General features: G+C 37.7%; 1 long non-coding RNA gene across 2 annotated transcripts; it reads right to left on the bottom strand.

The window, feature by feature from the left end:
• Nucleotides 1–27,122: 27,122 nt before the first annotated feature.
• LOC135969896 (uncharacterized) lies at nt 27,123–52,975 on the bottom strand. 2 transcript variants are annotated; one of them, XR_010585248.1, is made up of 3 exons: nt 52,824–52,975; nt 34,589–34,670; nt 27,123–27,233 (listed from the first exon to the last, which is right to left on the bottom strand). It is a non-coding gene; the product is annotated as an uncharacterized lncRNA (long non-coding RNA). The 2 variants fall into 2 exon arrangements; XR_012433154.1 differs by lacking the exon at nt 52,824–52,975 and adding an exon at nt 37,764–37,881.
• Between the last annotated feature and the right edge of the window lie 19,114 nt (nt 52,976–72,089).

Raw genomic sequence — 72,089 nt, 5'->3', positions numbered from 1 at the left:
GCTTAAAGCTGACCTCCTCCTCCACCCCTCACCTTGATATTTCTCACCTCCTTATCTTTTTATTGTTGTGAACTCTGCCTGGAGTTTTGCCTATGCCTCTCCCCGACCCTGCAACCACCAGTCAACACAGTGAACTTGAACTTCCACATAGCACTGAAACTCCCTTCAAACATCACACCATCTTGGAAATCTTTCTTGATCCTCCCCACTCCACCTCCCCAAGACACATAAATAGACATGCACTTCGAGCTGAATGAGAGGACTTCCCTCTGGACTCCTAAGAGTTTTCTCTCTTACTTGTTACATGGCATTACATTTATCTGTGTCTTGTGTTCATCTCCCCCTAACCTCCCTCTCACTAACCTGTAAGCTCTTGAAGAACAGAAACTGCCTCATTTACTTTTGTGTCCTCTACAATAAAATCAGGGTTTGGGGACTGATTGACCAAATAAGAAAAATGAGTGAGTGAGTGAGTGACTAGCATGAACCCCATGATATTAGTCTGTGCAGATAGTAGTGCAAAAAATGACATGGTCCTTCCCTTAGTACATTAATAACCCACTTGTCAATCAACTAATACAGATCCTTTACATTCTTGTTGTTCCTTCCACCAATAGCTAAAAGTCTTGGACTGTTCAGCCACAGTTATATAATTTGTATTTATTGCTATGACATTTGTTTAATTTCAGAATCTACTTTGTTAACTCTAAACTGAGTTAGTTTTAATACACAATTTCCAGCTAAATGTTGTTCCAATACACAATTTCCAGCCAAATGTTGTTCTAATAACAAAGTTCATCAGAGACATCCTTCAAAGGTACAAAGAGTTAACTATGTAATTTTCTTAATAAGACTGAAAAGGCAGTGCATCATTTTTTCTAACTATGGCATGCTCTGTGACACCATGTAATTTTGAGGTATCTATACTTTGCTTGGAAAAGAAAAAACAATACCTAGTTTCTTTTTAAAACTATTTTTGCTGCCAGGAAAAAAAAAAAATCATTTGCTCTGTCACAATTATGGTAATAAATCTTACAGTGAAGACATTTAATGATGGCTACAAAGCTTCCTTTATTTTACCTTACAGAGACAAGCTTTAAACTTCCTAAGCAAGTAAAGAATGGGTGCATTTTAGTTTTACAAATGCCTGCTTAAGAAATATGTCATTAAAAAGAAATACTTCTCTAGCCCTGAGTTTGCGTGGCTTAGGATAAGACTTTTCTACATAAGTTCGGTTACATTCAGAATTAAATAATTTAGACTTTCAGTTCTTGGGCTACTGAAGTCATTGAAATAAGTTAAATTAACCCAGTTTGTTTCAAGTTTATTTGTGACTTGAGATTCCACACTTTTAAAATTTAATTTATTTTGAATAAGAAAGAATTCAAATAGATGCTCAGAGTAGAAAAATCAAAAGGTTTCAAGGAGAATGTGGTGAAAATTTCCCTTCCACCTTGGGCTCCTGCCCTGCATAACAACTTCCCTGACGTGGCTACCTTTACTAGTCTCTTTTACATTTCAGGGGAATTATATGTAAAACAAATACAGGCCGGGCGCGGTGGCTCAAGCCTGTAATCCCAGCACTTTGGGAGGCCGAGACGGGCGGATCACGAGGTTAGAAGATCGAGACCATCCTGGCTAACCCGGTGAAACCCCGTCTCTACTAAAAAAAATACAAAAAACTAGCCGGGCGAGGTGGCGGGCGCCTGTAGTCCCAGCTACTCGGGAGGCTGAGGCAGGAGAATGGCGTGAACCCGGGAGGCGGAGCTTGCAGTGAGCTGAGATCCGGCCACTGCACTCCAGCCTGGGCCACAGAGCGAGACTCCGCCTCAAAAACAAAAAACAAACAAAAAACAAAAACAAATACAGACATGATATTTTCTTAATATCTCTTTGAGATCATTCCATACCAATATATACTGAATTTGTTTTAAAATAGCTGCATAGTATACCATCAGATGGATAAAACTAAATTTATAATCATTTGTATATTGATAAACAAATGTTATTACAGATGACATTTCAATGAGTATTATTGGAACATAGGTGTTTCCACATATGAGAAATTATATATGTAGCTTAAATCCATAGAACAGGAATCGCTAGGTCAAAGGGTATGTGCTTTTTTATCTTAGATATTACAAACCACTCTCTACAGAGGTTGTACCAATTTATACGACCACCAACGTAAGTGTGCTTGAAACTTCATATTCTCACCACAGAGTATATTATCAAAATTGATCTTTGCCAAAATGAAAGGTTTAGAAATGTTCTCAGGTATTACAAAGCATGGAGGAGTTCTTATTTTTTTTTTTAAGACAGCCGTTTGAAAAGTTTTATTAAATGTGAAAATGTTCTTATTTAGAACATTTGAGCTAAATTTGATGAGTAAGATCACTGAAATGGTTTACTACTCATCAAAAAAAGAATTTTCAAATTTTATATATAGAGAATTCATCTATAAGGAATCTGAAGTATAAGCCAGAGAAGAGGAGAGGACAATTTGAAGCCTTTCTCCCTTGCCTTTCTTTTTCAACCAAATCTGCTTTCCCCTGGGTTGTCTTTACTTATTGCACTCTCATCTTTTCCCAGTTTAATAAGAGACTATTCTGTTTAAGTTTTCATTTTTTTTTAGGATCATTCTCCAAAGTGTAGTAAATGGATAAAACCTAAAGTCTTTGGAATTTACAGCAAGTTCAGCTAATAAGAAATAGGACATTTCTGTTTTTCTTTTAACCAGTTTGCCAGATCATCCTCTATATTACTTCTGCTTTGCAGTTGAGTTTTAATTTACATCTTTCTCTTCTTCCTTAGGAAAGAAACCTTTTCCCTGAATCTGAGGAGCTGACTTAAATGCTCACTTTTCTGAAGCACATCACCAATTAATGTCTTTTATTATATGTTAGTCACTGTCATTGTGGTTATGTACAATGTAGCACAGATGCAGTATTTTTTAAAGACACACAAAAACACACAAACACACATGTCAATGGTTTTTCTTTGATGGATATGGCAAGCTGTTCATTTTTTCACAGCTGTAAAGAAGGCAGCCAATTGTGATAAGTAAAATGCAAGTATCCATTTCAGCTTCTCACTTGAAAAGAGAGAGCAAAACTAAGTTAAATCTAAAACTTCACTGAATTCTTATACCTGGCCATATATTTATATTTGAGCAACAGTTTAAAAATAATTTATGTTTCACCATTCTGAAAAGTAAAGTCTAATATTGGGCACAGTGAGGGATCCAACTGAGAGGGTATTGCAAAGTGATACTTAAATATTATATTTGGCCATAAACAAACTCTAAATTAAGGTTTACATTTAAACCAAAACAGGAAATTAATTAAAAAGCAAAAAAAAAAAAAACAAAAAAAAACAAAAAAAAAGCTTCAGTAGGTTTCTAGCATAAGTACTCCTAATTAAAACAAACACAGTAACAAAATCTTTAGGAAAAATGATAAGGAAGTCAATTAATTCCACATAGCCTGAAGTATCAATCACAATGCTAGAACTTTAGTTTTAGTTTTGATTTTGGTCAAAAAAACAATGTGTGTGCTAAGTGCTAAGCATATTCTGATGAAGGGTTCTATTAGGTTAGCTCTATTAGATACATTTATGTTCTGAATACAAGAAAAGAGGCAATGACTTTGGGGGAAACTGTTAGGCCACAGGTGAGAGCAACAGGAAAATTCCAGTTGTAAAGTAAACAAAACTTATAAGACAGACAAACAGCAGGAAACGGCCATGCAAAGCACACCAAAGCACTATCCAAAAATGCATTGGCCAGGTTTCTGTAAGGAAAAGTTGAAGAAACTGAAGTGCTAAAAAGGAAAAAGGGCAAAAGGACACATTGACAATGTGGGTTGAAACATCAGGATCCATAAATAGAGACTGTTCGAAGAAGAAAATAACTTTTTTTTTTTTTTTTTAGTAATGCTAACAGTGCATGAAGAAGAGCCTATACTTTGAAACTCTTTTTAATTGGGGAATAACCTTGCGGTGGGGAAACATTGCTCTAAAGCAATGGTTCTTAAAGTATGGTTCCAGTCCAGCATGACTGACATCACTTTAACTTCTCAGAAATGCAAAATATTGGTCCCAGTCAGACCTAGAAATCAGACAGGTGGGTGAGGCCCATAAATCTGCATTATGAGCCTGAGAAATTCTGATGCAGGCTCTGGGACCTGCTGTTCCATAGAGGAGAGCTGTCGTCTCAGAGCTTCAGAAACCACCCAGCAGAATGAGAATGCCTCTGATAAGCACTCGTAGCTTCTCGCAAACTCTATCACCATGACCCAGTGGCTTAACACTGGCTTTCTATCTGGAGCAGGAGGAGACAGACAGAGGAACCCTTCTCATTCTATAGCATACCTCAAAATAAATCAGCTCATAAATCAGTTTTGTTTTCTCACTGTCCCAGAAATCTGTTCTGCTCTTTATTGATTATTCTAATAGGGATGAAAAGGCTTTCTTTCTCAGCATTTGAAAATGATATTAACCATGTCTATTTTCTCCTGATTATAACAATGTGAAGCAAAGACCACAATGAACACAAATTCCACATGGAAATCTTGCAAAATAAGTATCTTCCAGACGGCAAAGCATTTTGTAAGTTTATGTACCCTGCTTATATGCCACAGACACTATCATGGTTTTTCTATTGCTAAGCCAGGTAATTATTGCAATAATAGTTAATATTTTTTGAGCATTTGCTGGGCTAAGCATTGTGTTGAGAAAACTCTTATTTAACCATCACAATAGGTCTATCAGGTAGACACTCTTACAATTCTCATTTTGCATAAGGTGAAACTGTAACTTAAGGAGGGTAAGTAACTTGCCTGAATTACCCATTTAATAAGGAAGTGGTAGACAGGGTTCCTAGCTACTTCTGATGGCAGATCTCATGTCATTAACCACCACAGTCAATACCTGTTTGTGCCTTTTATCTTTATCAGACAGTTTTCCGGGGTCCTGTCTTTACTCTTGTTAGCTTTCACCACCCATCCTATTCTGGGGTTTTGTTTCCAACCAACAACAACAAAGAAGTGAAACATAATGTAATAACCTTTTCTCCCCATCCTTTCCTCTTCTTACCCAGAAAAAAAGTATGTAGAGCGTATAGTTTTAAGGGTTTCATTGCCATCACAATGGGAGGATTAAATACCCACAACTAACAAATATGGGAAAGGTAGTATCCTTTTTTTTTTTTTTTTTTAAATAAAAGGTCTTATAATTGTGTTTTTTCATCCCTGAATTTATTATCAGATTTCAAAATGAGTCTCAGGGAATTTCTCTGGACTTCGTACATTTTGAGAGAAGATAGAGCGAAGTGAGGAAAACAGGGCTGGAGAAATACATAGGTATTTTCATAACGTGGCTTATTACGGCATCATCCTCACCAGCCTTATCCTTAACATCATCATCAGTGCCTTCCTCCCTCTCACCCCTCTCATCCAATTGCACCCTCTAAATAATTCTGTATTTAGTCACTTCTTCCCATTTCCATGGCTATTGTGTTAAGTATCACCTGATGAGGTTTCTGGATTATAACCTGAAGGCAATAGAGGTATAAGAAAGTGTTTTTGGTAGTGAGATAGCATAATCAGATATGCATTTTATATTCAGAGAACAGACTGGAAGGAAGTAAGACCAGAGACAAGGAGATGAATGAGGTAGAAATACATCAAATAAAATGCACAAGAGCACCAAAAGAGGCAAACGAAGGACACTTACATATTGGGTTCCGTTCCTTAAGGAAAAGGAAAGGTTTATTGCTACCAAACTAGACATTCTTTTAACACTCATTCAATAAATACTTCCTGAGTACTAACCATGTGGGAGATAAGATACTGGGCTATGGCGATATAACAGTGAAGAAAATAGAACGCAAAAACACTTCTAAGTGGTGAATGCTTTTTTGCTAGCTGCCATGACACCCTTACATGAATGAATGCTCTGAGAGACTGTTTTACCCAAGGAAGGAAGAAAAAAGAGTATTCCTGTGTAGGTCACTGATTTGAGGATGAAGACATAGCACCAAGGAGGTAAAAGTTAATGAAGACAAACTTCCCTTATCTCACAGTCTTAGCTAGGTCTTCCCCCAGATAGAAAGGAAATAATTGGTCATTGGTTACCATTAAATAGAGACATACATTCAAATTTTGTAGGTGTGCTGTCATGCAGCATAGAGTGAGATCAAGAGTGAATAGGGTCTAGGTCAGTTCAATCTGAATTTGGAAAAAAAAAAAAAAAGAGTAAAAGACCTGTAGCTCCAATGAACTGCAAGTAGAAGCCCCGGTGAGAGCTGGTTACCTCCAGGAGGGTCATAAGGTTGTGATGCTTGGGAATGGACAGGCATCAAAAGGATAGCCAAGAATGACAGTGGATGAAGAATTGGGAAGGAAAACAACCACAACTAAGGGGGCTATGAGTGCAGCAGTGGCTGGCAGGCAACAAACCTAAATTGGATGCTCTACTCTCCTCTCCACAAGCTGTAGGGTCCTGGACATACGAGGTAACTCCTCTGATCCTCTTTTCTCATCTGTAAGATGGACATAATAATACCTGTCCTACTTACCTCACAGTGAAGATAAAATGAGATAGTAATAAAATGCTAGACAATATAAAACTCTTACTAGTTTTATATTCATGTCATACTGTAAAATAAAATATACTTCAAATTCAGTTTTGAAGGGGAAAAATACAGATGTATGGATAGAAAGTAAATGAAGAGATAGAAACAAACAAATTATTATGATCTAGTACCATGTGAGCTCCTAAAAACAAGGACTACATTTCAATCGGTTTTGTATCCTAAGAATCTGGCATATCATGTATTATTAAATGTTGGTTGAATTGACATACCAAAAAATGAAATGTTACTAAGTTTCCTAGGGATGACCATGGAAAAAGCGTCAGTGGTCTTCCATACCTTTCTATGGATGTAAATATGGAGTCATAGTGTCATTGACCTATTACATATTAGTTTAAACCTGATCTAGAGGAATGAAATACTACCTGTTTGACCGATGGGTACACTAAAAGCCCAGACTTCACTGCTATGCAATATATCCATGTAACACAATTGCACTGCACTTGTGCCCCTAAATCCCCAAAAATAAAAAATTAAAAAAAAATCCAGCCCAACATGGTGACACATCCTTACAGTCCCAGCTACTTGGGAGGCTGAAGTAGGATTGCATGAGGCCAGGAGTTCAAGGCCAGCTTGTACCATATAGCTTGTACCAGCTTGTACCCCCATCTCTCTCTCTATTTTTTTTTTTAAATTAAAAAGTAAATTTAAATGTCGAAAATCCAAACTGGGGGAAGACAGAAAGATCACACACAAGGCTGTCACTTCACACTTCGAAGGTTGCATGGCAGCCAGGCAGAGGCGCTCCTCACTTCCCAGACAGTGGGGGGAGGGAGGTGGGGGCCGTGATTTGTTTTGTTTTTGTTTTTGTTTTTTTGAGACAGAGTCTCACTCTGTCACCCAGGCTGGAGCGAAGTGGTGTGATCTCAGCTTACTGCATCCTCTGCCTCCTGGGATCAAGAGATTCTCGTGCCTTAGCCTCCCAATTAGCTGGGACTGCAGGTGTGCACCACCATCCCCGGCTAATTTTGTATTTTTAGTAGAGATGGGATTTTGCCATGTTGGCCAGGCCGGTCAGCAAGAACCCATCTCTAAAAAGAGATTGGAAAAAAATGTAAAAATTGGCCCAGACTATGCTGCAGTCTTAGTGGATTGCCTTATTTCTTGCTACTCAAAGTGTACTTTCTGCAACAATATCAGTCTATAACCATGACTGGCCTGTGACAATATAGTACAGAATTTGAGAATAAGCTTTTAGATAGTTTTATAGTAATTTGACAGTATAATTTTGCATCTATTACTTTTTTTTAAATGGCTTGATTTTTCTGTCTTCTTAATTGCACTATTAATTAATGTTATTGTATTTTTCAAAAGAATTGATGTATGACAGATTGCGTTGGAGGGCTGAATAGTCCTTCATCACAGGCCATTTGAGAAGCATCGGCCTGGTTTATTACCCTAGTGCTGTCATTAGTTTCTTCTCTCAAAAATTACCAGTGTGATACTTGAGATGTCATATCCGTGGAAGCCCTTAGACTTTTTATGAGTCCTGCAAGTTAAAATTGATTTAAGAGCAGATAAGCAGATCCTGGGTTAGGTTAATTACCAGAGTGCTTAATCCAGTGAGAATAAGTACCTGGTGTCTCATGATATCATGGAACAAGGTCCAAAATAACCGAGATTTTACCCCAACTCCTCTACCTACTAAGGCATAACCTTGGGTGAGCAACTCTTTGAGATAATTTTTGTGTTACTAAAATGAGGATAATTACTTCTATATTAAAGGAATTTAAAGTATTCTATATTACAGGAATAAATGGCTCTGCAGAGGTTGCTCAGCATAGAACCTGGCACTTGGAGGGAATTCACTAATTCAGGGTATTACTACAGTTGTTCGTTTTGGCAGATCCTCTGGGGCAGGAGCAAGCCTCAGGAGAAATTTGAGAAAGGGCTAGGATCCATGGACTCTGACGGCAGTAAGTGGCACAGATCCTGGTAGACTATTTAGTCTCAGATGGTTCTGATCATATCCTGCATCAGTGCTTCCTGGCCTTAACTGCATGCACATCACTTGGGCATCTTATTAAACTGCAAACTTTAGTAGATCCTGGGACCTGGGCTTCTACATTCTAATAATCTTCTAAGTGAGGTGGATACTGCAGATACACAGACCCTTCTTTCAGCAACAAGGCTATAGAGAAAGGTTCTGACTTTAGCAGGTAAGAACCATCTAGAGGGAATGCTATGTAGATTGCTGAACCCCATCCCCAGAGTTTTCAGTTTAATAGGTCTTGGGTGTGGTCTGAAAATTTGGATTTCCAAAAAGTTCTGTCAGGATCCGGTGATGCTGTTTGTACCAGCATGGGAACCACAATCGAAGAACCATTCCCTTAGACTATGAAACAGAAATCTTGGCTTTTTCATTGATCTTGAGCAAATAACACAACTTGCCTCAGTTTCCTTATCTATAAAATGAGGACAAACTGAATGATCTGTAAGATCCTTTGTAGTTCTAAAATCTATTAATTCCCATTGGCAGTTATTTCAAAATAAACTAGTACGCATTGGTAATTATGAAATCCATGTAAATACATTTTTAAACAAATAGTGTTCCCTTTATTCAAAAACGACGAATAATGACACAGCTATATCTAGGAAAGAATACTCTTCTGCAACCTTCTTTGCCCTACTGGGGTGTGGTAAGTTTAGGTTGACAGACCTATTTCTCTTTTAATAGAACTATTGTTTTTAGAGCCTGGAAATCTTCAGACTTCTGTCTGTTTCCTTTATGAGAAGCCCGAGAGAGAGAGAGCTTTCCATTTTTGACTTGTTATATTCCAGGCTGGTCTTAATGCTGTCATTTAGGGACCAGATACTATACTGTGCACTTGATGTTGATTATCTTAGCTCTCACAACAAATTCATGAAGTCATTGTTAATCTCATTTTTCTACTTAGAAAAGTAATGCTTGAAGATGTTAAGCAAGTTACCCAAGTTTCCACAGGTGGTAGTGACGGAGCTAAAATTAGCGCCCAGCCCAAGGACGACAGAGCCAACACTCTTAACCACTGTGCTGCAATCTTGTAGAGTAGAAAAAGAAAATGGGCAGAAGGAGAGGCTGTTTGATACTTTCAGGGTCAACATTTAAACTGCAGATAATCCTGCTTTCCCAGCTCTCTCAATCCCTAATAATGGAAGATAGTGACGGTAAAAAATTATGTTGAGTCCGAAAGGTGCCAAACACAAAAGAGAACATACTCTCTGATTACCTATCAATGTGAAGTTCAAGAATATTAAAAACTGATCTAATGTGACAGAAGTTAGAAGAGTGACTCGCTCTGGAGGAGTGAACAGGGGCAGGAGAGACCTTTCCCAGGCAATGAAAATATTGATGTGGGTAGCAGTCAAAAGGGTGTATCCATATGTAAAAACTCATCAAGCTGTACATGTAAAATTTGGTCATTTGCTCTATATTAATTCTACTGTAATAAAGGCATCTGGGAGCAAATATACATATATACATACATATGCCTATCTTCTCCAATATATATTCAACCATGTATTCCTAATTCCTCACTTAGTTTCTAAAGGTTAGTCAGAATTTACCACCCCATTTCACAGAGAGATTAAGTAAGGCAGAGAGAGAAATCTACAGCGTGTTACTGGTTTTCTAGTTCTCAGTGTTCTTCCGTACTATATATTAATCACAGAAACAATAAAAGCTTTTATGCCTTAGGTCAGACACATTTGTAAAAAGGCAAAACTCTGTATAAAATGTGTCTCCCCAAACCATAAATTATATTTTTTTCAATGGCATGTGATTTTATATACCACATTCAGGACAACTCTAAAGGATCATCGTTTTTTCAGTGAAACTGCTTTATTTGCTAATATTCAGCTCACCCATACTTTCCTCATCTTGCTCTGTGATAATGTGTCCCCTCATTTCTTTGTAAGATAATGGAAGATAATTCCCTAAGAATCCCATTTGCTATCTCTGTCCATTGGTAAGGTCACTTAATTTAGTGTCTTCATTAAGTACCACTCAAAGTTTAATAATTGTGCTGGCACCAGTGTCCCCTCACTCCTCTCCCAATGTATTTTGTGTCATCTATTCTTGTTACAACTCATCCCCCTTCATCTGCCCATAAACTGCAGTCATGATATTTCATGATATTATGAACACCATATAATTTACAAACGGCCTCGCATACCTAAAGGAGTATTTAGATAGAAAGAATAAATTGTTGCAGATAAAGCTAGTGAAACAAGTGGAATCGGGAAGTTTCATTAGAGACAGCTCAAAGAAAGAGATTTTTACAGTGGTAGTTTCTTATTCTTAGACAAGGAGCAGACGCTTGCAGGGGGGAAATAAAGCAGGCAGCTATTTTGTGTTCCTAATTAAATTGTTTGCCACCAGTGGCAAAACAGAATCTGCCGCTATTAAACAGACCACATCAAGGTAATCAACACTGGCTTGCTAAATCTATTTCAGTGCAAGAGAGAACTGCAAACCTAAACAAACAAACAAGCAAAAAATACATTGCATACCTTTGAAGTACTTTTTGAATATGAGAGGTCTGCTTTGAATGTTGAAAAAAGCAAAAGCCTCGAATTCACAGGAAGCAACGTTTTTAACCTGCCCCATTGTATCCAGGTGTCAGGGAGATTCTGAATAGTCCGTAATTCTCAAAGCTACAGAACAGGAATCTGCTTTTTCTCCCACACCTTGATGCACAGTTCCTATTAAATGTAGCAGGAGTTACAAACCATAAGAGAAAAAAAAATGCATCTGTCTCCTCTACAACATTAGAATTGTGAACTGAATATTCTCACTGCCCGGGGTTTCATAGAAAACATCCGAATTATCTTTGAATGTACTGGAAAAATAAACATTAACTGCACACTTGTCCTTTTCATTTTCTGCTTTGGGATCATGCAGTGCTAGTGTTAGTTTAAAATATTTTTAAAATTATAATTCTCAAAATGTTAGGACTCTTGCAATTGTACCACAGCGTTGAAAGTTTCCCTGGTAAAGACGTTGTTCTTTAACCTGTGGTTTTCTGTTCACATCACAAATGAGAAATAATAAAGAGATAATGTGAGGTTCAACTGGTAATTAAACATTTCTACTTTAAGACACATTTACATGTTTTAAGAGTTAAACAGTTCCCCACCCCACCCCACATGTGCCCCCTACCCCTGCCCCGCCTCCCAGCACCCCCATGAAAATTGCAGAATCAAGTAGTAGGGGGGAACTGTAGTTCCCTACAAGGGTTTACTTTCTAATGCTGCTGCCTGATTTCAGTTCCCAGACAAGTGACAAGCCAAAACAAAAAAATAAATAAAAATCAAACAAATATACAACAACAAAAACAACCCCTCACATTAACATAGGGGCCTCCTGGTGCTTGAAGCTGAAACTCCTCACAGGATCTTCCATACGCAAAAATCTGGTCTTATTTTTCTTTAACGTAAGGAGAGAGTAAGATAGGGCTGAGAAATGTGATCTCTGCTGGCAGAAAAGAGAATAGAATCAGCTACTTTTATGAACACATTTAAAGCCTGTGTCATAACTTCAGAAACCTTGATGTGATTGAAGCTTAGTACATTACAGGAGTTCTGCTTTTAAACTGGTTTTGTCCTATTCTTTGAGAAGCCACTTTGTTTTGCCAGCTCAGGATGCTAATAGGGGCTGGTATTTTTTCCTGGCTGTGTCAATGACATCACATAAGTTGCACTCCACGATGACAAATACAGAGGAACAAAGTCCACAGAGGCATGGGCACCAGCGGTCAGGGAAAATGCCATCATGAAAAGCTCTCTCTGGTTAGATAGCTTACGTTTTCTGAGTGTTGGTTGCTTACTTGTTCTTAAAGAAAGATGTATATCTTTCTTTGAGAATCTGGAAATTAACATAGAGTCTTTTCTTCATTGTATGAGAAACATCATTGCAAATATCACTTCTCTCTGCATTCATGAAATGCTGATTATTATATAATGCACAAAAATCTAGACACTGATCTTTGTTAGCTGTTTCATAGATAATATGTTCATAAAGATGTACACAGATAATTGGCCCAGTTTATGTGCCGCTGAAAGATACAGTGCTTAGGAAATACAGTGTATTTCTGTTTTTCTAAGAAAATTAGGGAGTATATTTAATTAATGCTAAAATGCAATAGAATTCCTATGGAAGTACTTATGACATCCCCATGAATACCAAATGAGTTCATTATGATCTGTGTTATTACAATGAATACCACATGAATTAATAATGCTGGAACACTCAAAATGAAGTGTTACCAAGTGTTGTGGTATAACAAATATGGTTAAATATTATGTGATTAAAGTTATTATAAGCTGAGTTTCAATCAAAAGAAAGCAAAATTCCATCTCTATTTCAGGGAGTTAAGAGTGGAATCAAACTGTTGTTTCTACACGTTGTGATTCTTAACTTTGAACAGTCCCTTAAAGCCTTTCTCCAAATACTATAATCATTTAAATTATCTTGGTTCGAAGTGGCAGAGGAGGTGGATAGGAGTAGATGGAGTGATGAGGTGAGGTTGGGAGGCAGGGAAGTTGTAGAAGGAGCAACTAATATACCTCAGGAATTCAGCCAACTTGGAAGTATATATATGATTTTTCCATAGTTTGTGTTTTAAGACGTGGAATTTTTAGTTCAATTATTCTTGTCTACTGACAAGTTTATTAAAATGATTAGTATGTATTTCAGGATTGTGAAGCCATAATGAACAAGAAAGGACTTCAGCTTTCGAGTTGAAGTCCTACTTTTATGTGTTAGAGATTCCATAACAATTTCTAAAATCAATTATTTTTGATAATATACCCCAACTGTATTTGTGTAAATTATTGCTGCACATTCTGCTGTAGGAAGGCTGGACTCTACATCTGCATTGTATTATTTATGCACTTAGATGTAATACATTGTAACAATTCATATCTATTATAGATTTAGTAAGACATGAAGGCATAAGTGGATTTAATCAGACATGTAATTATTTTTATGCCTTCAACTCAAAAATATGCGTAAATGAATTTATAGTTATTTGGCAATCAGTGGAAATGGTCTTTATAAATGTTGAAACAGCTGCTGGCAAATATATTTGCAAAAGAAGGAAAACGGCACTTATCTTCTAGTCGGGTAAATGATAAAGGAATTACTGTTAGCCGTAATGCAGTATCCTAGCTGTTAAATATTTGCTTCATCATCCTTAACATTACACAAACATACATTCAACATAAGAAAAACTTGCATTTCTTTCCTTCTGTGATAATGGAGCACATTTTCTCATAAGAGGATTTTCAGAACACATCTGTATCTGAAAATGCTCTTTTCTTCTGAGTCTGAGCAGTTGCTGTCATGCTGTTTCACTTGCACATTCCCATTTATTCTATTATTTGTGGTATCATTCCAGTTCTTGAGATAGAACACTCTCATTTAAAAAAATGGGCCATGATCATGCACACACTTTTGTCAAATATGTTGATTCTGATGTCTATTAGGATTTCTCACTGTTGCTTTTACAACGGCTTTAAGACATTCGGAAAACTTTCCTTCCACAAAGCGTAAATGGCAGTCCTCGTACTACCTGGTTATGATTACTTCGTTGTGTTGAAGCATCTAATAAATTACATATCTGTAAATGTAGATCTTGGACAAATACCCCAAGAAAATCTAATTTTCTTGAAGTGCATCTTTTTTCATTCTTTCAAGTTTTCAGTTTAAATTTAGTGTCTTTGACTGGTGAAAAATTAATAGCACTGATACCTGAAACCTTCTCTATAACTTGTGGTGGAGAAAAGCTTCCTAGAACCTTTCTAACATGTCAATTATGACCCAGATAGATTACTATATGAGGAATTATTTCATTTTTCTTAGATCAAATATAAAACAGCTATAATATATTTAAGTTGTACTGAAGCAAGCACGGTAAAGACACTCCTGCACTCAGGGCTAGGACAGGCCACATAAATAAAGCTGTCACTCTCTCTGCAAGGTGAGCTTGTATTTGAGCATGCATTTGGATTGTATGCATATGATGATTTCCAACACTAACCTTTTGGGTGATACTCAAATTATAACACACCACTGACTTAAAAGTCACTTGCATCCGACTTTTGTAAATCATGGGGTTCTCTTTCATTCAGGTGTGTTGTCTCAGCGATCAGTAGCATTTCCAATAAATTATACACTGACCAGTTGGAAGAGCTTCTGCCTGTTATTGGAGCAAAGCCTGCAAACCTGGTCTGTCAGATGCTGCACTCCCAGCCCTCAGCCCCCTTACGTAGCAGAGTTCCTTGGCAAACGACAGAGTGCCCTCTGTTGATGGAAAAAGTAATGCGCAGCGGAGGATACAGAGAGAAGCTTTCCTACCAGAAGTCGCAAAGCTGCTCATTAGCCGGTACACATTTGTGATGTAAAAATCACATTTTAAGGTATAAAAATATTGATTTAATGAACATTGAGAGAGTACAGATGATTGCAAATTCAGACACAATTGTTGGAATATATATATTTCGATAGATACACACATAAACATGCTAGTTATTCAGTTTCTACATACCTGGAAATGCTAGGTAAGACGACTCCTTTTTTACTCTGTGCAGATATAGATTCAACCTACACACGCATATATTTCGTTTCAAATGTTTCTGCAACCGAAGAGAGCACTTAGCATGAACAATGACGCTACATGCTCAGGCTCTATACACCTAACTAATGCTAAAAATGAAAAACGGTAAGAATTTAACTGAACAGGGAGATTTCTAATGCCTTCAGGTTTAAGGAGGGAAATCAACAGAAAGCAAAACCGCTGAGAAAAGCCTTTCGCTTCAGCGTTTTCTCTGCAGGGTGAGGAAAAATTGATAGCCTGGTTTGCTGTTACCGCTTTCAAACTAAGTTCCAGTGAGCCTTCATAAAACAGTAAATTGTATGACAATTTTAAAGCAGTAATTCACTAAGCACTCACTTCTTCACTTCCATATTTCTATTTACTTTCTTTTGAAATGGAAAAAAATCAAATTTCACAGAAGTGGTATCTTTACATTTTAAGGCTATTTCATATTTTAATTAGTTTAAAAGCAACATGAAAAAATGTTAACTTGCACAAATACTTGCAGTTAACATTTTTTAAAGCGTGACTTTCTTGACTATTTTGGAGAAATAAATTCTGGTTGCTGTTGCATGTTGAAAATGTTTCTGACTGAGAGGTTGCATTTTGGGATCTGAACGGATTTAAATACTCCTCTACCTGCTTCTTTACTTAAATTTGAGTATTTGCAGCCACAGAATTAACCTATTGTAATGACTTGATTGCAATCTTCAATTTTATTGTTATGAAGGAAGAGTTTTTTCTTTCTTTTTAAGGTTTATCTGCAAGTGTTAAATGGAATTAAGATTAAAAAATTAATCTTTATGCCATTGCCAAGAAACTGCTACCTAGAAGAAAAGGAGGGAGGATGTTAAATAGAGTTTTCAGATTTGTTGCTGGTATTGATGAAATTAACCAGATAAATTGTTTGGTACTCATTCTCATTTTCCTTACGGAGGCTCTAAGTTTTTTTTTAATAGTTTGGCAATTCTTGACTTCTTCATACCGAATCTTTATTTATATGAAATCACTTTTTAAAGTATGAATTCAAATACTATTCACAAGGTTTGTTAGCATAAGAATGAGATATGTGCTAAGGAAATGATATAAAACGTGAGCTGGAATTTTCGATTAGTGGTAACAGTCTGACAAAATGGAGCCAGTGATGCCTCAAGTTTGTTAATATACACAGTCCAACTAGCAACATGAAAACTAAGAACTTCAGTTCGTTGGCATGCTTGAGATTTCAGCTCACTGGAACCTCTGTGTTAGAGAGGAACTGCAAACAGAAGAGAATGAGATCCTGTTGTATGGCAGGATTGATGGTATACTGGGGTTTTTTAGGATTTCAGAGTATTTTACCAATACTCCCTAAAGATGCTTTTCTACTTATACTCAACTTACCCCTTGTACTTTGATATTTTTCAAGCTTTTTCTTTTCTTAATATAATGTTTTGTTTTTCTTTCTGGTCAGGAATATAATGATCTCACTTCTATTGCTTTTTTCAAACAGTAAGATTACATCTAAACAGTGACAGGGAACTTAAGTATGATAAACACTTTACTTTTCCCATTGCCATCAACAACTGAAAAATAACAAAATTATCAAAATATTCACATTTCAAAATTTTTTATTTTGTTTTGTTTCAAAAATGAAATGAAGTTTCAAACATTTTCTTGTTTTCCACCATTTTAATTGAAATTGGACATTAAAATCTGTTTAAAGGGAAAACTAATTTTTAGTTAGAAATTAAACTCAAAGTATAATTTGCTTATACATTAATAAAGTGTATATAACATAAAGTATATTTAACCTTTTAAAATTTCCCCTTCCCCAGATAATTTTGTTATTTACATGAATTGAATTGTAAAATAATCTCATGCCACTGTATAATATTTTACGAGACAATCCAGTTAAAGAGGTGCTAAATATTTTAGAAACAGCCCACCAGAGGGCAGTCAGCTTTTAGTCTAACATGTTGGAAATAGATAAATTTATTATGATGGCTAAATTTTAAATAAAATATCTATTTAAATCACATAACTTTTTGCATCTAGGAGGTGAACAAAGTAAAGTTATGACTTGAGATTGAGAAGCCTGAGGCGTCAAACCATTTTGATTAAAAATCACCAAAGGACTAACAATTCTAATGTTACCCTTCTGTACTCCCTCACACTCAATCTTTTCATTGTGATATTTATGTTTGGTTATAAAGTAAGATTTATTTTGATTTGAGATGTTTTGGTGCATTTTTTTTTTTCTAATCAGTGGAGACTTTGGGATAAGCCCCTGCTAAGAGAGAAGGAGAGAAGAGAGATTTTGTTTTCTTGCTCACCTGTCTGTATATTCCTACTAATTCCAAAATGAGTCTAGTGTGGGTTTTAATGGAGCTTAATAATATTATTATACAAATGACACAGAAGAAATTCTAGAATACATGAATGGTGATTGGAGAATACATGGTTTGTTTCCTCGTGTAAACTCTGTGGGTGTTGGTCACTAAGTGGCCTCCAGTCACCTTAATAGTCAGAGATAATAACATCCACTTAGAAGAGGATTAAAAGAACACTGAAATCCTTGCATGTGTTATTTTATTTAAAATAAAGAAGAGTCATTGAGATTTGGACAATGTTTTGTCATTGTTGTTATTAGTATTATTATTGGCAAAATTCTGGTTGTCATATTTCTGAGCACTGAAAACAAAAATCCTTCTTCTAAAGTCTGCAAGAGGCCATGAGTGAACAGAAATCCTTATGAGAGCTGAGGTGCTTTCAGATACTCACTTGCTAGATTTCTTATAATATTCTTGTGAGGTATAGGACCCATGTTAAATGACTTGGTCAAGGTAACAGAAATGAGACTTACACCTTGTCATTTTCCTCTTCACTAACTTGCCTTGGAATTAAGAAACCAAGAAAGAAGCTAAAGACTTTTTTCCTTGTGTCATTTATATTTGTTTTATTGGTTTTGGAACCCAATTTTCCCTAATTATAAAAATTATTTATGCTTATAAGAAAATAATGATCTTAGCAAAGACATAGAATAAACCTAGATGCCCACCAAGGACAGACTGGATAAAGAAAATGTGGTACATACACACCATGAAATACTATGCAGCCTTAAAAAAGAACAAGATCATGTCTTTTGTGGGAACATGGATGGAGCTGGAGGCTACTATTCTTAGCAAACTAATGCAGGAACAGAAAATCAAATACCAGATGTTCTCATATATAAGTGGGAGCTAAATGATGAGAACTCATGAACACAAAGAAGGAAACAACAGACACTGTTGTTGAGTCTATTCAAGACTGTTGTTGGGTCTTTTTGAGAGTGGAAAGGGGGAGGAAGGAGAGGAGCAGAAAAGATAACTATTGGGTATTGCACTTAATACCTGGGTGATGAAATAACTGTATAGCAAATCCCCATGACACGAGTTTACCTATGTAAAAAACCTTCACATGTATCCCCAAACCTAAAATAAAAGTTAAAAAAGAGAAGAATGATCTTATAAACACAGAGATTAACACTGCTAACATTAAGATATGTATGCTCCCAGATATTTCCTATACACACATACATATTTAGAAAAGTGGAATCACACTCTTTCTGCTGTTTCACAGCCTCCTCTATTCACATGATATAAAAGACATGGATATCTTTTCATGTCATTATGTGTAGATAATAACAACTCACGTCTACTGAGTGCTTACCATGTGCTAGGCACCTTTCTATGCATTTTGCATGAGTTGTTCCATTAATTTCCACAACATCCCTATGAAGTAGGTACTATTATTTCCCCCATTTTTTAGAAGGGAAAAGAGATTAACTAGTGGCCAACACACAGACCCCACATGTTAACCTCTTGGTTTTTTAAGGGCTATGTTAGATTCTGCTGTACGGATCTACCATCCTTCTTCACTGGTGGGTAGTTAGTTCCATGTTTCTGGAAAGAGCAATTTCCAGAAAGGACAATTCCAGTATCCAAACTAGTTGCTTGAGTCCTCTCATATGTAAATATACCTCAAATTATTCTCAACTTTTCTGATCTCATTATCTTTTTAGAACTCCCTTCTCCCTCTCCATGCTTTCCTAAAAAATTGCTTAGATCCGGCCAGGTGCGGTGGCTCACGCCTGTAATCCCAGCACTAAGGCCAAGGCAGGCACATCACGAGGTCAGGAGATCAGGACCATCCTGGCAAACACTGTCAAAGCCCGTCTTTACTAAAAATGCAAAAAAATTAGCCAGGCGTGGTGGCGGGCACTTGTAGTTCCAGCTACTTGGGAGGCTGAGGCAGGAGAATGGCATGAACCCGGGAGGCAGAGCTTACAGTGAGTGGAGATTGTGCCACTGCACTCCAGCCTGGGCAACAGAACAAGACTCCGTTTCAAAAAAAAAAAAAAATTACCCAGATCCACTTTTCAGGACTCCTGAACCTATCATCACTGCCACTGAGACATAGCAACTAACCCAGGAGTGACATGCCCAGAATCCAAACCTAAACTGTGCTATGTATCAACCAAGTGACCTTAAGCATTACTTAGTCCATCCAAACCACATTTTTCTTATCAGTAAAATGAGGATAAAGTATCTACTTCAAAGAGCTGTTTGGGAGTCTCAAATAGCATAGATATGCAAGTACCTGGCAAATAGAAAATTCTCAATAAATGTCAGAGAGAAATGCCCCCTTGCTTGACTGAGGACCTCAAGGTCAAAGGGAGAGAAAATAGCAGATCCTACATTGCTATGAAGGACAAACTCCTTTGGGACGCCAAGGTGGGTGGATCACTTGAGGTCAGGAGTTTAAGACAGCCTAGCCAACATGGTGAAACCCTGTCTCTACCAAAAATACAACAGTTAGCTGGGTGTGGTGGTGGGAGCCTGTAATCCTAGCTACTCGGGAGGCTGAGGCAGAAGTATCGCTTGAACCAGGGAAGCAGAGGTTGCAGTGAGCCGAGATTGTGCCACTGCACTCCAGCCAGGGCAACAGAATAAGAATCTGTCTCACAAAAAAAAAAAAAAAAAAAAAAGAGAAACTCAAATTTTAATGCTAGACTTCTGCATCTAAGAACTTTGAGGATTCTAGGTTGTATTATCTTTATCTTGATACACACATATGAAGAAAACCCTAAAGAATCTTTTTCTTGGCTATATTTGAATGGAAATTTTTGGAAAGCAAATTTAAAAGATCAAACAAATATTTATTGGGACAGATTTTTTGCAACCCAATAAAATAAAGCCCTGAGATAAGGAAGTCTAACAGAGGGCAAAGCAAACTATAATCCCTTGCTGGTCAGTCTTCTTTTTCCTAGAAAATCTCTATGAATACCTATAAACACTAAATTATGAAGATTTGAAAAACATACTCCAGACTCACGCTCCATCACTTGTGGTCAGGGACTGTTTAATTGGAGCCTGTACCAAGATGCTAATTCCAAATTTACTCCTCAAGGTGATTTCTGCTCCAAATTTAAGCACCCCTCTTAGTTAGCCTAACTTAGTATATGTCAGAATTTGAGATAAGAGTTGACTGATGAGACTCCAAGCATGGAATGGTCAGGTAGAGCCAGAGGATTTGGCTAAAACATTAGCACCATGCTTCCAGGCATTCACACTGTGGAAATGCTTCTGTGGTGGGCAGGGCTCCTCATTATCTGCAGGTTCCCAAACCAGGAAGACTGTGAGCCATTCCCCCTCAAAGACCAAAGGTATGGATGCAAATTTGCCCTTATTGCCCAGAGTGGAAAGAGTCCCTAGAGCACCTGGGCTGAGGCATGGCCACAACATATCGATGTGTAAGCCACTTATGTGATGGACAGTTTCCTTTTATTTTATTTTGATACAAGGTCTTACTCTGTCCCCTAGGCTGGAGTGCAGTAGCAAGATCATGGCTCACTGCAGCCTCAACCTCCCTGGGCTCAGGTGATGCTCCTAGCTCAGCCTCCCAGATAGCTGAGACTACAGGTATATGCCACCATGCCTACCTTATTTTTTTTATTTTTTATTTTTTTGAAATAGAGATGAGGTTTCTTTATGTTGCCCAAGCTGGTCTCAAACTCCTAGGCTCAAGCGATCCTCCCACCTTGGCCTCCCAAAATGCTGAGATTACAGGCATCAGCCATTATGTCTGCCTGCCATTTATTTTTGAGAGAGATCCCTGCACCAACACCAAAAATGAAAAATGACCCCTGTTTGATACTCACCCTTTGGGATTTTTTAGTCATGATTTAGCCAAGAGGTCTATCTGGATGCATCTACATCTGCTATCATTCCTGGTCAGCTACATGATCCATGGACCCCACCTTAGGAGTGAAGTTAACTCTTTTGAGCCCAGCTAGCTCTGAGTTTTCACATCATCTCATGCACTTTTCTTAAGAACACTTTTTGCCTGGTATTTAACAGACGAGACAGCTGAGGTGTACGTAAAGAGATTTCCCCAAGCTCTCAAAGTTGCTCATACAGTAGCGTAACACACAAAATGAAATGGCTGATCCTCAGACCCAGATCTTCTGATTTTAAGCCCAAGAGTTTTTCAGTGATCTGGGAGCTGCTTTCCTCATAGATTTTCCAAGTGTTACCAATTACTGCCAGTCCTAGTAGGTCCCTGTGTAATGCAAGGAGCTTCCGTATTAACAGCCTGCTTGTTTCCGCCACTGGGAATGTTTGAAGGCACTAAAACACACATCAAAACTGACATTTATAACTCCTAGTTTTATGGCCTGTACTTCAGAGAGTGATATGTATCAATCTAGCTACTGACATTTAGGGCTAAAAAAAAAAAACCCTGAAGTAATGTGATTGGCCACATTCTGTCTTTTTTTTTTTTTTTTTTTTTCCCGATATTACAGCCACTGGACTTGAAAATGTTCAAAAGACCCCAAATGTCACAGTCAAGAATTGTATCTAATTCTAACCAATTAGGTAAGATTGTTGGTCTAACTGGCTCTGAAGGAAAGAAAAAGGAGAGCCTCAGGACATAAGCCTACAAGGCATTCCAACTTGGTACAGGGATTGCAAAGCAGAAGTACTTCCTTTTCTAATCTTTTAGCATTTAAATTGTATTCCATCTTTAGAGAGAGAATTCATTTTTCTGTGCTTAATTTACTAGTTTCTAGAACTCAGTGACTATCTCTGAATAAGGCATAAGGAAGAAGTTTGCCACACAGAGTATCAACTGGGAAAAACTAACTTATCATTCGGTATCAGGCTCTCCCCAGATCTCAGTGACTTTACATTACAAAGGTTAACTGCTCGCTCACATAACATCCATCTCCATTTGGCAGGAAAGTATGCTTCATGAGGTTCTCACGCTGAGAACCTGGCTGACAGCAATATCTGGAATATTCTGGTCACTGTGGCTAAGGGGAAGTAAGCTCTGGAGGGGCTCACACCAGCAATACTTTGACCTGAAAGTGACACGTGCTATTACCTCCTACATCTCTCTTGTAAGAACAAGTAAAATGCCCTTATCCTACCCCACCACAAGAGGGCCAGGCAGTGAGGTCCCAGCAAAGCAGAAAGCAGGAAATAATATGCCTCCCTCATGGCTGGTGGTATTGGAATAAAAATTGCATCTCAGAAAGAAAAAAACAAATCTCTTTTCAAGATATTCTGCTATTCTGATGCTTGCCTTTGCACATTCTCGTTCACATGAAAACCAAACATTATAAAATGTGTATGTTAAAGGGAATTTGGAAAATAGAAACACAAATTTTGAGCTATTAATGTTTTGTGAATGTCCATAGCGTAACAGTCAAACATCCATGCATTCATTCATTCATGGATCTATTCCCCATGCAAATGTTAACTGAGCAGTAGACAGATGATAAGGACATGCACAAAGCAGTCCCTTCACTCCTAGAACTGACAGTACCTGGGGGACATGATCTGCCATGCACCACTACCACAGTGTGACAGAGGAAGAAGGGGCCAAAAGCACATAGGAGGGGCGCGCAATCCAGTTAGAGTGTCAACAGAGACTGCCAGGAGGATAGTACCCCTAGGCTGAGACATGAGGGAGAGGAAACACATTTTGATACATTTCCTTTCAGTCTGTTTCCCTCTAAGCCTCGTTTGTTATTTTTACATAATTGTAAGAAAACTGTTTAGCCAAATTTGTATACTGCTCTGCAGAAAACTAGGTCTTTAGAGTGTCACTTTTTAACTCAGAGAAATTCATGTGACAACAATTTGTTACTTCCAATAAAACTTCAGCATATGAACAAAATTTGCAAATGTGGAATTTTATGATGCTGATACAGAAAACATATGTTAACTAAGAATGAGCTTGTATTTTTACTTCTCAGTATTTTATTGCCTTAGCCAGGCTGTCAACCAACTATATAAATTTCAAACATTAAGAGGTACAAATCAACTCACTAAAATATCTGTCAGAGCTTTCTGCATTAATCAACTGTGATGTATTATAATATACAGGGAAAAAATTGTGACAGAAATTCAAAAATAATTGAATAAGCATAATATTAAAAAGCGTGAATTTGAGTTATTATTTAAGCTTAAATGAAAGACTAGGAGTGAAAACTTCGTGTTGTACTTGCACATTGCAGTTTATTATAAATTTTCTACATGTTATAGAAAATTAAACTGTATACTACTTATAAAAGAGTTTTAATCTAATTGGACACATTCAAGTTATATTAAAATATATTTCAAAGCTATTTTGGTTGCTTTAAAGAACAACTTAAAATTCTATACTCAACATTGACTAATATTTTAAAATTCTTTAAAATTTTGGCCAAAAAGGGATCATTTCTTAATTTAATAAATATATCTCTCTTTAGCCAAGAGTCAATATCATGTTTGATGGTGAAACACCAAAGGCATTTCCATTAAAATTCAAAAAGATAAAAGATTGTCCCATCATAAATATTAAATAAAATTTTTCAGAATATTCTGGCTGGTTCTTAAAATAAGAAATAGAAATAAGAGGAATAAATATTGGAAGGAGGGGAATTGTCATTATTTTTTATTAACAAAATTATATACTTAGAAAGCCCACAAAAATCTCTCATAATCATTAAAAATTTCACTAAAAGTGATAGATAAATCTGCAAAATAAACCACTATTTTAAATAAATATAAAAATGTTAAAAATATAAAAGCTAAGATTAATTATGCTCATAATCTATAGCAATGTGTAAAAACACATCTGAAATAAATGCTAAAGAAAATGTGCAGAAATCATAAGAAATAGATTACAAATATTTATCTGAAGATTTAAAAATATTTGTCTACATAAAAGCCCAAATAATATGAAGATAATTCATCCTAAATTGATGAGTTTAAAGTTAATCCAGTTGAAGTATTTTCCATCTCTAACTGGATTAATTGAATTATCTGACATTTTTCCCATTCTGGTGGCTAAGAAGTTAAGGAAGTTATATTTATTAATCTGCTACTCTGGTATTTTTCCTTAGATTTTAAACAAAACAATGTAAATGTGTTTCTCTATCAATATCAAGACTTACGTCATAACCTACTCTCCCACCCCACTCTACAATTACCAGTAATTCCTATATTTAGCTGAGATCATCTGGAATTTTAGGTGGTTTGTTTGTTTGTTTGTTTGTTTTTTCTGAGACAGAGTCTCATTCTGTTACCCAAGCTGGAGTACAGTGGCACAGTCTTGGCAAATTGCAGCCTCAACCTCCTGGGCACAAGCTATCCTCCCTCCTCAGCCTCCCAAACAGCCGGGACTACAGGCACACACCACCATGCCTGGCTAATTTCTGTATTTTGTAGAGACGGAGTTTCACCATGTGTTTCCCAAGCTGATCTCAAACTCCTGGCCTCAAGTGATCTGACCGCCTCAGCCTCCCAAAGTGCTGGGATGACAAGTATGAGCCACCACACCTGGCCTTAGTTCTATATTATTATTTTTTCAGAAAGTTTTAAAACCAATTTGCCATAACCACCTCAGTCACTTTGTTTAAACTGAAGCATATTTGTACTGGTGTCTTTATTTATTTATGTGACTATTCATAGACTTCCTCATAGCTCATGGTTCCTCCCCCCACTTCCCCACACACACTTCTGAAAGTATTATTCTATGTTTCCAACCGTGTTTCTGATGCCAATTGATACTCAGTTTCAGGGAAATGGGCAAGTTGAAAAGTATAGGGGTGTACTTGCCTGCTTGCTAATTTATATTGGAAAAGGCAGGGAGTTACTCTAGAAAGAAGAGGGAAAATAAATAAATTCAAACAGTTATGGGCATGGGCATAGGGTGAAAAAATTTTTGGAGATCTCAGAATAAAGAAGAGAGATGTCAGCACAGGTGGCAAATATGGGAGATATTAAGAGACAAAAACAGGCTAGAGGATTTGAAAAAGTTTTATAGTGCACACTAATATAATTCCCCTTTGACATTTTCTCCATAAATTTCATAAAATATTTTAGTTGCTTTTAGTTTTATCTATTTATTTGTTTGCTTGTTTGTTTGCTTTACCATTATATCTTTGAATGTGACTCCTTATTTAAATTGCACTATACGGTGCTTCAGCTTTGTATGGATTTTATTTATATATCATTCTATAATATACAAATCATACCATTCTATTAATTAAGAAATTCAGACCCAGACAGAAAAATCCAGTTCCTTTGGCACCTGAGTAGGTGTCAAATACTTCAATGAATAAATCAGTTACTTTTTGTTTTATAACAAGTCATCTCAAAACTTAGTGACTTAAAACTACAAACAGGGCCAGGTACAATGGCTCGTGCCTGTAATCCTAGTGCTTTGGGAGGCCGAGGCAGGAGGATCACTTGAGCCCAGGAGTTCAAGGCTGCAGTGAACCATGATTATATCACTGCACTTCAGCCTGGGTGATAGAGCGAGACTCTGTCTCAAACAAACAAAAACTTCAAACAGTTGTTATTTGTCATGATTCTGTGGGTTGGCATGGCTGACCATAATTCACATAATAGCAGACAGATGCCCAAAAGCCTCTTCTTGAGTTCCCTTTGCTATTGTCCCATTGGCCAAAGCAAATTCTCTGGCAAAGCGCAGAATTAGTATGGGAAGTAGAATCAATTTCTTGATAGAAAGTGCTGCAAATCACATTTCAAGAGGGTGTGGATAGAGAGAGGGGAATGATTTGTGGCCACTGGGGCAATCTGCTATTCTCAGGGAGAGAACACGTTAGTAGCGTAGTTTATCTAGTTCACAGGCCTCAATACCTAAAGTGAACTGCTATAAACTAAAAAGCAGTTAACTGAGGAGCTAGAACTACCAGCACTGGGTCTGCATAGAAAAACTTGAGTGGCTTATCTACACATAGTGGGGTATCCTGGGGCATGGCATTTTTTGTGCACTAAAACTGGGACAGTCTCAGGAAAACCAGTATGGTTGATCATCCTACAATGAGCAGCAATAATTGAAAATAGCAACAGTGGAAATTACTTTGGGTCATCTTTGAATGCTTAGGAAATCCCTCTATTTTTATTTGGTTTTTTATTTGTTTTTGTTTTTTGTTTCCAAAGATCCAGCTTAATAAAAATGGGTACCCACCCTTACATGTACACAGATGTGTTATCAAATATAAACTTGCTCTAAAGGTATCAGTTGTAGAATATACCGAGAAAATAGTAGTTAGAAAGAAGATGCCAGCATTCCAACCTCCTTCAGATTTTTAGGCAGGTTATTTGGAAGAACTTGTCCATGTATGTAGCTAATTCCAGACCCTTATTGCCTCCCTCCCTCCAAAACCTGGACCTTAAATTTCCAAGTGCCCTTCCCCTAGTGCACAGCATGTATCAGAATCATCAAGAGAGCCTCAACATCAATTCCTGAAACCTTAAACCAGATCTACTGAATCAGATTTCTAGGAAAGAGCTCCAGAAATATGTATGTCTTAGTCCATTTTCTGCTGCTATAAGAGAATTCCATAGACCAGGTAATTTATAAAGAAAATAAATTTATTTGGGTCACAATTCTGGAAACTGGATGTCCAAGATCGAGAAGATGCATCTCGTGAAGGTATTCTTGTGTCAAAACAGAAGGCATTACTTGGTGAGGAAGCATAGAAAAAGAGAAAGAGGAAAAGAGGAAAAATGGGTTATAACTTACCCACTCTCCATATAACAGCCTTAATCCATTCATGAGGGTGGTGCTCCTATAACCTAATCACCCCTTAAAGTTCTCACCTAGAAGCATTGTTGCACTGAGGATTATTAAGTTTCTTAGAAATGAATTTGGGAGGACACATTCAAACTATAGCAATGTTTTTTGTTTGTTTGTTTGTTTTTGAGATGGAGTCTTGCTCTGTCACCCAGGCCAGAATACAGTGGCAGGATCTCAGCTCACCGCAACCTCCACCTCCCACATTCAAGCAATTCTCCTGCCTCAGTCTCCCAAGTAACTGGGACGACAGGCATGCGCCACCACGCCTGGCTAATTTTTTTTTTATTTTTAGTAGAGACGGGGTTTCACCATACAGGTCAGGCTGGTCTTGAACTCCTGACCTCATGATCCACCCTCCTTGGCCTCCCAAAGTGTTGGGATTACAGGCATGAGCCACCACACTCGGCCACAATATATTTTTTAACACCTAGAAATTAATAACAATAAACAATGCCATATGAAAAAGATCATAAGATATGAATAAAGATTTAACAGAAGAGGAAATCCTTATGGTCAACTGACATAGGAAAAGATCATCTCTTGAGTAGTCAGGAACATTCAAATTAGCTAAGATTAATTAACTGGAACAAAAAACATTTTATATCCATGAGACTGAGCAAAGATTTTAAAAAGTAAAGCAGCCATATATGGCCAGGACTCTGGAAAGCTGTGCTTTCAGAGATTTTCAGGGGAACTGTTCATCACTACTGTCATTGCTATAGAAAGAAATATGGTGGCATCTGCTAAAACACACACTTTCCTCTGGACCCAGAAATCCCATTTTTTTTTCACATGGCTCCTATAGAAATTAATCACCAGTGGTTCATTTACAGATACTAGGATGTTGACAAAAGCACTGTTTGCAGTAATGAAAAGCTGGAAACAACCTGAAATCCGTTAATAGTGAAATGGTTAGAGAAAACTGCAAAATATACATTCTATTGAGTATTAAGCAGCTACTAAAAGGAATAAATTTGGTCTATATAAATTGGTCTGGAATGCCTATGACATATTACATAAGAAAAAAAATGTGTAGCCATTAGACTATTTTGTAAAAAAACACAACAAAAGGATTCTGCAAAACCCTTCTATAAGTCTTTGCATATCGGTATGTATATAGCCATTCAGACATAAGAAAATGATGTGAAAAGATAAACACCAGGTTGTTAATATTGTTTTTTCTTGGAGATGGAGTTTGGGGAGTTACCAAATGGAGAAGGTGAGGAATTTTTTTTTTTTTTTTAATGTGAGGGATTTTTAAAAACATGTATCTTTGCTTTATCTCATTGTAGCAATAAACACTCGTTACTTTCATGATTTGTGAAATGAAATATAATAAAAATGTTAGGCTGAGCGTGGTGGCTTATGCCTGTAACACTAGCACTTTGAGAGGTCAAGGTGGGAGGATTACTTAAGCTCAGGAGTTTGAGAGCAGCCTGAGCAATATAGTGAGACCCTGTCTCTACAGAAAAATACAAAAATTAGCTGGGCATGGTGGCATGTGCGTGTAATCCCAGCTACTTGGGAGGCTGAAGTGGGAGAATCACTTGAGCCTGGGAGATTGAGGCTGCAGTGAGCTGTGATTGCGCCACTGCACTCCAACCTGGGTGACAGAGCCAGATACAGTCTCAAAAATAAAAATAAAAATAAAAATGTTGTATTAGTTTCCTAGTGCTACTGTAATAAATCACCATAAACTTAGTGGCTTAAAGCAACACAAATTTAATTTTTTACAATAAAATGAGTAAGCACGTTAAATAAGTAGATTTTAGCTACTCTTGTATATAAAAAAAGTCACTATGTAAAACAATAGATATGTTAATTTGCTTCACTATAGTAACCATTTTACTATCTATATAACATCATGTAAGCCTCAAAATATACAGAACAATTTTTTTTTTTTTGAGACAGAGTTTCATCCATGTTGCCCAGGCTAGAGTGCAAAGGCACGATCTCGGCTCACTGCAAACTCTGCCTCCCAGGTTCAAGCAATTCTCCTGCCTCAGCCTCCCAAGTAGCTAGGATTACAGGCGCCCGCCACCACACCTGGCTAATTTTTGTATTTTTAGTAGAGATGGGGTTTCACCACGTTGGCCAGGATGGTCTCCAACTTCTGACCTCAAGTAATACGCCCTTCTCGGCCTCCCAAAGTGCTGGGATTACAGTAAGGAGTCACTGCACCCGGCAAATTTATTTTTAAAAAATGAATAGTCAGGATTGTGTTCCTTCTCAAGGCTCTGGGGAGAATCTGTTTCCTTGCCATTTCCAGCTTCTAGAAGCTGTCCATTCTTCAGCTCCTGATCCCACATCATTGGGACCTCTGCTTCCATCTTCTTGTCCTCTGCTCTGACTCTCACACTCCTGCCTGGCTCTTATAAGGACCCTTGTGATTAGATTACACTGGATCTGTCAGATAATACGGGATAATCTCCCATCTCAAAATCCTTAACTTAATCAGCTCTGCAAATACCCTAAGGTACGATACTCACAGGGATTAGTGCGTGCTTGTCTTTGGGGCGTCTAAAATTCGGCCCATCATAGTGTATTTTTTAAAGTAATTTATTTATTTTAAAGCTCCTCAGGAAACCTGATATTCGAAATGGCTTAGGAGCCCCTGTCCTAAGGCATTTCTCTGACTGTAGCTGTAGTTTTCCCTGATCAGAAATTGACAGATGGCAGCCATTTTTCTAGTGGATCCATTAAGGTAAGCCTAGGATTATACCATTCCTTTGTATTCTTATTAATGATGTCACATAGACATAGCCATTGTCATTGTTTGTCTCTGGAAGAGTTCGTGTCTTCCCTCTTCCTACATGACTCTAATTATCTTATCAGAGGTGTCCATCGCATTAAGACATGTCCCCTTAGAAAATCTTGTCATGACCCTTTATCATCAGGCCTAACTGTCACAGAACCTCTTATGGCACAGACAAAATAAAGTTTCAATTGATACTTATGGGGTTTTGGTTTCTCCATTAAGAGGCTCATCTTCTGTTGTGGGGTTGGGGGAGGGGAAGGGATAGCATTAGGAGATATACCTAACGTAAATGACGAGTTAATGGGTGCAGCACACCAACATGGCACATGTATACATATGTAACATGCACATTGTGCACATGTACCCTAGAACTTAAAGTATAAAAAAAAAAAAAAAAAGGCTCATCTTGCTGTCTCTCTAGAGTGACTGGGCCTGTTATTAGGCTTGACCTCATGAGAGAGACCTTATAGAGACCAGACTATATCTGTAGATGGCCCATCTCCAGACAGACAGGAGCTGTTAAAGAGAAATAAACTTCATATTTGGTGCACTATCGCTATATAAGAACTACTTTGATTCTCCTTCTGACTGATTAGTAATGCACCAGAGAAATGTTCCCACAAATAGGCAGTAGCACTCTTGTCTACTTAACTAAGTGCATGACTGCTTTGCGTGGAGAAATCTGAAGATAATATATTCTGGTAAAGTGGACTTAAGGTTTTAAGGAGAACAAATACAAGAAATACTGATTCTAGAATTAAATCAATTGCCTTATAATTCCATTCTCTTGTTTTTTTCATTATCCTTAGCAGGGTACAGATTCATAAACAACTATAAGAGTGCTAGCCTCCCAAGTGTCAGCCAAGAATATAAATGTCTCTTTTTTGGAAAGTACAAAATTTAAAATTGAGAAGGTGAAGTTTCCTTGGTTTGTAATTCAAAACATTTGAACTAAAAAAAAAAAAAATGTAAATCTCTACAAATTAAGAATACATATCATCAATTGTTGTGAAATCAACTTATTATGAGCACATATATCCAGAGACTTTAAACCTAACTTCATATTCATACCTCTGGGAAATATTTCTTTTTTTTTTTTCTTTTATTCGAGACAGAGTCTCACTCTGTTGCCCAGGCTGGAGTGCAGTGGTGTGATCTCAGCTCACTGCAACCTCTGCCTCCTGGGTTCAAGCAATTCTCCTGTCTCAGCCTCCTGAGTAGCTGGGATTACAGGCGGGCACCACCATGCCCAGCTAATTTTTGTATTTTTTAGTGGAGACCAGGTTTCACCATGTTGGCCAGGCTGGTCTTGAACTCCTGACCTCAGGTGATCCACCCTTCTTGGCCTCCCAAAATGCTGGGATTATAAGCGTGAGCCACTGCACCCAGCCAGAAATATTTCTCTATTGTATTTCTTAGGTTTTTACTGTTGCCAATTTAATAATCAATGAACACACAAATTAAAACAACAGTCAGACACATTAGCAAAAAAATTTAAATAAGACAATATCAAATAATGTCAAAGATGTGGGGAAACTGGAATTATTTTAAATGAATAGGAGGACTATAAATTTACAACCCATTGGAGACCAACTTTGCAACATCTAGTGAAGCAGAAGACATAGTAGGATCTACGACGCCCCTTCCCATTGTATGCACTAGGGACAACCTCACGTATGTGCACGAGAAACTGTATACAAAGTTATTCATTGCAACATAGCGAGTGATTGTGAAAAAAAAATTTATAGACAATCTAAACATCCGACACTTGAAAAACCAATAAATATATATATTAATACTATGCAATACTACTATGGAGTAGTTAAAATTAAGAAGTAAATCTGCCCTTTTGAAAATCTTAGCTTGACACAGTGGGGTGTGCCTGTAGCCCCAGCTTCTGGGGAGACTGAGGCAAAAGTATCTCTTGAACTCAGGAGTTCAAGGCAGTAGTACACCATGATCACACATGTGAATAGCAACTGTACTCCAGCCTGAGAAATATCGTGAGATCTCATCTCTAAAAAGAGAAAAAGTAAAAAAGGTGAATATACCTTGTGAACATACTATAGTGGGAAAATAAAAGCAAATTTCAGACTACTAAAGTAGGATATTATTGTGTTAAATTTATTTTGTTTTATTTTATTTTTTATTTTAATTTTTTGATTTTTAATTTTTTGGAGACAGAGTATCACTCTGTTGCCCAGGCTGGAGTGCAGTGGCTTGATCTCCACTCACTGCAGCCTCCACCTCCTGGGTTCAAGCAATTCTCCTGCCTCAGCCTCCCGAGTAGCTGGGATTACAAGCCTGCACCACCACGCCAAGGTAATTTTTGTATTTTTAGTAGAAACGGGGTTTCACCATGTTGGCCAGGCGGGTCTTGAACTCCTGACCTCAGGTGATCCACCAGCCTCAGCCTCCCAAAGTGCTGGGATTATAGGCATGAGCCACGACGCCCAGCCTAAATTTTTATTTTAAAACATAATTCTATGAATCCACACAATTGTACTAACATCATTAAAACATGATCAAGAGGGACAGATACGCACTTGAGCTCAGTGTTTTGTTATATTTGGGGATGGAGGGACAGGTAGAACAACAGAGAACAGTACAAAGTGACTTTCAACTGTATCTTTACTGTTGTTTCTTAGCATTTCTTCACATCTGTTATAGGCTTCCCTATATTTTACATGAAATTAATAAAGCATATATATATAAAAGAATTAATATATTAAAGAATAGAGTTTGCAAAGCATATACAAAGTGAATATACTGACATTACAGGAAATCAAATATACAACTAGTTTCTGTGTTCTTGGAGAAACAGATAGACCTCTTTGTTGATAGAAAGCTGTGCTGTCAAAAACAAGGTTAAGATGTGAATGACGTACCCATTTTGGTTGGCAAAGTGATACATCTGTCTTCAAAGAGCTGTCAAGATGGCAAGTTAGTGTAGCCCTCGGAGATGGAAAAATACCCAAGCAAACTAAACTTTTAATATGTTTTGCTTTCATCACAAAAAATCAAAACGTTATGGACAACATTTTTTCCTATTTCTAGAACTAACAAAAAGTAAATGCTGACCTTGATTTTGATAGGTAAATATTAAAATTCACATAAGGCTATATCTGTGTTACTTAGGCCCATGTTCTTTATATACTGTGTTTCTCTTTTCATTAAGCGTTTATGAAAATGGAAAAAAAGTTAGTCAGTCCATCTCTTGACCAATAAACATTAGTTGAGCTCTGTGAGGCAGGCCCTGGAAAGGCCCCTAGGCTACTAAAATCAATAATGCATCATACTGTTAAAAGCTCAGGGAAAGTTCCTTTTTTGGGACTGGGTTCCCAAGTAAATATGATTTTGTAACTAGACTTTTTCTCTCTAGTCTCCACATTGGTTCTCCATGTTGGCAGAAGCCAGTAAGTGATATATTATAAACCATACAGTGCATGCTTTTAATAGTTCTACAACTTGATTTATGTTTAAAAGCACAAATGGCCTATTTGAATCTTAACAGTGTATTGGCTTTTAGAAATATGATACGAAAAGATTGGAGTTACTCACCTATAAGCAGTCTAGCCTGATTCCCTGCCCCCAGAATGAAACACATCAGACATGGGGTGCAGAGATGGCAACAAAGGAGGAAGGACTGAAAACAGAACAACTTTTGAGCTTACAGGCATTTACATGCTTCCTCCTCTCTATTCCGTGGCACATCACCATTGTAACACTTACCTGTTTGTGCCTCTTCCCTGCTGGAATGTGAACACAGGGTTTTGGCTAATTTGTCTGTATGTCCCCAAATACCAGCCCAGAGACTGAAGCAGGGTAAGCAGGTAATAGGTTTAGTTTAATTCAACTGATAGTCATTGGGTTGGGTTGAACTTAGTTGAATTGTTAAGAGTGATTGTTATGTGAATAAAGACTAAAACATATTTGACATATGTGTAAAACTAGGCTGCTCCATGTTAATAGAGAATTTCTCATGAAAAACGGGCAGGTATCCTTTTTTTTTCTTTTTCTTTTGGCAGTATCTCTATCACCCAGGCTGGAGTGCAGACGCACAATCACAGCTCACTGCAGCCTCAAATTCCTGGGCTCAAGTAATCCTCCTGCCTCAGTCTTACAAGTAGCTAAAACTACAGGCACATGCCACCCCTACAGGCTCTTTTTTTTTTCTTTTTCTTTCTTTTTTTTTTTTTTTGGTAGAGATGGGCTCTCACTATGTGGCCTAGCCTAGGTATACAAATCGAGAGAGGTAAAACGAAATCTGTGTTTCACCAAATACAGTTATAAAAACGCAATTCAAGATAAAGCCATTTTCAATTCAACTTCTATGTTTGAGGATCAGGGTGGGCTTTGGCATCCTACCACTTACCTCTCCTCCCCAGATTCTACATCTGAGGGCCCCGAGCACATAAGAAACAATACATAGATGGGGGAAAATGCTGTTTTAAAATTAGTATTCAACGAAAGCTTGCTTACCTTCAATGTAGAGCTCTGGAAAAAACTGTAGCAGATCATGGGTTTTAAAGTGGAAGTTCTAAGGATTGCTTTGTGTCTTCCCCTGAAAGAAAGGTGACCAAATCGAAGAGTAATTCAGCCTGACCAGATGCAGAGAAGAACGACGAGAAATTACACATGGATATTCAACACTGTTTATAAAATGAGCCTGCCCACTAAGGAAAACAGGCCCAGAGAAGATCAGTAGCTCTTTCTCCCTTAAGGAGTCGTTAATAAGGTGGGATGAACAATAAAGGGAGATGCTCCCTCCTCAACAGTGTTGACTGCAGTCTGCATAATAATATATACTAGGTGTTTTAGTGGGTATACAAAAGTCTAAGTGGTCCCTGTGCTTACAAAGCCTACAGCATCACTAGCTCGCAAGTTAACCATGCACATATATGTTAGAAAGTCATGTGTGTATATTGGGAATGGAGCTGAATTGTCCATTTCACTACTCTCTCTTCTATATACCCAAGTGAACAATGAGCCATTTTCAACCTTAATTGGAACACTCTAATGAGATCAAAAATTAATCCCATATGACCAGCTCTCAGCCCAGATGTGGCACACTCTTAGGTATCTGTTTACTATTCCCTAATATCTATTCTCTCTTTCCAAAGTTTTTGCTTGACAAGTAGTCACCCAGCTAAAGCCTACACTTCCTACACTCCCTTGCGTCTATGTGTGGCCACGTGATCAATTTGATGTGAATGACCAAGGGAATGTGACCAGAAGTGATGTGTGTTCTATCCACATAATACCCGTAAAGTCTGGATGTATACTCCTCCTGTCCTTGTTCCTCTTCCCACCACTGGGTGATGGTGAGTGTTACAGCAGCCAGTTTGGACCCAGAGATAGAAGTCATGTGTTGAGGATGGCAAAACCGCCTTACGAGGCTTGGAGTGCCCACCTCTAAACTTCACAGAGACAAAAAAAAATCCTGTCTTGTTTCAAGTGCTGTATTTTTAGCTTATTTTGTCACTACATCTTAAATATTTTAAATAGCACTAAAGTAGAGAAGAATTCCAATGAGCCAGATTGGTTGTAGGAAGATTAATGGAAATGATGGGATGATATCTGGGGACTTGATATGAGAAATATTTGGAAAGACATTGTGGAGAGTGATCGGACCTCAGCAAGAGGAGTAACAAGAGGGAGAACAGGGAGCCAGAAGTGAACTTTGATTGTCTGCAGAATGTAAAGCTTGTAACTTGTCTTTAAAAAGAATATTTTATTCATATTTTAAGCAAGGGACATCTGAATCCTAGATAGAAGCTCTGAGCTATTTTTAAATTCCCCAGAGACTTCATTAATCTTTTTCTAGATGTCAGTGCTTTGGGAAAACATGAAATGAAATCTGGAAATGTTCTTCAATTTTTGTCTTTTTGATTATTACATCATTTTAAAATGCATTAAGTATTGTGTTATGTGCCTCTCATTATGCTCAGAAATTTACAGATATAATTTCATTGAACACCTACAGCTCTATAGAGAGATATTATTATTAATTTCCCATTTTACAGATGAGGACATTGAAACTTGAAAAGTTGGGGCAAACAACATTGTTTGCCCCTCACAGCCACATTCATCCTTGCTAATAAAAACCTAATTTATCTCAGAAATGGGACAGCAGCGCACCCAGACTGAGGGGGGAATCATGGGCCTAAGTGAATCCTAACTATGCCATTCCCATTTCCAGTGGTTATCAGAAAGGTAGTACTATTACTCCAATGATTTGTTTCCACCCAAGAACATTTCTGACACAAAATATGGGAGGCTTTTCCTCATCACAACAACCAGTTATCAATTCTCCAGATACCAGCTGGGTGTTCAACAATTTATTTCAATTTTAACACTAAATACCTGGAGTTAGTGCAAATGGAAATGCTGAAGAACTCAGTGCCCCAAGACTGCCCCACTTCAGATGCCAATCACTGGTAACGGGTCTCCATGTTCCCTACTTCAGTCCGACTTAGATACAAATTGGGCATTCTCAGGACCACCTCCTCAGGTTTATAATTTACTATAATGGCTCACAGAGCTCAGGGAAACACTTTACTTACTATTACCAGTTCATTATAAAAGACACAATGAACAGCCAGATGAGGAGGTTTTAGTGCAGTCTGGAAAGGTCCCAAGCGCAGGAGCTTTTTTGCCCTGTGAAGTTGGAGTGAGCCACCCTCCCAGCACGTGGATGCATTCGCCAACTCGGAAACTCTCCAAACCCCTTTGTTTAGGATTTTCATGAAGGTTCCATTAAATAGGCATGATTGATTAAATCATTGGCCATTAGTGATTGGCTTAATCCCCAGCCTCCTCCCCTCTCCAGAGGTTAATCACATGGTTGTTTCCTCTAGCAACCAGTCCCCAGCCCAAAGTGACCTAGGGGCTTCCAGCTCCCAGTCACCTCTAGAACATGAACTCGGGTATGGTTGAAATGGTTGAAAGGGGCTTACTATGAGTAACAGAAACAGTCCTCTCACCCTGATCACTAGGGAAATTCCAAGAGTTTTAGGAGCTCTATGCCAGGAACTGGGGACAAAGACCAAATACATATTTCTTATTATATCACAATATCACAGGTTGGTATGTGACTTAAAAGTGGAAGATTTCAGGAAGATTTTCCTTCTTGAAAGAAAAGAACAATCCTCAGGAAATCCCACTACCCCTTTCCTGTTTTGGGGCCTTGAAGTGTGAAGCTGAGACATTAGGATCACAGCAGTACACTTGGAGCCCTGAGAAAAAGGCCTCAAGAATGTAGGGAGGCTGCCTGAGCCCCTTGCCACCACTGAGCCCACTTAACCTGGGGGCTTCCTGTTGCATGAGGAAGATAAACTCTTTTGTTGCTTTGGGTTGGTTAGTTTATTATTTCAGCTGTTTTGGGTTGGTTAGTCTTTCCTTTGCAGCCAAACACATCCCAACTGATGAAAGAAATTAGAGACTTGCCCAAGATCTTGAGGCTAGTGCTGTGGTTTGAATGTTTGAGTCCCTCCAATATTCAAGTTGAAACTTAATCCCCAATGCAATTGCTTTAAAAGGTGAGGACTTTGGAAACTGATTAGGTCATGAGGGCTGCAGTCGCATGAATGGGATTAGTGTCCTTGTAAAAGGGCTTGAGGAAGTCTGTCAGTCCCTTTCAGCCCTTCTGCCCTACCGCCATGTGAGGACACAATGGGCCATTTTGTAGCCGAAAGCAGGCCCTCTTCAGACATGGAATCTTCTGGCAGAAGAATTGCTTGAACCTGGGAGGTGGAGGTTGCAGTGAGCCAAGATCACACTGTACTCCAGCCTGGGCGACAGAGCAAGACTCCACCTCAAAAAAAAAAAAAAAAAAAAAAACAATTAGTCCACATAATGCTCATTTTGTTTATGCAAGGACAGGTAGGAAGTCTACCTCTTTCCAATAGCCTAATGCCTTGTCTCTGTCCTGAACTAGGACTAGAATTTCTCTACAAAGTAAACTGAGAAAATCCTCACGGTTTTTAGAGCCTTTGCTGGAGATGATCACTGTGCCCAGAATGCTCTCTGATCCATGGTTGGCTGACTGTTTCTCCATATTCAGATCGCTGCTTAAATTCACCTCCTGAGATAAGCCTTCACTGATATCACCCAATCACAGCAACTCTAAACACACTCACTAACATTCCCTGATTTAACAATCTTCATATTACTTAATACCTTCTGATATTTTTCTTTCATTAGACTTATTCATTTATGTGCTTTGCCTTTCATACCCAGTTATAATATACAGTCATGTGCTTCATAATGACATTTTAGTCAATGACGGACCACATATCTGATGGTGGTCCAATATGATTATGATGGAGCTGAAAAATTTCTATAGCCTAGTGACATCATAGCTGTCCTAATGTCACAGCACAATGCATTACTCACATGTTTGTGGTGATGCTGGTATAAACAAACCTATTATGTTGCCAATCACATGAAAGTCTAACACATACAATTATGTACAGTACATAATACCTGATAATGATAGTAAATGACTATATTACTGGTTTATATATTTACTATACTATAGTTTTAATCATTATTTTAGCGTGTACTTCTACTTATAAAAAAAAGTTTACTGTAAAACAGCATGCCATGTTACAAGGCCAGCAGCCTCATACATCTCATGTTTACCAAGTCTCTTGATGGTATAATTTTCTCTCTGTACTTCATTTAATCTCATGTTGTTTTACTTATCCTAGCTTCTAAGTGTTCACAATCCACTGCTAATATTGCTGGTAAGAAACCACATTGAGTGGCTGGCCTGGACACAAAATTAAAAGTGATTTTAATGGGTAAATTGCATGTTGGTGGGTTATGGTATGTCACCTGGTAGTGAGCATAGTACCCAATAGTAAGCTTTTCAACCCTTGACCCTCTCCCACTCTCCTTCCTTGTAGTTCTTAATGTCTATTTTTCTCATCTTTGTGTCCTTATGTACTCAACGTTTAGCTCCCACTTATAAGTGAGAACATGCAGTATTTGGTTTTCTGTCCTTGAGTTAATTCGTTTAGGACAAGGATAATGCATCCATGTTGCTGCAAAAGACACAATTTTATTCTGTTTTTCTGGCTGCATAATATTCCATGGCATATATGTACCATCTTTTCTTTGTTTAATCTACTGTTGATGGGCATCTCGGTTGATTCCATGTTTTCGCTATTGTGAATAGTATCGCTCCAATCTTAAACAACAAAAACAAAGATAAAAGCTGTCAAAGGATCTGCTTGCTTGGAGGCATCTGTTGAAGGAACTGTCTTGCTTGGAGGCAATGTTTTGGGCTCCAAATTGAAGGCAATGAGACCAACAAAAATTTAAGAAAGGCTGTATCAGATATGAAGAAACTTCTAATGACCTGGATTGGAGACCTAACACAGAAGCATAACCTTCTCAGCACCATGAAAATTATGGCCAAAGCAAAAAGTTTGTGATGCTGAAAGAAAAGGCTGGACCCAACCACAATGTTGAATTTGCTGCCAGCTCTGGGTGGTTTAAACAATTCAAGAATCATTATTCATTGCATCATGTGAAAATGAGTGGTGAGTCTGCGAGTGCTGATGTGAAGGCAGCTGAAGAATTTTTGGAAATTCTGGATGTGCTGATTGTGGAGGAAAATTCCTTGCCAGAGTAAATCAATATGGATGAAACCTTCCTATTCTGCAAATGGATTCCTGAGAGGAATTTCATCCATAAGAAAGCCAAGTTAATGCCAATTTTCAAGTCTTTGAAGGACAGGATAACAGTTTTGCTTGGAGGCAATGTTGCAGGTTTCAAATTGAAATCCTTTGTGATATGACACAGTGAGAACTCTGGGGCCTTCAAACATATCAATAAGTGCACACTTCCAGTGCACTGCAGGAGCAATAAGAAGTCATGGATGATCCAGCTCCTCTTCCAAGATGTCCCCCTAAATGGCTATGACAGCCAAATGGAGAACTCTTTGGGGAATAACATATCTTTCAGGACATTGTTTATTATTGATAATCCTCCTGCACATCCTTCTTCCATTGGCAATCTTCATTCCAGTATTAAAGTGGTGTTTCTGCCTAAAAACACCACCTCTTTGATCCAATGAATGCATCAAGAAGTTATAGCTGCTATTAAGGCCTACTCCTTGAGTTGGATCTTTGCCCAGCCTATGGCTGAAACTGAGGAAGACACTGAGAAGACACTGATGCAATTCTGGAAGGATTACAGCATCTATAGCTACGTCAAGAGCCTTGCTTGGAATAGGGGTAATGTCACCAATTAGCGTATAAATGGCATCTGGAAGGAGACACTCAAGATTCATCAGTGGCTTCAAAGGATTTGCCAAAGATGAGGATATTGCAAAATCAGTGAGGCTGTGGTTGGAGATGGGTGTGGATGAGGATGACATTAGGGCGTTGCTGCAGGTGGCTTCTGAGGAATTAGCTAATGAGGAGTTGTTGGAACTGGAACAGAAACCCATAGCTGAAGAAGAGGCAAGAAACAAGGAAACTGCAAGAGAAGAAAAAAGAAGAAACCCCAAGAAGATTCACAGTGAAGGATTTAGCAGAAGCTTTTGCAGGCCTCACCAAGCTTCTTAACAGCTTCTTAAAAAGTTTAAAAACACGGACCCCAACTCCAAAGTGTTTTCATTAATAGAGGAATGCTCAAGGTGCATTATCTGCTTGCAAGTAAATCTATAATGAAAAAATGCAACAAACCAAGCAAATCATCATGGCGATTTTTCTGAAAAGAGAGAAACGTCCTCAAGAAGAGCCTCACGTGGGTCCTTCATGAGGTAGTCCAGAAGAAGGCACTGTTATCTTAAGATATGACAGCTTCATGCCTGTTATTGCCCCTGAAGACCTTCCAGTGGGACAATGTGAAGGTGGAAGACAGTGATATTGATGATCCTGACCTTGTGTAGGCCTAGACTAATGTGTTCCATCTTGTTTTTAGCAAAAAAGTTTAGAAAGTAAAAGAAATACATTTTAAAAATAGAAAAAAGCATATAGAACAAGGACACAAAGAAAGAAAATATTTTTGCACAGCTGTACAATGTGCTTGTGTTCTCATCTAAGTGTTATTACAAAAGAATAAAAAAATTTAAAAAATTTAAAAGCTTATAAAGTTAAAATGTTATAGTAAGCTAAAGGTAATTTCCTGTGAAAGGGAGAAAAATATTTTATACATTTAGGGTAGCCTAAATGTATAGTGTTCATAAAGTGCACAGTCCTTCACCTTTACTCACTACTCACTCACTGACTTACCCTGAGCAACTCATGGTCTTGCAAGCTTCGTTCATGCTAAGTGCCCTATTATATAGGTGTACCATTTTTATCTTTTATATCACGTTTTGACTGTATCTTTTCTATGTTTAGATACATAAATGTTTACCATTGTGTTACAATGCCTACAATATTCTGTTCAGTAACATACTGTACAGGTTTGTAACCTAGGAGCAATAGGCTGTGCCATATAGCGTAAGTGTGTGGTAGACCATACCCTCCAGGCTTGTGTAACTACACTCTATGATGTTCACACACTGATGAAATCACCTAACAACTGACACATTTCTCAGACCATATCCCCGTTGTTAAGCAACATATGACTGCAAATCCAAGAGAGCAAAGGGGAAGTTTGTATGTTTAGTTTGCTACTATATCTGCACTTCCTGGAAAAATGCTCAGAGCACCATGCATACTCTGGAAATCTTTTTCAAATAATATATGAAGAAAAGCCAGAATTTTGTCCAAATATCTAAGGTAGTCAGGAATTGCTTCTTCTTTTCAGTTTTAGAATCTCTATAGGCATAAGATATCTGAAACCCTGAGGGTTTATTTTGATAATCCATGAAAATCTGAGGTGGCACATGATGTCTTTTCTTTCATCCTACATTCACTCTGGTACTAGAATTCTCAACGTTACAAAATTCAACTCTCTTCAAGCATCTGGATCACAGCCTGAATTTGAGTCCCTCACTTTATCTTTGCCCACCTAGCATCTACTGTTCCCAAAAAGAAATGGCTTGATTGGCTCAATCAACTATGAAGCAGAGTTCCCATACTAAGGTCCATGCTCTCCAGCCAAAGTCTACCAGGAACAAACCTAGAGCTGGGCAAGCTGAGTTACTTGTTCTTGCAAAGGGAGAATGCATGCCCATAAGGAACTGTGGAGCATCTGAGAGAGTGTTAGAAAGGACGTTTGTGGGATTTGAATGGGTGTTAGGGAATTTGAGGGAGGGCTCAAGGAAGCAGGGCTTTGCTCTGGATTGGATGCTCTCAGGAAGTGGAGGGTAACTCTATGATTGAGTATCTTAAATCATACGTAGAATAAGGGAAGACTAGAAATTAGGCCAAGTCTGTAATTGACAAAGAAGCACCCTTCACTCATATTAGCTGGGAGAGGGGAAGTTTGGTATTTTATGGTTTACACAGTGAACCAGTAATGATGAACACAGTGTTTTCATCTGTGCTTAGATAAGGTTATAAAGTTTGTTTTTTGTTTTGTTACTTGTTTGGTGTCACTTCTTCTCACTCAAAGAGTGACCCTATCTGATGTTAGAATTCCAAGAGACCTGAGAACAACACGCCTATCTGCGAATGCCAGGTCACAGAGACATAGCTGTGAGGGTCAAGCCGGTTCCCCATGTCAGAGACTGCTTTTCTTTTTCTCACCAGCTGCCTCAGAGATGATTGCCACCCCCACGCCCTTTCCAGCCCACATGTGGTTATGTTTAACTTCTGTCTGATCATAGATCCAGCATGTAGCAAGGCTTCATGCATGCAGCAAGCTCCCACTCCATGAACGCTGCAAAAACCACCATATCTTATCCCAGAAGTGTCTCAGCCTCCTTCCTCTCAGTGTAGCTATAGGTGTGGTAGGTCCCTGAGGCTTCCCAGGCATCTAGTATAGAGGTCCTGAAACTAGTAGAGAGAAGGCTGCAATGATCTGGGACAAGATGGTAAGGGACTGGACACTGTGGACATGGAGAAGCTGGAGTCAAGAGATATTTGAGAGGTAGAATTCATAAGATTATCAGGGAGAGACCCTGAGGATTCTGACATTGCTATCTTAGGAGGCTGGGTATTAGTAGTTATTAACCAAGGTGTAGCTTATAAGTTCACAACAGATTTTACGGGGAAGTGATCATTTCTGTTTGGGCCATATTCCATTTAAGGTGTTCAATGCAGAAATGACCTATAGGCAGTAGTGTATAGGGGAGGGTTTGGCACTGGGACTCATCAACATGATGAAGGTGGGAGGGTCGCTTAGAACAAGGGAAAACACGTAGAATGAGAAAAGAAGCAGCTGCAGAACAAACTCAACTAAGCAACTAGAAAAAAAAAGAAAAACAAATATGGGGAAATTATCTAAAATGAAAAGAGACTAATAAGTGTATGTTTTTAAAAGTGTCAAAGGCATTAGGGAAGTCAAAAACTGGGAAAACCAATAAGTAGTGGCCATTTCCATGCATTCATTTATCCAACAGATATTTATTTGGCACCAACTGTGTAGCAGGGGCTGTTCAGGCCCTAGAAATAACATAGTGTGTTGGGGAGGAGGGGAGGGAAGGAGAGAGAATACAAACAGACATCCCTGCCCTCATAGATCTTACATAATAATGTGACTTATTTATTATAAGTACATTATGTAAGAGATTGGAAGATAACAACTATTTTGAAGACAAGACAAATAAGGAGATGGTCTGAGGTGGGGTTATGGGAGAAAGCTGAATTTTAGACAGGGTGCTCCCTCAACTGTGAAGTACCATTTAAACACACATGTGAAGTAGGTGAATTGAATGATGTGGCTATCGGGGGAAGGTCAACCCAGATAGCAAGGAAATTCTCAGTGCTGTCAATAGCTAGACCAAGAGAAGATTAGCCTTGCCTGGGGCCTTGCACATAGTAAATGGTCAATATATATTCAATGAGTTAACTAATGTAATAAGTATTCATGGAAGTAAGTATACAAATAATTGATTAGTTTGAGAAGCGCAATCAATATATAGACACAACAGTAGGTTGACCTGGAAAAATTAAAAGTATTTAGGAATATCTTATTGATAAAATACACATTTACGTGTTGTTACTTAACAATGTGAACGGCCTCCTTTTGTTTCCTGTTTTTCTGAGAGTGGTCATTAGACAGAAAAAGTATGCAATAGACATTTGCAAGACTGGAATTTGGGCTTTTGTGGGGGAGGCGTGGTATTTCATTGTCCTTTTGCTTCTGCCCACTGCTTTATCATTAAAGAACCCTCATCTAAACATTACAGTCTTATTCTGATTGACAAACAGCAGTAGGCAATGATTTCTTACGGCTGAGGTATCTAATATAAAACACATCTGTATACACATGCACATGCACAATTTATATCAAGGCCCTGATAAAAGTTAAACTGTGTCTTGATTTTTGATAACTGAAATATCTGCTTTTCTGCCAGCGCCACGGAGAGCTCATGAATGATGGAAGTGCTTTGACTTTTAGAGAGGTGCCATTTCTTTGCACTGCTACTTCTTTGGGGAACAAATATGAAAAATAAAACGTGTCACTTTACATGATACAGAGTCTTTTTATTGTCACCTTCATGGCTTTAAAAGCGAATGGACAAATCATAAAAAGACATATTGTAGATGCAAGTTCTGCTTTAGATTTAGATATTCTAATGGAGTATATAATTCAGTGAGTCTTTTCTGTGTCTCTTATTTCTCCCATTCCTTATCTATGGGCAGAGCGACCTGGTAATAAAATACCAGACTGTGAATAAGGTGATTTACTTTTGGCTGGCAGTGTCTCTCAGCTTATACCTCTTGGAGATGATGATTTTCCTATCAACTTACTCCACAGGAGTGTTGTTAAAATCCATCAGATTGAGCCCTAGGGATTTAATAGAAGTGGGTGTATACACATATGGCTGTAATGACAATTTGCCGAATTTTCAGAGATCACAACCACAAGGATCAATTATAAACAGTTTGCAGACTTAGAAACCAATACTTTAAAACCTAATGGAACCACAATAAGACGACTTCACACTCCCTAGGATAGGAATAATAAAAAAGACAAACAATAACAAGTGTAGGTGAGGATGTAAAGAAATTGGAATCTTCATACATTGCTGTTGAGAATGTAAAATGAGGCAGTCACTATGAAAACAGTATGGCAGTTTCTCAAAAAGTTAAACATAGAGTTATCATATGACCCAGCAATTCCACTCCTACGTATATACCCAAGAGAATTGAGAACATATGTCTACACAAAACTTGTACATAATAAATGTTCATGGCAGAATTATTCATAATAGCCAAAAAGTAGAAACAACCCAAATGTCTATCAACTGATGAACATATAAATGTAATGTAGTATATCCATACAATGGAATAATAGCCACCAAAAAGAATGAATTAATTATATATTATACAACATTGATGAAATGTCTAGAATAGGTAAATCCATAGAAAGAAAAAAATTGATTAATGGTTGCCTAGGACTGGGAAGTTTGTGGGTAAATAGGGTGTGACTGCTAATTGGTATGAGATGTTCATTTTAGAAGTGATAAAAATGTTCTGGCATTAGATAGTGGTGATGGTTGCACAAATATACTTTAAAAATCATCAGATTGTATACTTTAAAAGTATGAATTTTATGGAATGTAAGTTACATCTCAAAGTTGTTATTTTAAAATTTTTAAATCAAAGACTTAAAATTTGATTGAATACATATGACATAAAAGAATTATTGTTAATTCTTGGTATGATAATAATATTGTGGTTATGTTTTTTAAACATGTCTTATGGAGATAATCACTCAATAATTATAAATTTTTAATTAATGGCAAGTTATATTGCTAAGGGGGTACCCTATTGCTGGATTCCAATCACATGGACATGGTGGCCATGGACTCTAAATCCCAGATTCATGCTTTGATCTTGAGAAAATTTCTTTGATACTACAAAACTCAGTGTTCCCTTCCAGAAAGCAGAAATTGTTATAAGGATTGAAAACTCTTAGGGCAGTTATGAAAGCCAGTAGCTAATCAACAAATGGTCGTTGTTGGGGGTGGGAGGTGAAGGTAGTTCTTAACTTTATTACATTGATTCCAAGACACATTTTTTTTCTTTCATTTTAACAACTCTGAAGCTAAGGTGCATCTAATAATCAGTGGCATTTTGTAGTTTAATTAAAATGATCTTGCTTTTTAAAAATATATAGATTTAGAGGACACAAGTGCAGATTTCTTGCATGCATACATTGCATAGTGGTAGAAATTTTGCTTTCTTAATGGTACATAAAATAAAGGAGTATCTTATATTAAATGAAGATGAGAATAGTTGTTTCACTCTTATGTTCCAAGCCATGGTTTAGGCACTAAGAATATAGCAGCAAACTGTAAAGACTAAGTACTTGCCCGTGGAGAGTTGACACTTTAGTGGAGTGAGAAGAGAGGGGACATAAATTAATAAATACTGTGTTAAGTAGCTATATGTGTTATAAAAATTAAAAAGTAGAAGATCTGCATGCAAAATGATGAAATTAGACCCTTGTCTGACACCATACACAAAAATAAACTCAAAAGCTGGATGTGGTGGAACACATCTATAGCTCCAGCTACTCAAGAGGCTGAAGCAGGAGGATTGCTTAAACCAAGGAGTTTGGGGCTATAGTGCACTATGATTGCACTAGTGAATAGGCACTGCACTCCAGCCTGCACAATATAGCAAGACTTTGTGTCTAAAGAGAAAGAACGAACTGAAAATGGATTAAATAACTAAACGTAAGATCTGAAATTATAATACTCCCAAAAGAGAACGTAGAAGAAAAGTTCCTTTACATTGGCCTTGGCAATAGTTTTTTGGCTATTACACCAAAAGCTCAGGTTACAAAAGCAAAAGTAAATAAATGAGATTTCATCGAACTAAATTTTCTGCACAGCAAAGGAAACAATCAACAAAATGAAACAGCAATCTATGGACTGAAAAAAGTGTTTGCAAACCATACATTTGATAAAGGGATAGTATCCAAAATTCATGCAACTTAATAGTAGACAAACAAATAACTTGATTTAAAAATGGGCAAAGGACACAAATAGACATTTCTCCTCAGAAAACATAAAATTGGTCAACAGGTGTATGAAAAGGTGGTCAACATCATCAATTATCAGGGAAATGCAAACCAAAGCTACTGTGAGTCATCACCTCACATTCGTTGACGTGGCTATTGCCAGTCAAGAGATAACAAATGTTGGAGAAGGTGTGAAGGAAAGGAAACCCTTGTACATGGTCACTAGAAATATAGATTAGTGCGACCTTTATAGAAAACGGTATGGAGGTTCCTAAAGAAATTAAAACTGTAACTAACTACCATACGACCCAGCAATTCCTCTTCTGAGTACATAACCAAAGGAAGTGAAATCACCACCTCCTAAAGACATCTGCACTCCTATATTCACGGCAGCATTATTCCTAATAGCCCAGAACTGGACACAAGCTGACTCCATCAACGAATGTATAAATTGTTATATATATGTATACATATATAGTGAAATATTACTCAGCCTTAAAAAAGAAGATCATGCCATTTGCCAGACATTAATAAACCTGGAGAATGTTATGCTAGGTGAAATAATCCAGACACAGAGAGAAAAATGTTGAAGGCTGTCACTTTTATGTGGAATCTAAAAAAAAAAAAAATTCAAATATACAGATATACAGAGATAGAGAATAAAACAGTGGCTGCTAGGGGCAGGGGAGGAGTGGGATAGAAATGAGGAGATCTAGGTTAGAGGATAAAAAGTAGCAGACATGGGGCGTGGTAGCTCACGCCTGTAATTCCAGCACTTTGGGAGGCTGAGGCTGGCAGCTCACTTGAGGTCAGGAGTTCGAGACCAGCCTAGCCAACATGGTGAAACCTCATCTCTACTAAAAATACAAACATTAGCCAGGCATGGTGGCATGCACCTATAACCCCAGCTACTCAGGAGGCTGAGGCAGGAGAATCGCTTTAACCCGGGAGATGGGAGTTGCAGTAAGCCAAGATCGTGCCATCGCACTCCAGCCTGGGCTACAGAGCCAGACTCCATCTCAGGGGGAAAAAAAAAAGGTAGCAGATATATAGGATGAACAAGTCCGGAAACCTAATGTATAACATGAGGATTATAGTTTTAAAAAATTGTACTGTTCTAGGGATTTCTGCTAAATGAGTAGATTTTAGCTGTTCTTGTCACAATGAAAGGGTAACTATGTGAGATGATGGATATGTTAATTTGCTTCAGTAGAGTAACCAATTTACTATTTATGTATCCAACAACCTCATGTTTTATACCCTAAATAAATGCAATAAAATTGATTTTAAAAAATAAAAAATGAAATAAAGGGATTAGAGTGTAATTGGCTATTCTTTTATATAGGGTATTCAGAGAAGTGTTCTCTGATTAGGTAATATTTGAGCAAAACCTGGAAGATAATTAAATAATCGTTACTAAAATACTTTGTAAAACTTTGTGAAAAGGCAAAGAAGCATTTTCTCTCATTATGCTGTAAAACCATCGTATTCTTGATTAGCCCCTAGAAAAAAAATAATTGGCTCAGTCTCTGTCATTATGAAGTTTCATGGGCTTGTCTAAGAGACAGACACGGAAACATTAATTGCCATGCAATATAATAGCTACTAATATAGAAAACTCTAATACCTCTCTGGAAACATAGGAGGCAGACCATGATAGAAGCCTTCACAGAAATATAATTTGAGCTGCAGACTTTAAAATATTTTAATTAATAATATTTTTAGAGAAAAAGTGTATATACAGAAAAGCACACACACACACACAAATCACCCCATTGCGTATTTTTTGTTTTGACATATAAAATGAGAAATAAAAGTCTCTCTCTTATTACCACCAGAGTTGGCAAATTTTTTCAGTAAAGGGTGAGATAGCAAATATTTTAGGCTTTGCAGACCGGACAGTGTCTGTAACAACTATTCAACTCTGCCAATAAAGTGCAAAAGTGCCATAGACAATACGTAAACAAATGAGCTCATTGTGGTCCAGCAAATTTATAATGACAAAAACAAGGCAGGGCCGGGCATAGTGGCTCATGCCTGTAATCCCAGCACTTTGGGAGGTGGAGGAAGGCAGATCACGAGCTTAGGAGATGGAGACTATCCCGGCCAACATGGTGAAACCCCATCTCTACCAAAATACAAAAAATTAGCCAGGCGTGGTGGTGCATGCCTGTAGTCCCAGCTGCTTGGGAGGCTGAGGCAGGGGAATTGCTTGAACCCAGGAGGCGGAGGTTGCAGTGAGCCGAGACTGTACCACTATACTCCAGCCTGGGCAACACAGCAAGACTCCATCTCAAAAAAAAAAAAGAAAGAAAAAAAGAAAACAGGCAGGCAGCTACATTTGAACACAGTTTGTCAATCCCTGCCATACCTAGAAACTAGGTATAAGGAGTGCAGTGTATAACTCATTTGTTCTGTTTTAACTAAAACCTAAAGGATGAGTAAAAGAAGATAGTGGGTCACAGGAGGAACCATATAATCAAGACACATTGAAAGTCACATGTACTTACACTCATGAAAAAATTAAAAATAAAAAAATTCATGGAATATTCAGAGAATTGTATATAGTTAATATGGTTAGACCTGATTATTATTATTATTTTTTTTTTTTTTTTTTTGAGGCAGAGGTGGGAGGATAGCTTGAGCCCACGAGTTTGAGACCTGCCTGGGCAATACAGCGAGACCCCATTCTCCCCTGCCCAAAAAAAAAAAAAAAAAAAGATGGAGTCTCACTCTGTCATCCAGGCTAAAGTGCAGTGGCAGGATCTCAGCTCACTATAGCCTCCGCCTCTGCCTCCGCCTCCTGGGTTCCAGTGATTCTCCTGCCTCAGGCTCCCTGGTAGCTGGGATTACAGGTATGGACCACCACACCCGGCTAATTTTTGTATTTTTAGTGGAGATGGGGTTTCACCATGTTGGCCAGGCTGGTCGTGAACTCCTGACCTCAGGCGATCTGCCGGCCTCCGCTTCCCAAAGTGCTAGGATTACAGGCATGAGCCACCATGCCTGACCAGACCTGAAGTTTTATAAGCTAAATCCCACTATTCCTGTGTAGCAATAAATTAATGCCAGTCTTGTATCTTACTGGGGGAATGAGGAAGAAACGACGACTAGAGACATTTCAATTTCAACTTTTTCCTCCGTTGTGCCTTTTGAGTCTAAGCTACCTGTGAGTGAAAGAAGTGTTCATACGTCCAATTAGAGTCATTTTCTAGTGTTCAGATGTGAACAAAACAAGCGTTACAGATTTAACATCCTCATTTCCCCCTTGGCTTCAACTATATTTCTAAAGATCTCTGATCCTGACATGGGTTTTCAGCTCTGCCATATTTACTCCCAAATCTTAACACTCATTAGCTCATCTGAAATCTGTTTTATTGCTTTTTTTTTTCCACACTCAAGCGAGACGATCTGGAACCTTCTGAGTGATTCCTGTAGTCCTGCATATCTATGCCAACAGTTTATTCCCAGCAACCCTTACATTTCTCTTCCGCTACCAGTATGGCAAATTATGTAAACACAGTCAAGTAATGATGTGCATCACTTACCAAGAAGATCTCTCAATAGGAAAATAAATTCAAGTAGCTGAGCTTTTCAAGGATCTTTTAGAACTGTTCTGATGTCTTTGGGCAAATATGTATATTATCTCTTGAAATAGCTGTGCCTGAGAGGATGGTGGCAGTTCAGGCATCAGAGGCAGACATGGATTTGAGTTCTAGCTACCTATAACTATAGTAGTTTACTCTTCTGTGCCTCATCTGTAAAATGGAATATTTAATTACTTCACAAAGTTGTGGTATCAAAAAACAACTTAGTGAAAGTTCGGACTGGTATCCAGCAGGTCACAGGGGCATAATAAGTATTAAGCTCCTTCATCATCATTAATTAATATGTCCACCTATTCGCAAAGCTTAAATATAGCTGTTGTATCAAAATATGAAAAAAAAAATCTGGGCTGGTTGTGGTGGCTTATGCCTATAATCCCAGCACTTTGGGAGGCTGAGGAGTTCGAGACCAGCCTGGACAACATAGGGAGATCCACTCTCTCTATATATATACATTTAAAACTCTGTCTTCATCCATAGTGTAGAATGATTTGATGCTTAAAGTAACTAAAGTGTTTTGGGATTTAAAAAAATTAGAGTATCATTTAAATCATCTTGAAAAAGAAAGATAAGATGAAAGGGGGGCAGGTAGAGGAGAAATTAAAATAACATTCCTATCTCAGCTTCCTTTGATTCAGTATTTCATCATAAGCCTTAACATACTCGTAATTTTAGTAAAATATTATTTATTTCTAGCCCTACTGTCTCTTCTCTTGCTTTTTTCTCTTCCTTCATTCTGCCTTTAACTCATGTTACTTTGCTGTATTTTACATGCATCTGTAAGCTCCCTCAAACCCGTTTTGGAACACAGAGGGATATAAATAAAATAAAATAGTGTGTGCTGGACATGGCAACTTCAGAAGGAGAGCCCAAGAAATCATAATTCTTAACAGTGCCAAACCCATAGTTCCAGCCCATAATCTGTGGCCTGTTGGGCAACAAAACCAACATTTGCCTTTTCCTAAACTTCTCTAATTTTAAAAATTATAATAGCCACCATCTATTAAGTATTTAATATGTGCTCTGTGATGGCTGTTAGTCTAAGATCTCTGTTATCTCATTTAATTTCCCCAATAATTCTAGGAAGCAGGTAATAATTATTATTCCCAATGAACAACCAAGGAAATGGAGTGACAAAGAAACCGAGTCCGTTTCTCAAGGTCACGCACCTGCTGAATGGTGAGCTAGGGTCCCTCTGAAGGCAGCCTGACTCCAAATCTGTTTCTCTCTTAGCCACTATGTATTACAATTCATAGGGGAATTAAAAAGTCCTCATAAAGGTCTTAATTTTTTCTTTTTTTTACGAGACACTGTCTCGCTCTGTCACCCAGGATGGATTTCAGTGGCACAATCTTGGCTCACTACAACCTCCGCCTCCTGGGTTCAAGCAATTCTCCTGCCTCAGCCTCCTGAGTAGCTGGGATTACAGGCATGTGCTACCATGCTCCGCTACTTTTTGTATTTTTAGTAGGGACGGGGTTTTGCCATGTTGTTCAGGGTGATCTCAAACTCCTGGCCTCAAATGATCTACCCACCTCAGCCTCCCAAATTGCTGGGATTACAGGCCTGAGCTGCTGCACTCAGCTGGTCTTAGCAACACTTTTACAATTCTTCCTTTATTTGGTTTTAGCCTCATAGATACTGATAAATCATATAAAAGATCATTCTTTTACACTCTATTATAAGTTAATTTTCTGCACATAAAGTTGTTCTTTTTCTTTAAAAATAGTAAAAAATAAAGTTGTTATTCATCCTTTCTTCAATATATTCTTCAAAAATTTCAATACAGATTTTACGTGGCTAGGAAAGAGAAAGAATGAGTGAAAATAGCATGCTCTTTCAAACATTCAAATCAATTCAACAAAATATTCACAGAGACATCGCCATAGCAGACCAAATGACAGACCCCGGGGCTATGCAGAGTCGGGTTCTTTGGTTTCATGGTGCCTATGTCCGATGGGGGGTCCAGATATTAAACATGAAGTGATATCTTCATTCATTAGTGCTGCTATAACAAAAGATCACAACCTGGGTAATTTATAAAGAAAAGAAATGTATTTTCTCACAGTTCTGGAGGCTGGTAAGTCCAAGATCAAAGTACTGGCTGGTGACAGAGGGAACAGTCTCTTCTGCCTCCAAGATGGTACTTTGGTGCTGCAACCTCCAGAGGGGAGCAAAGCTGTATCATCACATGTCAGTTGGCAGAAGGACAAGCTAACCAAATGCTTTGCAAAGCTTCTTTTATAAGGGCCTTAATCTCATTCAGGAAGGAGGAGCCCTCATGGCCTAATCTGTTGAAGGTCACACCTCTTAATCCTATTACATTGTCCATTAATTCTGAACATCTGAATGTTGGAGGGGACATATTCAAATCCTGGCAAGCGATAATGTTGTGAGAGAGAGTGGTAATGACTCACGGTTCTCTGAGAGTCAGGGGATGGGTACTATACCCAGATGAGTAATTTAGGATTGTACTCATTTCCTCAGGCTTCCCACTGAAAAGGTTGCCTTGGTTGAGGTCTTTTGAAAGATGTCATGAGAGAGGAAGTGGAGGCTTTCGGGGTATTGCGTTTTAGTCAGTTCAGGATGTCATAACAAAGTGGCTTAGCAACAGAAATTTCTTTCTTAAAGTTCTAGAGGCTGTGAAGTTCAAGATGAAGGTGGCAGTATGATTAGTTTCTAGAGAGGGCTCTCTTCCTGGCATGTAGATGGCTGCCTTCTCACTTGTGTTCTCACCTGCCAGGGAGAAAGACAGAGAAACAGTGAGTTCTCTAGTTTCTCTTCTTATATGTACACTAGTACTATAAAATCAGGGTCCTACTTTTATAACCTCATTTAACCTTAATTACCTCCATAAAGGCCTTATTTCCAAATATGGTCACATTGGGTGTTGAGACCTCAACATATGAATGTTGAGGGACACAAATATTCAGTCCATAACATATGAGTAGGGGGAGGGAAGAGTGACAGAGTTTGAGCATGGAAAGGTTTCAGGAAGAAAATATAGAACTGAGACCCTGTTGATTTCAAGAATCTGAACATAATTCCATAATTAAGGTGTTTGAATACTAGAAGGTTAATGAGTTCAGCAAAAGTTTAGGCTTTATCCAAAGGGCAACAATGAGGAGAAATCATAGAAATGCTTTACCACAGAAGGGAGAAAACATCATATAATTCTTGAGGAGCCTTATTATAGTGAGGAGGATAGCAGAGGGGCAAGCTGGAAGGCAGACAGTTGAAGAGATTGTAGTTTCAGGCTAGAGGCACTGAGGACAGAAAGCAGTGGGGAGATTAGGGAGAGATGTTTAGGGGGTCAAAACAGCAGGATTTTGAGGTAAATTCAACTCTGTGAAAGAGGGGAAGGGGAAGGGCGAGATGTCCCAGATGGCGTCCAGGCTGCTGGCTGGGTCCTCTCCAGCAGTTGGTGCTCCAGGAGAAAGGAAACAGGCATTAGATATAGAACACAAAAAGAGAATTGTCTGTGTCCCAGGCAGCACAGTGAGAAAACTCTCCCCTACTTGCTAAGAGCCCCAAGCATAGCTGGAGTTTCTGGCGGCCAGAGCTTTCTGTCCCTTAGCTTGCCTTTTATAGCCACCTTTAAGCCTTAAAGTTTAAAAACTAATGATGCCTCACTGGTGTCTATTTATTAGCTTTCACCAATTTCCCCATGGGCTCGTGTTCTGAGTATTGGTTTTATCTTCTTTGGTATATTCCTCTAAGTACATGGAGATCCAGGCTATGAGAAACAGACCTCTGTGATCTTGTCAGTGGTCATTGATTAGCTGAGCAATCGGGAAGCCAGGAGATCTTAAATTTATTTTCCGAAATATGTCTAGATTAAAAAGTAGTTAAATATAATAAGTAATGTTTATTCAGTGTTAGCAGATATCAAGTACCAGTCCAAGACGTGTGTGTGATATATATATATGTATATAAAATTTAATCCTGATAGCCACTCTCTAAGTCATATTATCCCATCTTACAGATGAAAACATTTGAGATTTTGGATTTAAATGACTTGCAAGTTAATCACATAGCTGAGAAGTCAAATTCAGGCAGACTGACTCATAATGCTCAAATCGTAATTTTTATGCCATTTTGTTTCTCCAATTTTTTTTTGATATTTTAACAACTGAGAATTTAAACATTTTGTCCATTAAATTGTAGCATATGTGTTGTGATTTAAAATAGCTTTCTTATTATATTAATAAAGACTCATTGTGAGAAACTTGAAAAATATAAGGAAAATAAAAATCATCCATAATCTTATCAACTGAAGATAACGATTATTACAATTTTGATGTATTTCATGCCAGTATTTTTGGTACTTTTTTATAGTTGAGATCAGTGTTTATAAATTATAATCATGCTTTTTCATTTAAATTATAAATATAATCATTTCTCTGTGCTATTAAGCATGATTTACAAACGTTATTTTCAATGACTGTAAAATATTTCATTACATGGATATATTATAATTGATGTAACCATTGAAGCATTTTTGAACATTTAGTTTTTTTCTGTTTTACTACTATAAATAATGCATTCAGTATTTCAAATTATTTCCTTAAAAAATAATCACTAGAAGTATAATTATTGCTTCAAAAAGGGTAGGCACACAAAAAAAGCAGGGGTAGGCACATTTTGAAGGCTCTTACTATTTTCCAAAAACAGTGAAACAGTAGACACTCAGCCAGGAGTAGAAATTCCTGTCTCACTATAGCCTTACCAGCACCAAGTACTATCACTTTTTATTATTTATTTATTTATTTATTTACTTTTTGAGATGGAATCTCACTCTGTCGCCCAGGCTGGAGTGCAGTGGCTTGATCTCGGCTCATGGCAAGCTCCGCCTCCCGGGTTCACGCCATTCTCCTGTCTCAACCTCCCGAGTAGCTGGGACCACAGGCGCCCACCATCAGACCCAGCTAATTTTTTGTATTTTTAGTAGAGACAGGGTTTCACCGTGTTAGCCAGGATGGTCTCGATCTCCTGACTTCGTGATCCACCTGCTTCGGCCTCCCAAAGTGCTGGAATTACAGGCGTGAGCCACTGCGCCCCGCCTGATATCTTTATTAAAAATTTCATTTAAAGTCCTATTTCCTTGAGTACAGACAACATTTAACATTGTTATATGCCCTTGCGGTTGTTTTTATCTTTTCTTGATTTTTTTTTCTTTTCCTGTTCCTTATCCATTGTCTTTTCATTCATTTAACAAATATTTATTGAGCAACTATTATGTGCTAGGCTTTATCTAAAACTCTGAAAATACAGTAGTAAAGAAGATAGGCATGATCTCTGCTCTTGTGATGTTGATAGTCCTAGGAGAAGGCATATAATAAACGAATTAAAAAGTTAAGAAAAACATCTGACAGTAAAAGAGTTTTGCACGCTGTTTACTTTAAAAAGGCAAAGAATGATTTGGTATCATTATAAAAACAGTTTTGATCTAACAGACGCCCTGCAAAGATCTTGGGGAATCCCTGGCATTCCTAGGCCATATTTTGAGAACCACTGTGGTAGGGAATGACTTGCTACTTTGGATTGGGTGTCTAGAAGAGGTCTCTCTGAGAATATGACATTTAACCCAGGATTCAAGCGATGTTAAAGAACTGTAGTGTGTGTTGGGCGAGGTGGCTCATGCCTGTAATCCTAACATTTTGGGAGACCAAGGCGGGCGGGTCACCTGAGGTCAGCAGTTCAAGACCAGTCTCACCAACATGGAGAAACCCTGTCTCTACTAAAAATAGAAAATTAGCTGGGCATGGTGGAGCATGCCTGTAATCCCAGCTACTCAGGAGACTGAGGCAGGAGAACCGCTTCAACCCGGGAGGGGAAGGTTGCAGTGAGATGAGATTGCACTCCATTCTGGGCAATAAGGGCGAAACTCCATCTAAAAAAAAAACAAAAACAAAAACAAAAAAGAACTCTGGTGTGAATGTGTGAATGTCAAAGGGAAGAACATGCTGGTGAAAAGGTATAGCATGGGTGAAGGCCCAAAGGAGGGAATGGGCAGAGTTTGTTGGAGAAACACAGGTAAGACCAGTGTGTCAATCTTAATAATATGCCTTTCTATAGGATTTTTAAAAGAAATTTTACTATATGCAATTTTAGTTTGATAGACTGAACTTAGACCCCAAACCTTCAGAACGACGTACCTCTTATTCACTAATTAGAGAAAGGAAAGCAATGGAATCACTTTTGTCGCAATGGGTAAGCAAGTGGCACATGGTGATGAATGTGAAGTTAAATATCCCACATTTAGGAACTCAGTACCCAACACAAAGGTTTATAGCAACATTTAGCATTCATTTCACATAGTTGCCTTTGTTAGCTTTTAAGTCAAGAACGGTTGGCCGGAAAATTCCCACTTTTTTGTCTTAGCAACTCAGTAAAACTCAGATCTCAATCAAGTTTCTTTTTTATCAGATAGAAGAAGATGTGGACTAACCAGGCCGCTGCTGCACCCTTCCGTTCATGAAGCCAGACTTACCTATATGAGTCTCCACATCACTCCAGAAATTAAAACAGTAGAATGCCATTAGCCCAATGACCTGCCGGCATTTCAGTTCTGGATCTAATGCAAGATTCCCGGTAGAAAACTAAATATTAGGATATAAATGGGACACCAAAATTAAGTACTAGTCTGCTTTGGTGTTTGAGGTCTACTAGGCAGATATAGACCAAAAACACAGTAAACTAAGACACCTGTGGAGCCATGGAATGTTAAAAAGCACCCCAAATTCCAGCCATTGCTCTTATGACCAAAGAAGTCAAGGCACCAGTCTTACAGTTTTTGCATACATGTGTCTTAACTAATTAGCCAAATGTTTCCAGGGCTCTTGTTAAATACAGATTCCTGGAACTAGCCTCAGCTCTACAGAGTTGGAATCTCCAGGGAAGAGCCCTGGGAATCCCTCTTTTAAGTAACTATTCTACTTGATTCTTATCAAGCAAGTTTGATTACACTGACTTAGTTCTTTTGAACTGTTCGCCAACAATCCCTACCTGCTATTAGAAAACTGGCCAGCCACCAGGGGTACCACTGCAGCAGGATTTCCCGGGATTCTTGATAAGAATCACCTATTTGATTAAATACAGTTTCCTGGGCCCAATCCTACTAGCTGGATTAGGATTTTCAGGAAAGAAACCTGGGACTCTACCTTTTAGTGACAGCTCTGTCATTCCTACCACCAGGCAAGTGGTATTAACCCTGAAACTAATTATACTTGAATCAGATAGTAAATGAAATCAATGAAGCTGAATATAAATAATTTTGTAATTCTGAGCTTTCCAAGTGTGGTTCCATTTAAATCGTATCATCAGATGGAGGCATTCTATGCTTCCATTTATGTAAAGCACAAAGCAACCAAAGCTAATGTGTGCTGTTAAAAATTCAGAAAGTGATTAGCCTTGGGGGCTTGGTGATTGGAAAGAGACAGTAGGGGGCTTTCTGTGGAACTGTAAATGTTCCTTTTCTTTATCTGGCATTGGTTTAACAGGTATGGTCTGTTTGCAAAACTTCATCAAATTATATGTATGTATGTGTACATATTTAATGTATAGTGTGTGTATATATATTATACACATCTGTGTATGTATATATGTGTACTTATACATCAATAAAAATATTTCTCAGAAAGATTTAAAGGTGGAGGCATTATAAAGTTTAGTTGAAAAATAAAGAAAAACATATATGCCAAGAATGGCTCCTAAATCAGCATTTTTATCAATATTAAAGATATTCAACCCAAATATATGTGGATTTAAGATTATGTGTTTTACCCCTGGAAAAATAAAATGCCTGCTCTAAACCCTGAGGGTTCTTGTTTCTGGGAGGTAAGGTTTTCCTAAAGTTCAAGTTTGATATCAACCTTTGTATTGTTTTACGTATAGAAAAAAAAATTCACAAATTTGGACCCAGAAGCTAAATCTCTACCTCTGAATTTGGGGCACCAGATGGCCAAACACCACTTATTTATTTTTAGCCTCTTGTGAAAAAATTAGTTGTAACAATTGAATGAACTACTTTTTTTTAAATTTTCCACAAAAATTTAAATTTATTTTTAAATTGCCTAATTAAAACAATGCCAATAAAATTTTGGAATACAAAAATACATAAAATCTTAAAACTATACAATTATTAACATTTTTGCCTATTTCACTTTTTAAAAGAGGTATGATTTTTACCTGGCATATTAACTATAATTAATAATTTGTGTCCTGCTTTTTAAACTTAATATATAATTTGCTTATTTAATTATGCTTACAGTTTATTTTCTGCACCCCTCCTTCAACTAGAATATAAGTGTTACAAAGATAGGACAAAGGTTCATGCTTATTTTGTTCAGTGATATCTTTCAAGTGCTTAGAACAACACCTGGTACATTTCGGTGCCCAGCAAATTTTTTTTTGTTGATTAAATGTTGAGCATATTATATATGTGTGCATATATTAAATGTTGAGCATATTATATATAAAAAGATATATGTGTGTATATAAAAAGACATATGTGTATATATACACACACATACATCTTTTTGTATTGCTATAGTTTTCCAACTTTTCTTTCAAATGAATTTTATTCTTCACTCTTGAGAAGAGTAATCCTGTAAAAAAATTATTCCTACTCAATGTTCTACATTTAACATTTCACAAGACCATCTCATCTTTAATACTCTTTAAGTCAGAAACTGGTTGCAAATTCGAATGCTTCTAAGCTTAGCCAGTTAAATAAGTGATCATCTGGGGTGTGAAAGAGGGTTGCAATAAGGAGTGGTGGGATCTGTGGAAAACTTAAGAGTGTACCTCCTACCATATCCAGAAGGGGCAGCAGTCGTTCATCTCTAGTCAATAATTTCCATGCAAGAATTAGAGTCCAGTACCTGCTGGATCATCTGATTTTTCATGAGAAGACAGAAATGTGAAATTTTACCTGTGTGCTTCTGATCTTCAGTATTGCCAACTAAATCTAATTTTCATAAAACATTGTGCAAATTTACACACTCGGCCTTACAAAATGAATCCTAGGGTACAATGTGATACCACTTTACATCCATTAGGATGGCTATTATTAAAAAACAAACAAAAAGCCTCCAGAAAATAACAAGTATTAGTGAGGATGTAAAGGAATTGGAACCCTTGTGCTTAGCTGGTGGGAATGTAAAGTGACACAGCCTGTGGGAAATTGTATAATAGTTCTTCAAAAAATTACACACAAAATTACCATATGATCCAGCAATTTCACTACTTGGTATATAACCAAGAGTTGAAAGTCTCTAAGAGATATTTGTACACATGTGTTCATTGCAGCATATTCATTTATTTATTGAGACAGGGTCTCATTCTGTCACCCAAGCTGGAGTACAGTGGCACAAGCACAGCTCACTGCAGCCTCAACCTCTAGGCTCAAGCGATCCTGCCATCTCAGCCTCCTGAGTAGTTAGGACTACAGGCACACACCAGCATACCTGGCTAATTTGTTGTCATTGTTGTTGTTATTGTTGTTGTTGTTACAGCAAAGGGGTTTCACTGTGTTGCACAAGCTGGTTTCCAACTCCTAGGCCATAAAGCAATCTGCCTGCCTTGGCGTCCCAAAGTGTTGTTTTACAGGCGTGAGCCACCACACCCAGTCAGCTTTATTCACAACAGCTAAAACATGGAAGCAACTTAACTGTTCATCAACAGATGAATGGGTAAACAAAATGTGGTATATACATACAATGGAATATTATTCAGTCTGAAAAAGGAATAAAATTCTGACATATGCTGCAATATAAATGAACCTTGAAGACATTATGCTACGCAAAATGAGCCAATCACAAAAAGATAAATATTGTATGATCCCACTTATATGAAGTACCTAGAGTAGTCAAATTCAGAGACAGAAAATGAAATGGTGCTTGCTAGGGTCTAGGGGTGGGAGAATGGAGAGTTATTCTTTAATGGGTACTGAGTTTCAGTTTGGAATAATGACAAGTTCTGGAGTTGGATGGTGGCGAGGGTTGCACAACAATGTGAATGTACTTAATACCACTGAACTATACACTTAAAAATGGTTAAAATATCAATTTTATGTTCCGTGTACTTTACCAAAAATATTAATAACCATCCAATGAACCTACCTCCAGTTTGAAACTCCTCCTTCAGCTCTCTATGTAGATTATGTATCAACAAACAGGCGTCCCATCACTTGTGCAGTTATTTGCATATGTGATTGCAATGCTTTTGTCTTTTGTGTTTTGGTTCACTATATAGAATAGCCTGCCCCAAAAGCAAATGTATCAGTAACAGTAAGACAAACACTAGACCAGGATGTTGCAGAAGAAATTGAAATGCTGACTCTATCTAGACTTTTACCATTCAACATTTAAAAGTCTTTGAATCCTATTATTTTCTGAGTATATTTGGGAGTATACAGCCTTTTAGAATCATTTGCCTTTCAAATTGCATTTCTGTAACAATCAGTGATTGTACTTGAAACCCTAGGGAAGATGTCTAACTTCTCCATCGGTTTCTGTCATCATTAAAATAGACACTAGTACTTGTAAACAAAACTAGCTAGAGTGTGCTTTAAAATCATTGAATTAATATTATTGTGTAAGTAGAAAAATCCAATTACTACTATAGCTAATATCTACTGTTCTTCACATGGCTAAATCATACTTACAACCACTCCATGCTGTCAAATACTCTCAACAGGTACAAACTGAAAAGCCCATAAAGAAGGCCAAAATAAAAAATGAACACTTTCTTTGGAAATTATAGGGAAGACAAAGGCATCAACCCAGTTAAACTTTCAGGTTTTTTTTCCTAATACTCGAATTGAAAATTCCAAAGTTAATATTCCCATAAATGCATTCTCTATTTTGTCACAAAGAGACACATGGAAATTAGTTTGCTTTAAAACAATAATACTGAAAGAACTGCAAATTCTGATTCCAGTTGACTTGAAGACAAAGTAAAAGGAAAAAAGTCTGATACACTACAACAAATTTGAACAAGTTCCCAAAGGGCATCTGAAATTTCATCTCCTTTTTTTTTTTTTTTTTTTCTTCCTCCTGCTGGCTTCCCCTCACTCTGCCCAGAAAGTCCTAATTTTAGCTGTCAGCAAGAAAATGCTATACAGCTTTAGCAAATCCAATGCTTTTTTATTGGAGACAGTCTCTGGGGGGAATGGAGCTAACTAAAAGATTAGATGGAATTTAATTTTAATCCAGAAATGTATCCTTAACAGGAGTCCTTTAAATAGCAGATCCCATCTTTTATTATTAATGTGGGTGTTAAAGAACCCCAAAGTGTGTCACCTCCCAGAAGATTTCTGCAATTCCTTTAGCAAAATGACACTAAGGAAAGCCTGCCTCCTTTTTCAAGGCTGACCCGTTGGGCATTTGCTGAGTTCAAAGAGATGAGAAAGGTACACATTCCTACATTCTGCAGTGGCAGAAGGACCACAGAGAGAAAAGCACAAATTATCTGGCTTTTCTTCCCCTTTAATCTGTGATCAATTTAAATAGGTTACTTCAATATGTAGATGTAAGCAGAATATTTCTTTTCAAACATATTGGTTCACCTTCCTTCAGTGTATTCAGAGCCTCTAAAACCAAACAGAAAGATGACCTAAGATTAAAAAGGCAGACCGGACATGATGGCTCATGCCTGTAATCCCAGCACTTCCAGAGGCCGAGGCGGGCAGATCGCTTGACCTCAGCAGCTGGAGACCAGCCTGGGCACCATGAGGAAACCCCACCTCTACAAAAACTTTGAAATGTTAGCCAGGCATGGAGGTGCACGCCTGTAGTCCCAGCTACTCAGGAGGCTGAAATGGGAGGATGGCTTGAGCCTGGGAGGCAGAGGTTGCAGTGAGCCATGATCATGCCACAGCAAGTAGTATAAATTAGGTTTCTGGTTTGTTTAGGTAGGAATTAGAAATACATCTAAAACAGAATAAAGGTTATTAAATAGTTTTAATTGAGGTAGGGAGATTAAACACCTTCATGTTGAGAATCAAAAATGTGTTCCTGAACCAAACTGAATATTTCATTCACTTTGCTTATATGTTCTCAGAATGAAAAAGAAAAAAAACAGTCAGCAAATGAACCTCTCTCTCCACTCCCAACTTTGGAACAATATTCATTTGAACCATACGTATTACCATTTTTTAAGTCAAATACAATCGATGTTAGCAATTTCATAATGTTCAAGCTTCACATTGCTTTTCCGAATCATGAAATTATTTTTAAATATCTGAGTGAATATGGCTATGCAAACACCTATAATATGATATAATGGACATCAGAGACCCAAAATGGGGAAGGGTGGGAGGAGGGTGAGGGAAGAAAAACTATTCATTGGGTACAATGTATACTATTCAGGTGATGGGTGCACTAAAATCCCAGACTTCACCACTATATAGTTCATCCATGTAATCAAAAATCACTTGTACTCCTAAAGCTATTGAATTAAAAAATTAAAAATTTTAATAAATATTTGAGTAAAGACGCCTCCCACACTGTATACAGATAACCAGATGTCCCCTTTGTGTAAAGACCATAATGTCAGTTGGAACGTATGTAGACTCTGGGTTTTAAGAATGACATGTGCTATTGGAAATATGCATGTGGATGTGAACTTCTAGTTTAAAGAATGTACCATTGTCTTGCCCTGCTAGTACAATGACTAGTCACCACAATGTAGGGATAAGTGAAAAGTCAAGTAGTGCATCAAACTACAAAATGATCCTCGAAGTTTTGAAAAGAAATGTTTAGAAAATGCTTTTCTAAACATTCTGCCTTATTGTTTGGAGGGCTAGCAGCGGCGGCCCTACCAGAGGTTAGTCTTGCCCTCTCCCACTTGTGTCTCAGTGAATCTTAGAGAATGTCCTTTGGCTCAAAGGATATCAAAGGAAAGGATCAAGCCCGTGGTATTACTGTGAAATGTCATTTGCACACCACTTTATACGTTAGCAGAATGCAAGAATGTGAAGTTCAACAAATGGAGCCTTCTATGAGGAATGCGATCAATGAGATTCCAGGCCCTAACTTACGCACACATGTTTTCAGTTGCTAGTGATTTATTTTGCTGATCCTTTCAATTTGTCAACCATATGAGAATAGACTCTCAGTCTTCAGGATTCTAATACCAATCACATGGCTAAAATTAGAGCTCCTGAGTTTGTGCTAAGTGCCTTTAATCTCTATGACTCTGGAAAATAAAAGGGATCTGACAGCATTAGGAGAGAGGTACAGAGACTTCCTCACTGATTAGATTGTCTCCATCTAATCATTTATGGTTCCTGCCTCCAGAAATTAGAGTAGCCTGATCACTTATTTATCCTTCTAATTCTGCCACTTGGGTGGAGATCCAAGTCACTCTTAATTTGTCTTATTTTAGCAACATATAATCTAGCTAATTTCCTCCTTAAGAATTAAGTTCCAAGTCAAACGTTTCCCTTTAAGCCTAGATCTTGTTATGTCCAAACAGCCAGGAAAGTTTGGGGAGGAAAAGGAAATCTATCAAATAATTGGATGATTCATCTCAGAGAGCACAATATCTAAGCAGGTGGAAACACTGCATGAATCAGAAGCACTAATCTGTGTGCTAATGGACCATTTATTTGCATTTCATTTTCCTTGGGAAAAAAAAAGTCCCATGTCAATCTTTCTAATTCTGAGTGCAATATGCATATCTATTGATATTTAAAGAAAAGAACTGCACACATACCGGTATTCGTATCACTAAGCTGCATAATTGGTTTCTGTTTTGAAATAGAAAGGTATCAACTAAATGACTCACACAAGGTATTTCCAAACTCATTTGATAAAATGATTAATACACTGAAAATATCTATTCAAGGCTTTTAATAAACTGGTGGATTTTTGCTAAACATTAAATGACAAGAGGAGTCCAAAAGTTCAAATTGTATAAAATCCAGAGGTACCTTATTCCAAGAGAATAACCAGGCAGGCCTGCCCACATAGCAAATCCCTAGTTGTTGGGGTCCAGCTGTATGAATCAACACTGTACTGGCCCCAGCTGTGATCTGGTGCCACTTATACTGGTGCCATTAACCTAGTGGTCTGATCTGGCCTAAATATCAACAGGAAAATTTCTGGCTCCATGGCTCCTTGGGACTTTCAGGACTCAAGCAACAGTTCCAAGAATCTCCTCATTGGCTGAGTCTCAATTCACATGTGTGATTGGGGAGATTGAGGAAGAAAAATATTGCAGCTACAAGTCTTTCCTTTTTCTGCCATTTCCTAAAATTGAGTTTCCTGCTTTATCCACCCTGATTTGAGAATGCAAACTGGACAGAAAATGAAAGTCAATAACCAATTACAAAATATCCTGATTCACATAATCACAGGATTTTACTCTATTATTATCAATGTTGTTTTGACAGGGACACCACCTTTGCAAACATTATGACAGCAAGAGAAGTCTAGCATGGCTGACTCCATGTTGCTGTAGCCTCACAAGTGGGCTGTCTTCACTCATTCCTGGGCATAGGCCAAACTAACCATGGGAGGAATTTAGTTTAATTTTTAAAGCAAGGATAACAGTCCCTCCCTAAAACTGCTCCTCCCCTTGTTTAGAGACCACCTCTGTACAACTAATGAAAGGACAGAGATTAGGATTACAAGAGGAACCTGAATTCTGCAAAGATGTAGGCATTGTTTCTATAATCCCTTACTGCTCAGGAGTCATGTGTCTAGAGATTCCAACTTTTGTGACTTCCCCAATTGCTCCCATAGATAGCATCACTATTGCAGAACCTAAGATTGAGCTTTTCAGATTTTTTTTCGGACTGTTGCACTCTAGAAACTGACCCTACCTAGACCTGTGACTTATGGTTCAAATGGCCCTGTGGTCCCCCACCGAGATGCTGACTCAACACTCAAGGACCATTTTCCACACCCCCATAATTTCACCACCAGTCAATCAGTAGCACCTGTTCCCTAACTCCCATCCTCCAAAATTATCCAGGAAATTCCTAACACCTGAGTTCAAAGGGAGACTGATTTGAGTAATAACTCCAATCATTCCACTTGGCCAGTACTGCATTATTTAAACTCTTTCTTTACTGCAATACCAGTCTCAGTGAATTGATTTTGTCTGTGCACCAAGCAAGAAGAATCCCTCAGGTGATAACAAATGCTTCTAAGAGCTGTGGGTACTAGGCTGCTACTCAGAAGTACAGTCCGACCTTCAAGTCAGTGTTTTTGTAAGCCAACAATCATTAAACATCCAGTTTTGGAAAAATAACGAATATATTAACTGCTTACATTGGTTACTTCATATAATCATTCAACCTTATGATGTAGGCAGAATTATTATTCCCATTTTAAACATGAGAAAACTGAGGCACAGTGAACTAATTGATCGAAGTCACTGTATTCATTTCCTAGTATTAGTTTTCCTATTAAGCACCCAGTGCCACAAACTGGGTGCTTAAGACAACAGAAATTTATTGTCTCAAAGTTCTGGGTGCTGGAAATCCAAAATCAAGGTGTCAGTAGTGCCATACTTCTCTGAAACTTGTAGGGGAGTGGTCCCCAACCTTCTTGGCACCAGCAACCAGTTTTGTGGAAGCCAATTTTTCCATGGACCAGACTGTGGAGGGATGGTTTCAGGGTGATTCAAGTTCATTACATTTATTGTGTACTTTATTTCTATTATTATTACAGTGTAATACATAATACAATAATTATACAATTCACCATAATGTAGATTCAATGGGATTCCTTAGCTTGCTTTCCTGCAACTAGATGGTCCCATCTGCAGTTGATGGGAAACAGTAACAGATCATAAGGCATTAGATTTTCATAAGGAGTGTGCAACCTAGATCCCTCGCATGCATTGTTCACAATGGGGTTTGTGCTCTGGTCTGTGGCCTGGGGGTTGGGGACCTCTGCTGTAGGGGAGTCCTTCTTTGCCTCTTCCTAGTTCCTGGTAACCCCAGATGTTCCCTGGCTGTATATGCATCACTCCACTCCTCCTCCTTGTTCCAACCTAGTATCTTCTCATGGTTTTCTGCCTATGTGTCTCTGTGTCTTTTCATGATCATCTTCTTGTAAGGATACCAATCATATTGGATTGAAACCCCAAACTACTCCAGTATGACATCATCTTAACTAATTATATCTATAACTACCAAATCCCCAAATAAGGTCACATTCTAAGAAAATGGGGGTTAGGACTTGAAAATATCTTTTTGAGGGGACACAATTGAACCCATAAATGTCACATAGCTAGAAAGTAGCACAGTAAGGATTGGGATTCATGTAATCTGCTATCTCAAATTTCAGGATATGAAGAAGATAGTAGGCAGGATGTTACATCACAGTACATGCAATATCTAAATTGAAAGACATCTTGAACATCTGACCCCTGCCATAACGTCCTCTGGAAAACACACATTCTATTGTTGGGTTAGTACTTTAGTTTACTCCCTTAAGATTCTGATATATTCGTTTTTATACTTTTCAGAATTCAGAGCCATGGTTAATATGAAATTTCCAAAAGAAAAATGAAAGAGCACTTTTTTTTTTTTTTTTGGTAGAGATGAGTTTTGCTATGTTGTCCAGACTAGTCTCGAACTCCTGGCCTTAAGCCATCCTCCCGCCTCAGCCTCCCAAAGTGCAGTTGGGGCTGGCATTAGCTAGGATTATAGGCGTGAGCATCATGCCTGGCCTATTTTCTTTACTAATAACGAGTAAACTTCAGTTAGTTCTTACTATTTACAGACATTTTACTAAATACTTTGAGAGCCTTGGTCCATTAGATCGTCACAACAATCTCATGAAGCAGGGATCATTATTGCTTTCATTTTACAGATATAGACACTGAAGTGTAGAAAAATCAGTTGACTTGCCCAGTGTCATTAAACTGGCTTTATGCAATCTATCTCCAGAGCACAGGCTGTTAACTCTCCTGATCCTTACCTCTCTCTTCCCAAAGTTAAAAACATGGTGACAATGTTCCAAGGCTGCACTGTCTTTTTGGTCACTGCCATTGAAAAAAAACCCCTCTAATTTGGCCACATAACCACCTTGGCTAAATCCTACTCTTCTAAATGTCTTAGTTTCACTAGTTATATATGTGATCAAATATAAAAATTCTATGTAAAAAAATTGTATAAAATTACTTTCACTTGATCATTGGTCAATGTTTCATTAACTCAAATTGAATAGAGCAAAATCCCATGACATAATCAACCCATTTATAAACTTTGTTAATTAAATTAGCTAAAGATTTTTAACTATATTTAGTTTGAACATTTTCTTTTTTCTTATTTTTTATTTATTTTATTTTATTATTTTTGAGACAGGGTCTGGCTCTGTTGCCCAGGCTGGAGTACAATGGTGCAATCTCAGCTCACTGCAACCTCTGCTTCCCAGGCTCAAGCACTTCTCCTGCCTTAGCCTCCGGAGCAGCTGGGACTACAGGTGCACGCCACTGTGCCCAACTAATTTTTGCATTTTTGGTAGAGATGGGGTTTCACCAGAACACTTTCTTTTTAAGTACTGCAAATATCTGATAAGGCAAAGTTACAAACTTAAGCAAATATTCCTCTTATAAATAAGCTAAATTTACAAATAAAAATTTTAAGTTGTCTCAAACATTTGGGTACTATTTGTATGCTTAATAAAATTTTCTTACACTTTTCTGCTGAAAATCTATAAGACTTTTAAAACATTTTCAAATTATGACAACCTTGATCCTTTTGACTTTAATACCTAAGTGTCACACTCTATTCTATTATCTCCGTATTAATTTCTTAATCTTCTCTGTTTGGAAAATCATTTCATTAATAAAACAGATTTGTCATGAAATGTGGAAAACATTTCTGGAACTGGAGATGAGGGACCAAGATATGGCTACTCATTATTGACAGTTTTAAGACTGAGACAAGAGTTATGTTAGTCTAAGATATGCTTATCTGAGTTACATGAATATAATGAACTATCTTTTGTTTTTGGTTTTGGTTTTTTGTTTGTTTGTTTGTTTTTGAGATGGCGTCTCACTCTGTCACCCAGGTTGGAGTACAGTGGTGCAACTCAACTCCCTGCAATCTCCGCCTCCCAGGTTCAAGCGATTCTCCTGCCTCATCCTCCTGAGTAGCTGGAACTACAGGTGCCCGCCTCCATGCTCGGCCAATTTTTGTATTTTTAGTAGAGACAGGGTTTCACCATGCTGGCCAGGCTGGTCTCAAACTCCTGACCTTAAGTGATCTGACCACCTCAGCCTCAGCAAGTGCTAGGATTACAGGCATGAGGCACCACACCTGGCCTAATGAACTGTTTTTAAAGGTCTAGTGTCAACAAGAAACTCCAAGTCCATACCATATAGCTGGAGTATAGTTTGGTAACCTATGCCTCCTGAATTTTTACACCTTAAATAATTAATTCATCTTTCATTCATTCATAATATCTTCTCATTTTAGCACCTGATGTTTGTTAGTAAACAATTTCCTTCTGCCTTTATTTGGATCCTGCAAATTTCTTCACTGCCTGATTAGACTATATTCTGTTCATTTTTGTGTGTGTGTTTTTGTTTGTTTGTTTGTTTGTTTTGCCTTGAATAGCTCTTGGCCACAATTCTATGTTCCTTTTTAAAGAAAATTGTCATTGACATATAATTAATTTACATACCATATAACTCACACATTTCATGTGGACAATTAAATAGTTTTTAATGTTCATGGATATGTGCAATCATCACCACAGTCAATTTTGAAATATTTTTCTCATTTCAAAGAGAAATGCTGTACCCTTTAACTATCACTCCCACACCCACCTGTCATATCCCAACCTTCCCTCAACCTTAAACAACCTCTAGCCTACTTTCTGTGTCTATAGATTTCTCTATTCTGTACTTTTATACGATTGGAGTCATATACTATGTGGTCTTTTGTGACTGGCTTGGTTAATATGAAAGAAACACGACCAGCTGGGGCAGGCCATGAAAACCAGGAGGTTTGATGCCAGAGAGAATTCAGTGTGATTCAGATTAGGGGACAAAAAGAGCATAGTTTTTCTAGCTATAAGTGGTGATTTGGGGTAGGGATAGACAGGGGAAAACCCACAGTGTTACTAGACCGAGGTTGCAATCCTAATTGGGGTGAGTGATTGACCTAACCAGAACTTACCAGGGAGATCCTGGAAATAAGAGAAACATTGATGAACTGAGAAAAACTCCTCACAGATCCCTAGACCAGTAGGATACTATTCATGTATGGAGAGACTTGAGAAGGGCTGGCAAAAAGCACAAGCAAAGGGGTAGTTGAGAACTGGATGCAAATTTAAGTGTTCCCCCATTCACACAATGTTACTTCAATATAAGATGGAAGCCTTATGGGCCTTGAGGTGTTTAAGTACAACTCTACCAAATCGGTGGCTGACCACTAAACTAAATTATGTAGACCAGGGATGTCCAATCTTTTGGTTTCCCTGGGCCACACTGAAAAAGAATTGTCTCCGGCCACACATAAAATACACTAATACTAACAAGAGCTGATGAGATTTTAAAATTCCCGTAACTTTTTAAGAAAGTTTACAGATTTTTCTTGGGCTGCATTCAAAGTCATCCTGGGCCTCATGTGGCCCATGGGCCACAGGTTGGACAACCATGATGTAGACACAGTGCTAACTTCTAGAAAGTCAGGCAAAAAAAAAAAAAAACCAGGAATAGAAACACCTAAAAGACATGAGCAAATGAATAATATGGGAGAGGCACATTCTACTTTTAAGCATAGGAACTTTATTAAAAATAATTAACACTGCCAGGGTCATGACTATAATCCCAATACTTTGGGAGACTGAAGCAGAAAGATCGCTTGAGGCCAGGAGTTTGAAACCAGTCTGGTCAACATAGCAAGACTCTGTAGAAAAAACGACGACAACAACCTCCCCTCAAAAACTCAGTCTACGTGTGTTGGCTCACGTTTATAATCCCAACACTTAGTGGGGTGGAGGCAGGAGGATTGCCTGAGCCCAGGAGTTTGAGATCAGCCTGGGCAACATGGTGAGATGCTGTCACTTAAAAAAAAAAAAAAAATTAATATTAGTGAGGTGTGGTAATGCCTATAGTCCCAGCTGCTGGGGAAGCTGAGGTAGGGGGATTGCTTGAACCCAGGAGACAGTAAGCTTGTGATTACACCACTGCACTTCAGCCTGGGTGACAGAGTGAGACCCTGACTCAAAACAAATCAAACAAACAAACTCAGAATAGCTTTGATAATATAATATCTAAAATATCAACTTTTCAACCAAAAATTGCTAGTCATAAAAAGAAACAGGAGGATGTGACCTATACACAAGGGGGAAAAAACAATCAATAGAAATTAACTGTGAATGATCCCAGACTCCAAAATTATCAGAAAAATACTTCAGTGGAGCTATTATAAATATGTTCACAGAATTAAAGAAAAATATATTGACAGTAAACCAATGAATGAGAAACCTCATTAAATAGAAACTTTTAAAAATGGAAATTTGAGAGTTGAAAAATACAATAATAAAAACAGAAAATTTACTAGAATGAGTTCAACAGCAGATTTAAGATGGCAGAAGAAAGAATAAATGAATGTTAAGGTAGATCAATAGGAATTATCCAATCTGAAGAAGTAAGAAAAAGAAAGTGTCACAAATCTTTAGGACAATATCAAGCATTTATATATATTTATATATATTTTATATATATATATAATGAAAGTTTAAGAAAGAGAAAACAGAAAAAAAATCTAAAAATATATTTGAAGAAATAATGTCTGAGAATTCCCCAACTTTTTGAAACATATTAACCAACAAATTCTACAAATTCTAAGAATCCCAAGAAGGATAAACACAAAGTGATCTGAACACAGACATATCATAGTCAGACTGCTGAAGGACAAAGAGAAAATCTTGAAGGCAATAATAGAAAAACAATGCATCAAATATAGGAAACAATACAATTAACAGTTGACATCAGAAATGATGGAAATCCGGAGATAGTTGAATAGGATATTCAAAATACCGAACTACACAGTGTCAACCAAGAATTCTATATCAAGGAAAACTATCTTTCAGAAATGAAGAGGAAATAAAGACACCCCCAGATAAACAAAATTTGAGACAATTCATTGATCTTCCCTATAAGAAATACCAAATGAAGCCTTCAGTCTAAAACAAAATGATACCAAATGGTAACTTGGAAGAGTATCAAAATGGTGAATAAGTAGATGGATTTTTAAAACTGTATATATGCATATCCTCTTTTCTCTTAATATTTTTTAAATCCATCAGATTGCATAAAGCAATAACTCTAAGACTATATTGTCCAATTTATCA

The sequence above is a fragment of the Macaca fascicularis genome, chromosome 3 (assembly GCF_037993035.2).
Source record: "Macaca fascicularis isolate 582-1 chromosome 3, T2T-MFA8v1.1".
Classification (NCBI taxonomy): Eukaryota; Metazoa; Chordata; class Mammalia; order Primates; family Cercopithecidae; genus Macaca; species Macaca fascicularis.
The sequence above is the reverse complement of the archived record's forward strand: the minus strand, read 5'-3'. Positions and strand labels throughout refer to the sequence as shown.